This window comes from Solanum lycopersicum, chromosome 7 (assembly GCF_036512215.1).
Source record: "Solanum lycopersicum chromosome 7, SLM_r2.1".
NCBI lineage: Eukaryota > Viridiplantae > Streptophyta > Magnoliopsida > Solanales > Solanaceae > Solanum > Solanum lycopersicum.
Window position 1 is genome coordinate 10912675 of NC_090806.1, and position 72089 is coordinate 10984763.

Sequence of the window (72089 nt, forward strand, 5' to 3'; positions counted from 1 at the left end):
GTCTGTTCATTTACCACGTAGGAGTTCTCCTCATAATAGCATTCATCATTTGGTGGTGGTGGTTTAGACAAGTAGTTAACTGCATTTATCTTTTCTGCACCCCCAGTGATATGTTTTAATACCAACCCAAGCTCAGTTCTCATCTGATCCAACTCTTCACGAATCTCATTTGTGGCTGGGTTGTGAGTGGATTGCACTGCGAATGTATTTCACCTAGTATCTGACTTCCTCGTACTCCAAGTTTTATTGTTCCGGGAGATTTTCTCTAACTTTTCGGCAATCTCAGCATAAGAACACTCCCCATAAGAACCACCCGCTATAGTATCCAACACCGCTTTATTATTGTCATCCTGTCCCCGATAGAAGTATTCCTTCAATGACTCATCATCTATATGGTAATTTGGGACGCTTCTCAAAAACGAAGTGAATCTATTCCAAGAACTACTAACTGACTCTCCTGGTAGTGCCACAAAGGTATTCACTCTGTCTTTGTGGTTTAGTTTCTTGGAGACCGGGTAGTAACGTGCTGAGAAAACGTCCCTTAGTTGGTTCCAAGTGAAAATTGAGTTATAAGGGAGCTCAGTGAACCAAATAGCAGCCTCTCTCGTCAGTGAGAGAGAAAAGACTCTTATCCCTATTACATCCAAATCCAAATCAGGCCTCCCTACACAGCTTTTACATAGTGCCCTTACCTTAGCTATATGGGCAAGTGGATCCTCAGAAGGTAGCCCTGAAAACAAACCTCTGGCAGTGAGCATTTGCATCAGGCTACTAGTTACCACAAAGGTATGGCCTGGTGGTAGAGGGGGAAAGACAAGTGGCCCATTGGAGTTTGCTATATTGTCATACCCTCTGTAGTATTCTTGAGGACGCGGAGTGTGATTTTGTCCCCTCTGTTGGTTTTCACCCGGAGAATCGGGTATTAACTGACCATGAACATCAACCGGAGCTGGGATGTTCTCGTTTGGATCATCATTATTAATACCCATGTTTCGATTCATGTTGCATAGTGTACGCTTTAATTCGTGATCATAGAGAAACAAGGGTTCTCTTCCTCTCTGTGTATTTGGCATACAAGGAAGATAGTTTTGCTAGAATAAAAAACAATAAACATAGTAAAATTAAGAAAATAGCGACTAAACTATAGCAATAAGTTTAAGTTAATCTAAAAGCTACTTTTCCCGACAGCGGCGCCAAAATTTGATACGCTCAAAATTACTTCTCAAATAAGAAGTAAAACGGTCGTATCAAGTAAGGAACCCAACTAATGAGGTTGGGGTCGTTCCCACGAGAAAAATAGTTCAGACTTAACTTCACTCTATTATTACTATTATTTAGTCAATTATTTCCTTAGAAAACAAAGACAATAAAAGGGGGGTTTTATTTCTAATGAATGAAAATAACTAGCTAAATTAAAGTAGACAACTAATAGATTCAAATGTTGGAGTTTAATCAATAATAAAAGTAACTAGGTTTAAGTGTTCCCCACAGGTTCCTAACTTGATAATTCTAACTATAACAATTCTTTCCTAGTATCTAGCATGCAAAGTAATAAGTTATGTATTTCTAAATCCTTTCTCCGGCATCTAGAAAATTTCACTCCGCACCTTGGTCCGGCTATGTGTGTTGTTATACTAACCCTTACCTTTATATCATATTAAGCATTGTATTCGATATTTGACTAAGTTATTACCTCATACCAATCAATACAAGCCTATTAGATAGTATACACTAAATCTATGTTGATAATTCTTTTCCTATTATCTACCTCCTTGGTCCGGCAAGTAGCATTAAGTCGAGTTCTAGCGTTGGTCATCCATTAAAAAGACTTCTAAACGAAAGAATTATCAATACATGAAAGACACTATTCTAGAATTGCTATTTTAGTTAGATTTTACCTCATTATTTACCCATGGTTACCACAACCCTAGTTATGGAGTTTAGTTACCCATAGTCATAATCACAATATTCATATATGTAATATAAGAATTCATGCACTTACTTCAATGAGAAAAGAATAAAATCCAGAAGTTCACTTGATTAATCAATAATCGCACCAACAATCAATTCCAGGAAAAGTGTGTCAATTACTGAAATTAATCGAGGACTAAAGATTCTCCAAAATTATAACAATCACAAAGTCTAATATCCAAGAGTCTAACTACAAGAGAGTCTAATCCTAAAAACGAGGTTTTTACAACTATATATATAAAAAATAAAAACCTACTAAAAGAAGGACTCTAATTTCTGAAAATCTGTCAAAACACGGCTGGATCGACGGACCTCATGACGGACCGTCGTGGTCAGGACGGGCCGTCATGGCCTCCGTCATCCTATACTTCACAAATTCTTCTGCTGCTTTCTTCATTACCCTCGACGAACATGTATGACAGACCGTTTCAAGCATGACGATTCGTCGAGGGTCTCCATTCCATAACACTTAAACTTCTTGGAATTTGGGTATTGGGACTACTTTTTTATCATCACGACGAACCAGCAGGACGGACCGTCGTGGCTATGACGGTCCATCATGAACTTCGTAATCCCACACTTAGGTCAGACTTCCTCATCTTCCTTCAGCAGCTTCACTACGATGCCACCTACAGATCGTCACAGGCACGACGGACCGTCACAAGCTTCGTAGGTGGTAACTTTTCTACATTTCTTGCTCAAAAACTTCTGCGTTCATCTTTGGACAGATTTCCTGCAAATAAATAGAGACTTACATAAAAATCAACACAAAAAGGCTTTTGGACACACACTAAACTTAAGGAAAAAGTATTAAAAATATCGTGAAACCACGGTATATCATCTATCTAATTATTCTTTTAATTAATTCCTAATATTTTTATATTGATTATGCTTACTAAAAAGGTCTATTTTAACAAAAAAATTCATTGCTTAAAAATATAGTTAATTATTTTCACCTTTATTTTGACTCTAATTAATGTACCTGAAAAGAAATATGTATGATATAATTAATAACATATATTAGATATAAATTAAAGAATATATAAAATTAATTTCAATATTTTTACAAATAAATATTTTAAAGATGTTAAAAAGTAACTTTACAAATAAAATGAATAGGATGATATATTTGTAGTTAAAGAAACAAAAATGTTTATTAGATTATAAAAGTGTAGTTATTCATTAAAATATATAATCAAATTTGTACTTTTACTAGATTTCAAACATAATAGTCTAAATATGTGTTTAATTTAAAAAGTTGAGGACAATCTACCGTAATATGATAATTTCATAAATATTTCATTTTAAAAACTATAAATTGTATTTTAAAACTTTATTAAAATATTTTTTTCAAGTGGTAAATTTCTTCCACAAGTTACATGACTTTTCTAAAAACTATAAATTATAAGATTTTTCTAGAACTAAGTCTATGACACAAAGAAATCGACATTAACTCATTCTTCATGTAATTCACTCCTCAATTCTCTCCCCTCTCGTGTCTTATACCAATAAATTTTTCGTCCTTTATTTTAATTGCGTCCTAAATATTATAAACTTGGGTATAAATCTCTTATTAGGAAATTAAATAATGCAGTTTCGATCAATTGTCTCTATAATGACTCAACTTTTAGAAAAATTTAACTAATCCACACTTTTCAAACACCCTAGTGAATCAGTTAACATGTTAAATTCAATATCAATGACAATTACTTTTCTCAAAATGCTTAATTCAAAAGGAATGCAACCTGTGATATAGCTCTTCAAGAACAAAATTTTTGAGAATTTCATAAGCATGTTATGTCATTTTCTTTGATTCTCTTCAGACTTTTCATTTCATGGCATTGTTTTTTTTTTTTTGGATTGTAGAGATAATTTTTGAAGTATCTAATTTACTTGATTTCTCTTTTCATGGATAATCTCAAAACTTCATGTAACATATATGTCATTATATAATTTATTGAAAATACATATATTTAATTATTATTATTATTTTATCATAGTTCAAATCATTTTAAGCAAGCTATAGAAATTATTATACTAACTACCTCATGTTAAATTAATGTAGTATATATTATATCAACTGTTGCTGATATTTTTAAATCCTATCTCTTTGATATTAACATTAATCCATCATGTTTATTAATTATTTTGGAAAAAATTTTATCTTTATCATACAAAATTGTTCTCTTAATTTTAATAAATATTAAGACCAAAGTAATAAGTTTTTTTCATCCTTTTATTACTCTATAAAGAATGAGGTGATTCATTATAATTTTCATCAGGCATGTCATTATTTTAAGAAATATTATGTTTTATTGTTATTTCCTATCATGTTTGTTTTACAATACCGTTTTCTTTTAGAAACCTAATTAAATTTCTATTATAAGATTGTGATATTGGTCCCGTAAACGGGCCTTTCATTATCTAGTATAATATAAATTTATCAGTTTGGTGGTTATCATTTCGGTTTGGTTTGGTTCGGTTATTAACCATACACCAAAATAAAAGAAAAACTTCATTCCAAAATGTAAAAAAAGTGACAGCTATCCATTAAAAACAAAAAATATTCAGAATGACTAATATTATTGAACTTTCGATCACTGAATTTATCATGGTTAAAGCTTTAGAATTCACTATATTGGCTTAGACACAAGAGGCATTAACATTTTCAGTCTCACAAAAAATAGTCATAGACACTCTTATACATGAAATTAATAATAATAATAATAATAATAATAATAATATATATATATATATATATATATATATATATATATATATATGTTTTGGTACCAAATACTATCGGTTTTCAAAAATCTAAAACCAAATCAAACCAAACCCAAAATATAATCGCTTTTATTTTTATCAATTTGGTTCAAACTTTTGGTTTGGATTGATTTTTATCCAAATCGTGAACATCCCTGAATACATGTATAACTAAACTTTGCATAACTAAACCATACATAACTAATACATGTAGAACTAAACCATGCATAGCTAATACATGTATAACTAATTCTCACATAACATCTATAAAGATACCAAGTGTTTGGTAGTTGTATAAAACAAGTCTTATTCATATAGTAGAGTCTTTATAACTTATACCACGTTTGGGGTGGATAAGAAAAAAATTGTTAATGTATATAATTAATAAGATGTTTGATAGTTGGATAAGAAAAAAAGTTATTCATGTATAACATTAATACGACGTTTGGTTGACAATTTTGAAATTCGCATAACTAATATATGTATAAGTTATGAGAAAAAATTTGTATTATTTTTACGAAGTAGAAGGTAAAATGACCAATACGTGTACAACAATACATGGATAAAAGCGTTAAAATGATAATATTATCCTTATCACTCCCACTTGACTACTTTCTGCTTCTATATAATTAAAGAAATGTTTTAGTTTAAATAAAAGTTGAAAAGGAAGGTATAATTAAAAAAATGTTTTAATCTAAAATATATATAATCTTACTAATTTTTAATTTTAAAAAACCAACACCAAAAGAAATAATTTATGCATAATTGAACTCTGCATAATAAAATTGTGCATAACTAATACTTGTATAACTAATACATGCAAACTAATACATGCATAACTAATAAGTGCATAACTAATACCATATTACTAATACATGTACAACTCTATCCGGCTATCAAACGACCCCTTAAGGCTTAGGAGGTTATCACTATTAAATTTTGAGAAATTTCTAAAAATAGCAAACACTAGACACTCTATAGCTCGATGACTATAATTTGCTTGATTACAATCAATAGCAAAACGTCACAGGAGGAGGAAGGAGAGAGGAGCGAGATCTGAGAGAGAATAGGTTTACTTTTTCTTAGCAAATTTTGGATAAAAGTACAAATACAAACAAATCTGTATCAAAATGAATACATATTAAGAGTAGATAGATGAGAGAGGAAGGAGAGATAATTGTATTTTGTGTTTTGTATTTTATATTTGTTTTATATCAGTTATATTCGAAATATAACAAATTGTATTTTGTTTTATTTTACATCTTATTCTTTATTTATTTTGTATCAATTGTATTCAATATACAACTAATACAGTTGTATTCATCCTCTCTTTGATTGATACAAATATATGATGGAGAGGACGAATGCATAATGTATTCGTAACAAATACAAATACAACTGAGACAAAAATATAAAATATATTTTTTCTTGAATACAATTGAAACAAAATACAAAAATTTTCACCTATATTTTATTAACAGCAAAAGGTCAAATGTATCCATGTACTACATGAACTAGTTTAATATACCTCTAGTTATATTTTTGGGCTAAATATACCACTTTTGTTATACTATTGGACAAATTATATCCTTATGATTAACTGACAACACGTGAACGTCTAGGATTAAAAGAATTATTGATCAAAGTGACATAACTTTAAGGTGACCTTTCACAGGGAGTCAAGCTAAGGACTTCAAGCTTTATAGATGAAGATTGAACCTTTGGAAGTCTTCAACATGGAAGACTCGAAGATATTTAATATATTAAGTGCTCTACCATTTTAATTACTTTGTAATTTTAATGAAGGACAATTGAGTCTTTCTTCATTATTTTTAGTTTTTAGTATAAATAGTAGATATTAGAGTTTCATGCGGAGTTTTTGGACATGTTATGCCTCTTGTGAGAGTTTGGAAGCCCTTTGTTGAACTTCAACATTTTATCCTAGAATTTGCAAGGTTGTTACTTTTTTGAAGATTCTAATAGATTATGTGCTTTTATTTCTCAATAAGTGGTGTTTTGGTTAGTTTAATCATTACATCTTAGTTGCTCAATTTAATTGTGTTTATCTCTTTTCTATCTTTTTTTTAGGCCTAAGTCATCTGCGACCCCTTAAAGTTGTCCACATAATTCACTTAGACACCTGAACTAGGACTTATACCTATTGAACACCTAAATTATCAAGAAATGTGCCTATTAAACACAAAACGCTGATGTGGCAAAATAAGTGTATCTCACTGCTGCTGAGCGTGTGAATACTTTTTTTTAATTTTTTTTAAAAATATTAATACCTACATTGTTGACACTTGGCATGCATTGACTAAATATATATAAAAAATTAATTTAATTAAACATAAATCTTTTAAATCATTAAAAAAAAAACCCACACTCATCTTCCTTCAACCCACCATTTAAACTACCATCCATTCAATTCCCCCAAAATCCCTTATTTTTCCATCCAAAAACAACATGAAGAAATCACTTCTCTTAGCAGCCTCTGTTTCTGCTGTCTACCGCCACCGTCTCTTCTGTATCCGAAGTTCGAATTTCTCTTCACAAGGACGATAATTTGAAGAAAAATGAAGATTGTTCAAAATCGGTGAAAGCATCAACCCACCATTTTAAAAACGTCAAATTTCTCTGTCTTTTGTTATGATTCATTTTTTTTTCATTTTCTGTAAATAAAGTACCTGTTGAATTTTCAAGAAGAAGAAAAAATGGACCATTTGAGAAATAGCATATAACGAAGAAAATGAAAGAGGACAACATTTGGTGGATGAATTCGGAATGAGATGGGGTTAGGCATTTTTTTTGTTATGCAGAGAAATGGTAATTGTAGAACAACAGAGAAGAAGAAGAGAAGAAGATGAAGAAAAAAGGGCAGTAAGTTAGATGGGGTGGGGGTTAGGTGGGGGTGAGGGTGGGGAGAAAGATTTTTTTTTATCAATTTAATTTTTTTATATATTATTAAAGGAAGGAAAATATTCTTTATCTTTTAAAATTAAAATTATGGGCCCATATGCCACGTGTCGTAGTTCTATTCGTAATTTTTGTCAAGATAAAGAGTGTGCATTACACGCACAATATTTGTAAAGGTAATTGTTATTTTATGTTTGATAGGTAAATATTTATTAATATTAAAGTGTCTAATTGGTAAGAGTCTCAGTTGAGGTGTCTAAATGAATTATGCGGACAACTTTAAGGGGCTATCGATGACTTAGGCCTTTTTTTTATTTCTATTTTATTTTTATCTTCTTTTTCACATCAACATATCCTTATGATTAATTGATGACATGTGGACAACCATGATTAAAAGAACTATCCAATTTAATATAAATCAAATTCAACCGGCTTCACACAATAATTTAACCCGAGCTAATCTATTGACCAGCATAATTTATCTTTCAAACAAGAAAACTAATGTTCGATTGAGTTCTCTCCGGATAACTTACTTCGACTTTGACTTCTTAAATTGCTGCACTTTTTCATGCCGCAACAAACAGTTGAGTTTTTTTAGCATAGCAGCCCACTTGCTCTTACCCATAGCTAGGGAATAAATCACGATAATCAACGAGCAAAGAAATAATAACACAACATGACAATATCATGTTTATGACAACCATCAAGTAAAGAGTCTTGTAGATAAACCTACTGATGAAGATAATGAAAGGAGCATGTAAAAAACACACCACCACATAATTATATTCTTAGACTTATTGTGTAGACTTAGATATTTGTGTACAGTTTATGACTTTGTGTTGTGTTTTATGAATTCTAAGAGAACTCAATTGGATGTTAGGTTTCTTGTTTGAAAGATAAATTGGGTGGATGAATAATAGGTCGGCTTAAATTATTGGGCGGGACGGGGCGGGCTATATCCAAATTTGATTTATTTTAAATTGAATAGTTCTTTTAACTCTGACCATCCACGTGTCGTCAGTTAATCATAAAGGTGTATTTAGCCCGAAGTTATGTATATTTAGCCCAAAAGTATAACTTGTGATATATTTAAGGAAAAATAACTTAAATACACAACTATAATTTTTATATTCTCCAATTTTCCCTACTTTTTTTAAATATTACATAATTCCCTATTTTTTTTATTTTAGTGTAAGTTTTTAGATACATTACACTCTCTCCTATAATACACATTTACCAATTTTAATGCCTATTTTTTCTCCATTAAAACACTCAACCTCTTAAATCAATTTTTGAATTTTAAATTTTTTCCATTTAAACACTCAACCTTTTAATCAGCTTTTTAATTTTGAATTATTAAATTTAATTAAATTTAAATAAAAGAACAAATTTTGAAATTTTGAATTTCAAAATTCAAAAAATATGGAAGCAGGGTAACTTCCACTGCATTCTACCGTTTTGTTCTTACCAAAGTCACCTTTCACTTCTTTTTTTTCCTTAATCGTCTTCATCCCACTATTTCTTCATAACTTTGAATCTTCTCAACCCAGCAGATTTTTCTATTTTCTTCTTTTTATTCTTAATCCATATTCGACTATTTCTTCCTAATATTGAATCGTAAGAACCCAGATCCTTTTTATAGTTAATCCATCATCAATTCGTATATTCTTCTCTTTTTCGTTTTTGTTAATTGTTTAATTACTTCATAGTAATATAAGTGTAGTAAAGTATAATCTGTGCTTGATGATACATGTTGAATCTGTGTGTACATTGTTTAGTCAATGTAATGATACATGTAGTAGCTATGTATCACATGTTCTGCATGTAGTATGAATTCCTATATGATATCATGTATCAGTAAGGTATTAGTTGTTTAGTTGATTTACTCATACATGTTTTGAAACTTGTTATAATGTATCATTCATTAAGTTTAATAAATGCTTCATCAGATATAGTTGATGATACATATAGATTCTTTGTGTATGTTGTTTAGTCGCTGTTTATGATACATGTATTAGACATGTATCACATGTTATAATGTTTTATTTAATTCAATGATACATGTTATAGACATGTATCACATGTTTTTCATATAGTATGAAATTCTGAAAACTGAAACCATGTATCATTAAGCTATTTTCAACTATTGCCAAAGCCTGTGTATCATTTGTTGTGTCTTCTACACACGTTATTTCTCCACTTCTTCCATCAAAGTTATGTACAGTACCACTATTCTTCTCAATTGTGTCAATACATAATGGATATATTGAAAATCCAGGCTCGTTTTTTTTCAGTTCAAAATATAGTTTAACACTCATATCGTTCTTAAGTTTCATCGGACAGGAGTTACCTTCTACAATGTATCGAATTTCAATTTCTTTCCTTGATACATCAATGTTCAACTCGGCCGCAATTGCTGCTTTGAGATTAGAAAACGAAATTGAATCACCAACAACGATTCCATCAATTTTGTAATTTTCATACTGCAATTCGTTCACCCAAATTCCGGAATATCTCATCAAAATCGAAGTATTCATCTTCAAAAACCCACTGCAACAACAAAAAAATTTCGGCAGCTCCAATTGTTTTCTAAATAACTGATACAATCTTTGATTTTCAAATTATGAAATTAAATATCCAATTAAGTGCTGATTTAATGCTGATTAATGATCTGTTACCACAAATTAAGCTGTTTTAGTAACAACTTTAAATTTACCGTTTTTATCCCCTATTTTTTCTTAACAGTTTTAAGTTACTATGTATCATTTACCATGTATCATAACTTTCTAAAGTATCACGGCTCAGCAATTTTAAGGGATTTTTTGTAATTATTAAACTTATCGGGACAGAATGTAATTATTGAATTACACTATGAGATTCCTTAAATTTATACATTTAAACTATTTCATGTAGTAGAATGGTATATTTGACCCTTTACCCTTTTCTTAGATACAATTGATACATAATACATTTAAATGAATTTCTTCTTATTAACACGTGAGAGAAAAAGAGAGAGGGGAGGGGGGTAAAAATTTGTTATAAAAATATGTTTTTTTTTATATAAAAAAATCAAAATATAGCTTTTTTTTATAAATATGTTGCTAATTTTGATTAGTTCCATAATTTTTCCTCAAATTTTTAAGTAAGAGATGGTTAGTTTTTAGATTATTTTTATTAAATATTTTATATCACCAACAAAATTATTTTTTTGCAATATACTATATATATTTTAAAGAATAGAAACTTATATAATCATTTCTTTTTCTTTCCACCTTATATTAATTAGGGCTATATAGAATACAATGTACTAAAGATAATAGCCATTTAGCCCTAACGTTCCTTTTTCCCCCAAAGGCCAAAACCCTTCTTGTTCCTCCAAACTTCTCACAAAAAGCTTGACTTTTACGGATCTTCAACAATGAAGAAGAGACTCAGAGAATCCAGAATCAAACACCAAACAACCATTATTGACACCACCTTAACACAAGGTACTTCTCTGATAAAGCATTTAGCTGCTTGTAACGCTTCCATTAGGTCAAAAGCATTCGCACATCTTCAAACATGGCTTGTAACACAAACTCAACTCGATGATGATGATATGAAGAAGTTGTGGAAGGGACTTTTCTACTGTCTCTGGCATTCTGATAAAGCCCCTGCTCAAGCTCTACTTATCAACCGTATTTGCTCTATGGTGAAAACTCTTGATTTCGGTCTTTGTTTGCATTATTTTTCTGCTTTTTTGATAACCCTTCGTCGTGAATGGAATGGTATTGACCATTTGAGATTGGACAAGTTTTACTTGCTAATTAGGAAATTTCTTAGGGTAGTTTTTGAATTGATGAAGAAATATGGTTGGAATTTGGAGATTATGGTAAAATGTAATGAGATATTGGAAAATAATGCTTTTCTTGCTACAGATAAGTTGTTGGGTCATGGGGTGAATTATCATATTGCTTCTGTTTTTCTTGATGAGCTAAAAGGTTGTTTTGTTCCGGTCCAAGAGGATGTGGTTTTCTGCTTGTTTAAGCCCTTTTTGAGTGTATTGGGGAAGTCTGAGGATAAAATTATGGTTGGGAAAGTGAAAAATTGTGTGTTTGAGGAGTTGTTAAAGATTGGGAGGAGCTTGCTGGAGAGGAGGAAGGAAGGTGTGGAGGTGGATGAGAGCTATGATGATGTAGCATTTGGGATTATCGCATTGAAAACAGGGTTTTCAGGAAAGCTTTTTGAGGTTGGTTCATCCATGGACTGTGTTCAGGGTAATAGGAAGGTAGTGTTGAAATTGCACGAGGAGTTCTTGAGGTTGGAGAAGGAGTTTGAAGCTTCGGGGATTGAATTTAGTCTGCCTGAGACGAATGAGGTTGTTGATGATGGTGAAGATGTGCCTCAGTTAATACCCATTGAGGATAGTTTGACTGGTAAAGTGGGTGATTTAGAGAATGATGAAGGATTTGGTGATGAGGCTTTAAGGAAATGCAAAAAGGTGAAGAGAGCAGTAGATGGAGGCAGTAAAAAGGCTAAGAAGAAAGAAAAGAAAAAGAAGGTTTCTGAGGATGACACTTTGGTTGAGGAAAACGAGACCAATGAGCTCGAGGCTACTAAACGGGAGAAAAAGAAAAAGAAAAAGAAGAAAAATGGGCTTAGTAATGGTGACAGCAGGGAGAATATGATTGCTATTAATGGTGATAGTTCCAATTACGAGCTGGTCACTGAGAACAAAGTGACTTTTAATGAAGAAGTGATTTCAAATCTTCAGATGCAGTTTGAGAAGGTTGCTGCTGAAGTTGCTTCAGACGATGACAACGATTCATCTCACACACCTACTATTTCTATGAAAAAGAAAAGAAAGAGAGGAAAAATTGCTGAGGGAACAGAGTCTTGCATCCATGTTATAAGTAGTGAAGGGAATGCTGCTACAAAGAGCACAGAGAAAAGTTCAAAGAAGGTTAGGTTTGCTATGAAGAACAACCTGATATGGAAACCAAACAGTCCAATGCCTCCACAAAACTTACGGTTGCCACCCACTCTTACTCCCCGAGGTAGTGCTTTGAAGAAGGGGGTGCCTCCTGGCCCCATAAGAGAGATGCCTCTCTCCAAGAAGATGAAACAGAAAAAGAAAGGCCGCAAGATACTAAGGACAGTCTCCCCTGCCATGAAGCGACTGAAAAAGATGAAAGCTGTGTCTACTTAGTAAAGTTTAAGTTGCAGGTGCTTGTTCGTCAACTATTTTTTTTTAAACTCTGTTATTTGAGATTTTCTAAATTCATTTCTGGAACTTCACATTTCTTCTGCTTAGGATTTTTGGTAGCCTTACCTTGGATTAAACTCTAAAGTTTCTTTGAAGAAATTTGTTCAAGCAGAGTTGATCTATGAATTACTCTATTGTTGTATGACCATCGTGTTATAGATACCTTTATGTTTTTTCCCTCCTTTTCTTGATCATGTGATTGGAAACTGGTATATCTATGTATCCTCTTATTGATTGGGATGTATCCTTTATGTTTCAGCCCCGCCTTTTTGGTGCTGACGTGGTACAAGCCTTAACTATATTCCGTGCTTTCTCACCAATGGATATACAACCTTCTCTTTAAAAGAAGAGGTTGACTTTAGAGTCATTATAAAAATAAAGTTTGACGCTTTGTAATTTTGGTGTTAGTTTGGGCAGGCAAATCTTGTTTTTTTTTTCCGAGCATAGTAACACTGCAGGCAAGTCTTGTTTTCCTGGGGATGGAAACTTATATACAGATAATATTACTAGGCTAAGCTGATAATGAGGAAATCAGCTTGCAGTAGTGGATTTGTTAGCTAAACTTAGGAAAGTAGGAGAAATTAAGAAGAAAAATTAGGTTGCAGATTTATGTCCTGGCAAGTCATCAAAAGTTTGAGATGTGTGAAGGCATTTGTTCTTTAATAATTAAACTCAACTTAGATTTTTGCATTGGCAACAAATTTGATATTTACTCTTCTAAGCATGAATTTTGTAGAGAATGATATGCTAGGGATGAAGTCTCTGCTCATCATACTCCTGTTTAAACCAATATAAAAAGAGAGAAGACAGAAAAAGCTAGTGATTGGATGCCACTGGATAATATCTGCTAATCTGTATTGAGAACATGTTTCTATTGTTAGATTAAAGCATGTTTCTAGTCTATTCACACAAAACTTTGCTTGAGAAGGACAGAGAAAGGAAACAGGATGATGAGACTTCCCAAATGGGATGCATGTAAGCTTCCTCTCAGCTTATGTTGTCCACCTTGAAGAAGGCAAGTAAAGTGTTTCACCTTCTCTTGCCTGTCCAATTTATGTTAGGTTGGAATAACTGATATAACTTTTCTATGCTTTACTTCCCTTTTCTACTAACTTACAAATCAAGATAATTAATTCATGGCTGTTGAATCCATTAACAGTAGCTAGTACAATGTATAATACATTTTACAACATCAAGTTTCTGAGATAATGTCTAGGAATTAAAGGGCACTGTTAGACAAGTGTAGATTATATTCATTTCCCTTTACTTTCTGGTCTTTAACCCAAATGAGCAGCTTAATTTCTGTCTTTGATTTTCCAGAACTTTGTCGTCTCACTTAAGGGGATACTTTTTTAGCTAGACGTGGAAGAGTAATATGTTTATATGCTTGTTGATTTTCCTTTTCCCTTTTGAGTTATCCTTGAAATTGATGTATTGTTTGCTTTTCTTCCTTCCCTATTTTGCAATTTCTCACTTTTGAATTGTTAGAGTATGACCCTTCCCTGGACTCTCTATGAAAGCGGGATGCTTTGTACACTGGGCTTCCCCTTTTCTAGAGAGTATATTCCAAAAGGCGTCAGTCCATTGCTATTGTCCTCTTCAAGCAGAACGAGGTTGCCTGTTGTGTGTTTGATGCATATTGCGACGTGCTATGCTTTGTGGAACAAACATATAAGATAAATAAAGATGCCAATGAACAGTAAAAGAAAATATAACTAAAAATACAACTGACAATTATACATAGTAATTGAGAAGACTATAATTAAGTGAAATTTATAAATAAATATCATTTAAATCAGGTTTGAAAATATGTGTTGATTCAGATGTAAAGTGCAGTCTTAAGGTTTTAATTCAACTTTATGATTAGTATTTATCTGATACTTACTTATTGATTTGCTCTTTCTAATGAGTGAAAATATCAGCATCTTTTTCTTTTTGGACAATCATATCACCTTTTTCACTTATATTTATTGTTCAGTGTCCTCTCCCCTTTGGTGTTTAGTTCAAACTCACTGGCTTTTGAACTCAAAAGAAATCCTCATTTGGGTTGTCAGCATTAGTAGAACTACTTTGTAATGTTGCATCTTCTTGATGTCTTTCTAGTACTGTTTACTATCAACCAAACAAACTAAGTGGATCCTACAGTCCTGGTGAATGCAAGTCTCATAACATGTTTTGGGCCAAATGCACATTCCTTCCCTGAGGCTCAGTAACTTGCTAGCGTTTCAGTTTATGAGCACGAGTATTTGTTAGTTGCTTTGGCATACCTGTATCAGAAGACTGTTTTGATATGGGTCTCTGAATATTTCAGGTGGATTTTCAAAATAAACTAGAAATTAGCAGAAAATTGCATAAACCAATACCAGTTACTTTTTTTTTATTATGAAGCTGGGACGACATAAGATAGGATTTATTTGAGTTCAGAAGCCAGTGAGATTATGTTGAAAACATAACATGGTAATCTTGCAGTGCAGTCTGGTGCAGAAAGAAAGCTGCATGATTATCTTTTAGATAGTAATAGTAGTACTGTTCTTTTTTTAACTCGGAATTACAGTTTAACCTACCTGTAATGCTCATGTGAAGCTATGGTTTTTGCCTTTGTGGGTATCCTTCCAATAAGGTCTGGATGAAGTTTGTGTACACTACTCTCTGCGGACCTCACTTTGTGGGAGTTCACTGGGCATGTTGTTGGAATAAAATAGTTATTTGGGAAGTATGTGTATTGGCTGGTCGAGTGAACTTTATCAGATGCCAAAGTCCTTTTAACCTTTATAGGTGTTTTTGTATGTTATTTCTATTTCCTCCTCATCTCTAAAGAAAAAAAATGAAAAAGTCTGTACAATTTATTTTTTTTCTCAAATAATAGGATGCAATTTGTTCACCCCAGAAGATCGAAATGAGTTTTTCATATAATACTTGGCTTGGTTCTGTAATGTAATGTATTAGAAACTTTACTTTTATGAGTATATCTCTACTAGTCCGGTGGAACAATATTTTGTTGAGATAAATACAAAAATATTCCAATGTCAAATTGATTGCTAACATTTGACCTCATTTTTTTGGACCTAATGAAAATTTTAATTTTAATTGTGCATATTTTAGTCGTTAAGTTTGCTTGTTTTCAATGTCTGGATTTTAATCATTAAGTTTGCTTGTTTTCGATGTCTGGATTTTAATCATTTACATCTTTATCACTAGGTAGGTTAATTTTTCTTACTTTATAACTACCTAATGAGTTGGAATAATGAAGATTTGTAACAAAGTTTTTATATCATTAAGATATCTATTTGTGATTTTCTATAAAATAAAATGAGTTCATTGTTACTTCGTCTACTTCTATCGATCAACACAATCTCTATGGAGCTACAATTGCCACCATTGTCAATTACTATCATCTGTCATTCAAAACCATCAATCCATTATCCTTAGGCCAATCACAATCATTATAATCGTTAGTTACCAAAATCAATTGGCATCATCATTAAACATTATTTGCAATCATCACTACCCATCGTTATTACATTTACTAAATCAGTATGCATAATTACCACTATAAATCAACATTATAATGCTAAAGATCATAATTATTCACATAGCTATTAGCTATAACTAACATTTTACTACTAATTATCAATTGTCATCACAAAATCACTATACCATAAAATATTATCCACAAACATCATTATCAGTTAACACCATTCCAAATTGAAACATCCAATCATCATCTCTAATTATTACCATCATTAATGTCATATAACATTTTAAAAATATTTTATTAATATAATATTAGATTAAATTATTATTTTTAAACAAGAACAAAATTATATACATTCAAATGTTTAGAAACCAAACGGTCCTAACTATTGAGTATTCAAATATTAATACACCATCTTAATACTCAATATGTCATTAATATGAGATAATATATATTTATTCTTGATTGTTACCTTATTCAATTGCATGTAGTCAATGCTCATTTTCATCGTGCCATTTTTATTTTTCAAAAATAACATAGGTTTCTTGTATAGCGCTACACTAGGATCGATGAAACCCTTATCAAGTAGCTCCCAGAGTTGAACTGTCAATTCTCTCAATTGAGTTGGGTTCATATGATATGAAGGAATAGAAATAGATTGAGTTTCTAACACTAAATTAAAATTGAACTCAATTTTTCTCACCGGAGGTAGCTCGAATAAAACTTCTAAAAACACATCAACAAATTTCTGAACAATTAAAACACTGTCAACAGTAACATATTCTCCCCTCGAGTAAAGAAGGTTGTTGTATGCAAAGTAGGTGAATTGCACGATTAAGGAAGAGAAGCAAGTGAATAAGTAAATTGATAGGGCGACAAGGATGGAGGCTAAGTTAGTTGTTACAACAGCTAAAACAATATATATATATATATATATATATATATATATATATATATATATATATATATATATATATATATATATATATTGAAATAGGTGATAAGAGCGAAGATAACAAAAAATTGTACATGCTCGTGAATGCAAAAGAGAGGAAGGCCCCAAGCTTGGATAAAATAAAGTACATCAAAAATGAAGAAGACAAGGTATTGACAGAGTAGAACCTCTTTACACAAAGATTGCTAGCATATATTCATACACTATTGAAAGAAGAAGGCAAAGATATTATGTTGGGTGAGTTGGAACACTCGCAGAGACATCAAAATTTTGGGTACCACATTAATATTGAGGAGGTCAAACATACTATTAGTAGAATGAGTAGGGAAAAATTGCATGATCAGATGGGATATTGATAGAAGTTGGGAAGAGCACGAATAAAGTAGGTTTGGAGTGGTTGACTAGCTTGGTCATTTTTAAAACAGCTAAGATACTCGAAGAATAAAGGTGGAGTAAAATGATTTCGTTTTACATAATAAGGTGGAGTAATTATCTCAAATAGCAATAATTACATGGGTATTAAGTTATTAAGTCACATTATGTAAGCTTAAAAAAGAGTGGTGAAGATGAGGATGATGAGGGGAGAGTCTTTTTCAAGAATCAGTTTGAATTTATTTCATGGAAATTAACCACATATTTCATCCATTTTGTGAAGAGATTAATGGAGCAGTATTAGAAAAGGAAAAGAGACTTGCATAAGGTGTTTATTGACCTTAAGAAGGTTCTCAGGGAAGTATTGTGGTGATTCCCAGAGGCATGTGTGTCAGTGATATGTATTAGAGAGATAAAGAACATTTTGCAAAGGAGATAAAACATGGGTAAGAACGATAGGATGAGACTCAGAGTACTTCTCAGTAGAGATAGAATTACATCAAGGATCAACTCTTAGTTTGTTTCTAATTGCCTTAGTGACGAATGAATTGATGTGAGACATTCAAGATGATGTGCCTTGGTGTAGTGTTATTTGTGAATGACATAATATAAAATGATTAGACATGCAATGATTTTAATGAAAAGTTAGAGATATGGAGATAAACTTTGAAGAATAAAGGGTTTAGATTGAGTAAGATTATGAAAGAGTATGTGGAGGGTAAATATACTGATGTGATGCATGAAATAGGCGTGAAAGTGAGATTTGACACAAGGAATATCCCTTGGAGAGAAATTCAAGTACTTTGTCCAAAATCCAATGGAGTAAGGACACCGATGAGGATATATCACACATCATCTTGATGCAACATGGATGAAGTCACGGCTTGCCTCTGCAGTCTTGTATGATAAATGAACCATCAAAACTCAAAAGTAAGTTCTACAGTGTGTTGGTTAGATCGACATCATTATAAGAGATGGATTGTTTACCAGTAAAAAATTCTCATGTTTAGAAGATGCATGCGGAGACGAGGATGTTAAGGCAGATATCTGATCATACTAGGAGTGATAAAATTCGAAATAAGGATATACAGAATAAGGCATGAGTAACCTCTATAGTGGACAAGATGAGAGAAGCGAGATTGAGATTGTTTGGACTTGTGAAAAGAAGATGTGTGGATACACTAGTAAAGAAGTGTAAGAGATTGGTTACGTAAAGTATAATGAGAGATCACGGTAAGCCGAAAAAGTATTTGGGGAGAGTTGATAAGACATGATATGATGCACCATCAAGTTACCGATGACATGGACTTAGATAGGAGTATGTGGAGGACATGTATTATAATAGAAGATTAGTAGTGTAGTGTTGTATTGATTAGGGTTGTTGATGTTTGTCATTGTACTAGTTGTATAATCACACTATTTTATTATTGTTGTTGCTCTCTTCTGATAGGCTTCTTCTTATTACTTAAATTTTCTTCACTCTCTCCTTTTTCTTTGTATCTTGTAGCATGTTTGATATTACTGCTAAAAATTGCTTATTTTTAGAAGCATTTTTTTAAAAAATAGCTTTTCAGAAAAATGTTCTTGAAAAAAAACAATTTGTGTTTGGTTAATTCATTTGAAAAATGTTTTTAATAAGCAAATTGTGTTTGACTAATCTTTTTAAAAAAATTTTAAGTGTCAAATTACAAAAAGGACAAATATCAACGTACTTTTAATATAAAGAATATATTATAGATAGAAATTATTTTAAATATCTATTATAAAAAATCTAAGCAAACTTCTATTTTTATTGAATCGAAATATACATATTCAATATTTCAATCAATATTATACATAGATAAATATTGATATGATGATTTAAATATAATTAAAAATATCAAATATAAAGATGAAATAAACATAAAATATTTAAGAATGTATTATATAAAAATAAATTCTTAAATGAAACTTTTACCAAAGCTATGAGATATGTTAATTTATTAATAATGGATATATTGGAAAATATGCAAATATAGAAGGGATAGTTTGGTCTTGTAAAAAATAATTTTTTACTTTTGCTTCTGCGTTTTTTAAGAAGCAGAATTTTTTAGTGGCTTCCCAATAGAAGGAAAACTACTTTTGCTTCTATTTAAAAGCACTAAGCAGTTTTATTGATTTTCCAAACATTTTATTTTTAAGAAAAAGTTTTTTTTTCTCTTCAAAATGAGTATTTTTGGCTTCCAACAACAATACCAGACAAACTCTTAATTTGCTACACTTATGTCGAGAATTTTTAAAAAATAACGTTTTTACTTCTACGATACAATGATAAGGTCTATGTATAATCTATGCTTTTCAAATTTCACTTGTGGGATTTACTAGAGTATTTTATTATTATTGTTGATAATGATTTTGGTTTTTTTTTTAAATGTTTTCGCCCAGCTTTTAGAAAGTAGTTTTAAGTTTTATTTTTTTAATTTATTTTTTTGGAAGAAAGCTATTTTTGTTAGTTTTTGAAAGAAGCTTATGTTATTTCCTAACACTTAACTTTTTCAAAAACTTAATCAAACACCTCAATTTTTTTTTAATTATTATTATTGTTTTGTAAAAGAACACTTTTGACTATTTGTCAAGTAAGAGTAATTTTTTTATATTTATGATCAATTATCAAAATATTGATGATGATGGTAGTATCATAAAGTAGAGGGGAGATGATTATAATAAAATCAAACTTGAGGAGGGGATGTGTGTGATAAATAAAATTAGAACAAAATGGTGATGAAACCAATGCCATTATGATTTATGATGCCTAACAAAACTCCCATCCTCGTAAATATCGTCTCTACATGCATACACCTCACTCTCCTTTGTCCTCTTATGTAACCACTTCCACAACAAAAACACACTTATTTTTACACATAAAACTCATTTAATTTTCATATACTTTGCTAGTAAGCTAATTGTCATAACTAAAGTAGTTGATAGTTAAGAGCAAACATGTCTGTCTCAAGTTTTGTAGCTCCAATTGTTGGATCAACTTATCTTGGTTTAAAATCAAATAGATCCAACTTTTTTCCTGCTGTTAAGGATACAATTACTTGGAGTAGAAAAACTATCTCCAATGGCTCTAAAACTTACTGCATGAAGGTAAATTAATTTTCTTCATACAAATTATAGCTAACTTATAATATTTGGGGTGATTTTTACTTCCTTGTAGTTTTGAATCTAAGGTACATGCATTTAGCAATGAGTTGTAAATATTTTTAGCATTTTAATTATTGGATCTTTAAAGTTATGAACATGTCTATTAGTACTATTTATTGTTAGTATAAATCTGTGTCCTGTATCAAAAGTATTGAATTCAAATAAATCTGATGTTATAAGTTATTCGGAATACCATTTATTCTTGATTATCAAAATGTTTGTAATTCATTTGCTCAAACTTTTAAAATTTGCTTATTTCGAAAAGTAATTTTTGTTAAATGATTTTTTTTAGAAAAAAATACTTTAAGAGTATCGATTTTTTCTTCCGCTAATCAGCATGAAGAGAACTTTTGCAATATTATGACACTAATTTGTGTTTGGTCAAACTTCTAAAAGTATTCTTTTAGGAAAAAAAATTACTTTTTTTCAGCTTTTAAAAAATAGTTCTTTTTATTTTTCCAGAACACTTATTTTTTCTTTAAAGTTTAATCTTTATAATAATAATAATAATAAAATAATAAAGGATGTATTTTATCTGTACAGCTACATAAAATTACACTATATTAAATATCGACACTAATAAAGAGTGTTAATTTCTTTACCAGTATTAGTTAAGTGTCGTTAGAATCAATATCGCTAAAGGCTTTAGAAACATATACAAAAAGTGACAATTACCGCTAAAAATACATATTTTAGTGACAATTAAGAATTAAATATTGCTAATGGTCATTTTTGTTATAGCGTAAGAGATTTATCATTCTCGAGCTATAACATCCTTTTTATTCACTTTTCTGGTATCACTGTTCAATTAACCCCACAAAGCTCCTCTTTGTTTTACTCACAGATTAAACATGATATAGACAAACTAAAAAGATTGTTGTTTTTTTAAAAAAAAAAAAATATTTACCTTGATTGATAGAGGATTTTAATTGCTCTTGATCATTTGAAAATGAAATCTTGTTACTGTACTTGCCTTTGTTGATTTTACTTGAATCGAGAGCCTATCAAAATCAATCTATTTATAAGATAGGGGTAATAAGACTACACACACGTACACTATCTTCTCCATATCTTCACTTGTGAGATTAAACACTGAGTATGTTATGATATTATTGTGTGGAATCTCATTATGTAAGCATAAAATTGGAGTTGTAAGTAAAATAATTTGTTTTGGGATATTTCATTCTTGTTATTTTAACTATTTTTGGGTGTATGTAATGAACAGTCTTGGAATCCTATTGACAATAAGAAGTTTGAGACACTATCATATCTTCCACCTCAATCAGAGGAGTCCATTGCAAAGGAGGTTGATTACATAATCAAAAAGGGTTGGGTTCCTTGCCTTGAATTTGACCAGGTATATATCAATTTTCATCATCGCTGGTCTGTCTTATAGTGAAGTCCTTCTCACATTGTTCCAAATATTCCTATCACTTGAAGTACGTCTATACGTCCATCTCAACATCTTCATTCTTCGATTTCACAACTTGCATCTTCAGATAATGTTTTGGTTTGTGTGTTTGGTAGGTGGGATATGTGCATAGGGAAAATAGCAAAATGCCAGGCTACTATGATGGGAGATATTGGACACTGTGGAAGTTGCCCATGTTTGGCTGCAATGACTCTTCCCAGGTTCTCAATGAAATCCAAGAATGCAAGAAAGCTTACCCAAATGCTTTTATTCGTTGCTTGGCGTTTGATAATGTTAAGCAGGCACAGTGCATGGCCTTCCTCATTCAGAAACCTGCACCATAAAATTTAATTTGCTACTTTTGTACGGTTTGTTCCAAAAACAACTGAGCTCTAGCTTTATGGTTGAAATTGTCTTTCTTTGTTTTGCAAAAATAATGGAATGGCTAAATGCTATTTACAACAAGGCAGTAAGTGGCAATAGCTGTTGAAGGGAAACAAATGTTTTAAGATTTACATAATGGTGTTTGGTTCTGTGTTAAATTTGTTGAAAGGGGAATGTGTTACTTCAGAAAGGGTTCTTGGAACACTGAATAACAGAGTAAAAATGACCTCTTTTTGAATATATGAGACTGGATGGACAAACGACAACAATATTAAACAAATATAGGAGGATATGCCAAAAAGAAGTCAACTAGCCTACTAAGGGTTTGGTTTGGCAGGCAGCATTAGAAGAAATAGAAGAAATATAATAGTTCATGATATTGTTTAGTACTGTGTTTAGTATGAATTTAGGCACTAATTCAATAATTAATTATACATCCTACGTGGGACCTCAAACTTAAACTACATTCTTAAAAGTATCATTCTTACCATGAAACATACTTCAAGTATTTTTAAGTGAGCAATTATCATCCTTCGAGTTGAATTTCTCGTAAAACTACTCGATATATCCCACAAAAATTAAATCGTCCCTTTCTAATTATTATTCTTAGATATGCCAAGAATATTATCCTGAACTTTCTTGTGATTGAGTTAAGAATTATACAAGACTTCTAATTTGATCATTTTTTCCATTCATTTTTCATGTAATTTTAATTAAAAATATTATTAGTTTAAATATGTTTCTTCTCAATTGAATATGCTAGAAGCGACATTTATTGGAGATTTCCGCTTCTGATAATGTAGAATAAAACTCAAATACGAAACATAATCAATATTTTGGTCAATTCAATATTAGGTTGACCTAAAAATCTATTGATTTAATTGGTTTAGAAAAAGATAAAAATAATTTAACTCCAACTTCTTTCCGTTACGAGAAAAGCAAATTATGGACGCTCACACCTTCCAATCATTTTTAGTTTCCATAAGCAACAATGTCTAAGATTTTTTTTATATTTTTCGAGAACATCTTGTAGCAAGTAATGAAATTATATAGAATAATTTTTGTTGATAATCACGTTAACTGCTCATGTTTTCGTAAGATCCATTAGTTTTTTGACAATTTCTAACAAAAGGATGAAACTTGTTCACTTACAAATACTTAAAGGATGTTTTCTGCTAAAAATAATACTTTAAGGATGCAGTTTAAGTTCGGGGTATAATTAAAAAGTATTTTCTGCTAGAAATGATAATCTAATGATGTAGTTTAAGTGTAGGGTATAGTTAAAGGATGTGTTTGGCAAAAAAAATCTCCTACATGGTATTATAGAATGTATTACTATTACCTTTCATTTGGAGGTATTAATAATACCATGGGATCATACAAAAATATTCAAATCATTTTACTTATTTTGTTTATTTTTTTTATTTTTATAATTGTACTAGTAAATTTATTTCAATAAAATTAGCTAACAAATTATTTAGAGAGAGTTGTCTGTTACAAAACAAAACCAATACAAATTTGAAATGTGAGTTATTTAACATTTACTAGTTAAAAAGGTTAATATATCACTACATGACGTTTGCAATTATTGTATGTATATTTATGTGATTTTCTAATTATTTGTATTTTAAACAATTTAAAAAATTATATACATATTAAAACTATAATTGCAATTTTAACGTGTTAATGTAGATGCTTTATTTAATTTTATCATTGCTAACCATCTCTTTTATTTTACAGGTAGATGGTTTATCTTTTCATTAAAAAAAAGGTCATTTTGTCAGTGATCAATTTATTAAAGATACAATTATCCTCAAATAATTCAAGCAGAAAAATAGCAAACATAACAACAAAAAAAAATATTCTTATAGCTAAGTTAGAATGTCATAAAAAAATAATAGTCATTCAATTATCTACCTTGACCCGATTACATAATAATGTAAGGGTATAATTGAAAGTATAAAAAGAAGATTTTTAAAGTGTTATAATTCACGGAAAACAATGAACCAACAATTGATATAAATAAAGTCTGTACTACTAATCCTTACATTATTAATCCCAGCTTTGTATCAAATGAGTTTTGTTCATTAGCATTCAACGAACAAAACACCCAAAACAAAACGAGGAACCTCATCATTTTGGAAAATGAGAAGATGGTGAACGGCAATGAAAGTATGTACAAGGATTCCCTGAACTGTTTAGTGCTCGTTTAATCAGTTAATCTTGACTGGCTAGAAAGACACTTGCAATTACATCCAAGAAGTTCACTCATTTTACACTTATTTTTGGACGATAGTGAGGCACCTGACAAGAAATCAAGGTTTAGGTTCCACTCTAACCCTATCTTAAGAGATATTAGTTGTCCTATTTACTTAGTTTTCTATCACCAAGGACACCAGAGAAAAAGTAAAAGTAGCTCCTTTGTGGCTTCATAGATGATGTAATCTCTATTACTTTATAAATCAACACCGAACAAATAACAGTTTCCAAAAAGAGGCCAAATCAATCATATGAACAAAAAGAGGATAAGGTTCAAACTAAAACAAAGAAGTTTTTTTAAACCTTAGATCAAAACTAGCCATCTACACAACTGGTCATGTTGATCACTTCTTCAAGTCATCAAATAACCACCACCCCAACCCCAAAGAAAAAGGTTTTGGAGAAAAAACCACATGTGTTACGAACCCTTTTTCTCAAAAACACTTCCGTTCTCTGTCAAGACTTGCTACTCTGTAAAAACCTCATTTTCCATTACAATTTATAACTAGTTCCACACTGAAGTGAACAATCAGAAATCATGCACATTACCCCACCTGAGTTAAAAAAATTTCCACCCCAAACTGGGTACGACTCTGTAACATAAAGAATCAAATTGACAGATTCCACACCATTTAAACCAAGGGGACAAATATCATAAAAGGTATCAGAAAGTGATCAATACAAGACTTGAGTGCGCATAGCGAGCAACAGTATAGCCAAATCCAAATGTAAGCTGATTTATGAAGACATGCCTTTTTGAGGAGAGATCTGAGAACCAAATGCATGTTCACATCAGTAACCTCAATGAGATAACATATGGTGTTCAAGAATGGCTGCTTTAAAGGGAGGGAGGGGCACTTGATTAACCAGCTAACCATTTGGCAGGACCCTGAATTAATGGTGCATCTGTTACTGCGTCTGCAGTCTGCAGCAAACTGTGAAACTATTGGAGTACTATTATCATGGAGTTCTGAGAATATAGCACATTACAACCTAGACAGACAATTAAAAATATCTTACATTGTCTCCATTACTTGGACAAAGGGACAGACTCATATAAGAAGCCTGGCAGAAACTGCATTTCCACCTGCAGATAGACCAAGAATCGCATTAAAAGTCATTACTTGTCCCAAGTAGCAAAACCTTAACATGTAAATGCAGAAACATTGTCGAATAGTTGTTCCAACAAATAACCCTACATATCGAAAATGCTCATTCCAAATTCAGGACTCAGGAGACATGCAATTTTGAACAACAAACTTCCAATATCAGACCACATGTAAGCAACACTCATCACAATCTATCCAGCCACAGAACCTTCCCCATGAAAGCAAAGGCATTTAACTATGAGCTTCATCACTTTCCACCCTTGATTACATCACACTACCTTCTAACACGAAAAAAACTACAAAATGAGCTGGGTAACTAAATTTCCTTTAGAAATACTCCATCTTATTTTATGTGGTGATGTTTGACTGGCATGGAGTTTTAAGAAAGGGACCTAAAACTTATCGTCTAAAACAAGTCAGATATTTTCATGGCTATAAATCATCTCATTAAGTAAAATGGGAAGCTTAAAGTTAAACTATTTCTAGATTTCGAAATATATTCATTATTTCTACGACAGACTAAAAAGAGAAGTGCATCACATAAACTGAACAAGACAGAGCACCATTCTCCAAACTTTTGATTGGGTGAGAACAGTAGAAAGACTGCTTTACAAGAGCCAGTAGAAGTGTTTAAGAAAAGAAGAATTGCCAGCAATAATCCAACATTCTACAGGGTTAAAAGGAATAGTGATGATACCAATATATCGAAGTATCACCTTATTTCCCAAAATACAAACTGTCCTTGATGCTTAATCAATCAATTGGAGAAAGAGCCAAATTTATCCAGTAAATAATGTAAACAGATTGCAGCAGAAAGCAGAGATTCTTGGAGAAGAAATTGGAAGTATTACTACTAAACTTGGAATGCCATTAAGAGCAAGGAGAAAACACAAAGAAACTCAGACTGGAACTTTAGAAAGGTGTGACAAAAAATTGACAAGGTGGAAATCATGGTATCAATCCTTGGGAGGAAGGGTGACCCGAATCAGCTCTGTCCTAGATGCTCTTCCTGCCTACGATGTCTCTTTTTCCTTTGCCTAAAAGTGTGGAGAAGAGACTGGATGCATTAAGAAAAGAAGGATTCCCATCTGGTCAGATGGATAAAGGTGATCATCAGCCAAAGAGATGGGATGGGGTCTGAGTATGAGGAACCTGAAGAAACAAAAAAAATTGTTTCTTAATGAAGTGGCTATGGAGGTTCACTAGAGAAGAACAAGCATGGTGTCAGCGTATGGAAATCTATCAGAAAATGGTAAAGAACTGAGATATAATGTGAAGGATGGAAAGAGAACTTTGTTCTGGGAGGATTTTGGCTGGAGAAATGTAAGATGAAGCAGTTATTCCCTGATTTATTTGGCACAAGTATGCAAAAGAGGGAACTTTACAGGTAGTTTGGTTCACACAAAGGCTAGACCCGACATTCAGGATAAGATTGCACGATTAGGAGAAAATTCTTCAAAACTATGGAGCAGAGAAATGGCCTACAGGAGGGTGCAGACACCTAAGAATGGCCAAAGCATAGCAGTGGCATTTACACAGTCAAGTCAGCCTATAAAGATCAGAATGAGGCACTCCCCACTCACATTGTGCCCCTGGAAATACATCTGGAAAGTCAAGATACCACATAAGTGGCATGTTTTAGATGGCTGATGGTTAAGGAATCTATTGACATAGGATACTCATAGGAGGGGAATGCAACTATCTTCAATGATATACGCGGACAGGATGCAGAGATAATCAGCAATCCATAAGGGTTACTAGACAACTAAGGGCAATTTTGCTCTATTTCCCATGATTGAGGGCATTTTTGGCCCTTTTCCCTACTTAAAATTCAAAAGAGTACTTTTGGTGAAACGTGAGCGTAAAAAGTACTAGCATAAGGAAAAGGTTCTATGGACAGAAAGAACCCCTTCTGTTTTCTGAAAAAAAAAAAAAGAAGCACAAAGCACTTTCGGCCTTGGAGAAGCTTGGCCAAATAGGCTATTTTGACCTGGAAAGGGACTGGCACAAGAACCTTTTCAGTAAATCAGCCTATAATTTGCCATGGAAGGAAAACAACCAAGTGATGTTAGTAATGAATAGTTGTTCAAAAATGCTCCCAGGCATGTTTTTCGAGAACTTTCTCTTTCCTACTTTCTAGGGCTGTAGAATACACCTTTCCCCTACTAGACGTCCAACGGATTTTCACCTCTTTTTCGTTAGCCAACAATAATCAGCCTCTGTGATCACTGAAACATCTGTTTGATTAGGTCCTACAGGACAATATGGGGGAAATAGAATTTATTTTGCAGTTGGCTTTAAGTCATCTGATATAACAAGATTGACTACCAGAATAGAAACCTGGTTTGAATGGGTGGAGAGAAGCCGGAATTTGATGCTTAGAAATACATTCAACAAGAAAACCATGGAATGGTTAATCTTCATTCTGCAAGAATCTTTGAGGGACTCCAGAAAGCATACAAGAAGGTGGACAAGTTTGCAGATTTTTATTGCTACAGGAATCAAAATAAGTACGGGAGATTTATAAGCATTTTAACAGTACAAGGAAGGAATAGATCAGTTATTATAATTTCAGAACTTGCATTAAATAGGGAATGGGGTGATATTGCATTGAAGATAGACAACATTAAAAACCAAAGGGAAGCACCTACTACAATTAGACCTAGATTGACAGACCCGAATATTCTCTAAGCCTACTGTCAGAACCACTAAATGGCAAGCAAAGGTAGCATCTGAGTCAGAAATCAGTCATGACAGGGGAAAGACGTCCACCTCAGTGATCGACACAGAGCTACAACAAGGTTTATTGGGCAGATGTTTGGTTGGAAGGTTTGATGTAGATGAGGAGGAGGCACCCACTCTTTCAGACATCAGAAGATGGGTCATTAGTTCACGGAAGAAAGCATTTGGGATCAACATTTACGAGATGGATGGAAGCTCCTTTTTGAATTTCCCAACAAACACATGCTGAACATGTCCTTCGCAGAACATGTCCTTCGCAGAGACTGGACGCAGAAACAGTTGGAACTCCATCTTCAATGGTGGACACCAACAGGGCAATGCTGCACTCACTCAGCGCAAAAGTTCTACCTGGATAAGAGCTGTGGGCCTTCCTTTGCATTTATGGACGGAGAATGCTTTCAAAGCCATTGGTGACCAATCTGGTGGATAGATAGAAACGGTAGAAGAAAGATCTCTTAAGAATCACCTGAGATGGCAAGGTTGAGAGAGAGTCTTCTCAGTCAACAATCCCTACAAAAGAGGACTATTGGGGATGACAGGGACCCCAAAATATAAGTGGAACTACTTTTGGAAGAGTGACATTCCTACAAATGTGAAGTGTTTAACCTGTTTAGTGATAAAGAGAGCATGTTTAACAGAACAAGTTCCACAAAAGGAAGGCAGACAACTGGTCCCTAGGTGTTCTTGTGCAACTTGACAGGGGAAACAAATAACCATCTCTTCATTGCAAGTATACTGCTCAAATTTGGTACTTGTTTCTCAACATCACAAGCATGAGCTGGACAATGCAAGAACATACATCAGATCTGTTGAGCTGCTGGATTAGGAGGGAGACAGTAAGAGTCAAAAGAGATGGTGGAAGCTAATACCATCATGTGTATGGTGGTCAGTCTGGAAAGAAATGGAAGATGTTTTCAAGATAGATCTAATTTCATCCACAAAGTTAAATGGAATTGTATAGGACCTCTACTTTTTTGGTGTAAACAGCTCTGTATAGATGATATAGACCAGATCATAGATTTCATGGGAAATCTGTAATTATCCCTTTTTGGAGGTAGCCAGCATAGCCTTAATGCTGAAGAATTCAACCTTACCAGTTTCACAAAAAAAAAGAGACTGGCAAGGTTGAGAATCAAAGGCGATGGGGTGAACATTCCGAGAGAGATCAAGTTATTGGAGAAAGGACTCACCTTTTCTATTCCGATCTGGCCAGAAACTCAGACATTAGTAATAACCGGACAAAGAAAGAAGTCTAGCGGTAAGGACCACTGGGTATTAGAGGATAACAGAGGAAGAAACAGAGATCTATTTGCTGGCAGAGATAGCAATAGGCACCTGAGCTCTGTATTCAAAAGAACAGCCAGTGTGCATCCCGGATCACGTGCGCACAAGAGAGTTTTAATTTAAATGAAATCGGGCCGGTTTTGGGGAGAAAAGAACTGTCTAAAAGAGAAGTGTTTTCAGTTGAGGGAGGCCAGACTCCACTTAATGAAGCTCCTTATCTTCTTAAGGAAGACCAAACCTGGAGCTTCATCAGACAAAAGAGGCAGTACATATCAAACTCGACCCTATGGTGATTGAACTCGAAGCAAATTTACCTGAGGGTGAATTTTTTGACCGCATCATTGGAGAGCCAGTCACAGGAACAGAGGAGCAAGAGGCTTTATTAGTAGAATCTACAAACTAGGCTGAGAGTGGGGAATTCGTTGATGCAATAACAACTACAGATGATGAAAGACCCAATTTTTCTCCGATCAATTCTCAAAACTTATGGCTTTTGGCTTTTAAGTCAAAAGCTAAAAGTCAATCCAGACAGGCTCTAAATCTAGAATTATGGTTAGTGAGGATTTATATAGACGACTCAAACTCGTTTAGTACTAACGTGTAGTTGTCTTTTTCTTTTTTTATGAATAAGTATGTTATTGTTTTTTTTTTGTTCATTTTTTTTGCAAAAAGTGTAGATTATAGAATGTTTCACTTACCTTAACTTCTACTAGCTTGTTTGGTCAAGCTTCTAAAATCAAGTCATATTAAAAAGTGCTTTTCAAAAAAATACTTCTGGTCAGGAACAGTTTGTGTTTGACCAATAAATTCAAAAATCCCTTCTGAGCAGTAATTAATGTTTGACCACGTTTTCTAAAAAGTGCTTCTAAGTTCGAAGAGCCCGTTTGGATTGGCTTTAAAAAAGCAGCTTTTACTGACTTTTAAGTCAAAAAATAAAAAGTAGGGGAGACCTACTTTTGGTTTCTGGCTTGTTTTTAGTCATTTTTTACTTATTACAAGTCATTTTTTACCTTGCAAACACTTTATAACTTATTTTAAGTCATTTTTTGACTTATTTTTTAATATTTGTCAACACTTCCAGAAGTCAAAAAACTGACTTAAAAGTAGGTATGACCAACTTCTAAGCCAAGCCAAACGGGCTCTAAGTCTGTTTTGCTCAAAGTGGTTTTCAAAAAAGTACTTTTGGGGAAAGCTATTTCTTTTAGCTTCTGAAATACAGCTCTGCCACTTTCCAGAAGCACTTTTATTTTCTCCTGAAAGCTTGGCCAAACACCTTACACTTCAAAATAAACACTTCTGGGGGGAAATAAGTTTAGCCAAACAGGCTATAAGTATCTATCAGTAAACAATAAATACTACACCACAAAGTCTGGATCATTGCACTAAGCCATTATTAATTTCAACCAACCTCTTCAGGTAAGACAAAGATAACCATTAGGAGAATTCGGAGCAAAAACCTAGACTGGGTTAATATGTTACCAGGAAAAGCACATTCAATGACGGACTCACAAGCTAATTTGCTCAGACTCTTCATTTTCAGTACCGCACCCGTGTCGACATGTGGGTGTGGGTGCAGTTTCTGCACCTGATCTGGTCAACTAGTTTGGGTACTTTGACCGAATTCGGGAAAGATATTTTCTGGATAAATCCAACGACTTCTATAAGCAAAACAAAAACTAAGTTGAAATTGAAGAAAAATGAAATACATCATATAAATAAATTTCTATATTCAATCCCTTTCCTTTTATCCCCTATCAAGATTCTCCTCTTGATCAATATTTCTCCTCAAGTTCTCCACATAATATTTTATAATTTAGGGTTTATAACTTTATTTTTAGATATTTGAATTATTTTAAGCCGAATCCCTGCAAGCTTATCCACAAGTGGATCCATATCCCGAATATTAGAATATAGATCACAGAGCATCAGAACTCTAGATCCACACATTCATCGGACACTTGCACATAACTCTCAGAAACTTAGCTCACAAGCACTGACTACTTTTAAAATTTAGTTCAAATATTAAGGGTGAACCTGAGAATCTTGACTATTGATCCATAACTTGTGTCACAATATGATAAGTCTACATCGACAGAGCATCATTGTTCCTTTGCACTCTAAATTTTGGTGATGCACAAATGGTGTTCCCATTATTATCATACCTCTTGCACACTATTCAAAGTATACCACCAAAATCACCAAGTAAGTGCTTCCCAGACACAATTCTTTCTAAGCAATTAGAAGGGGTAGCAGAATTAAAGCTTGAAAACAGCAGCCTCCACAACCAGTCCCCTGAGTCAAAACACTTTGTTTGACGCCTAATTAGACGCATATAAGTTTAAAGATGCACATGTTATGCACTCAAAACTTCAAACGATAAACACAACTTACTACTACAGTAGGGTTTTTTTACTGTATTGCACTGTCTGCCTTTTTCTTCATAAATCTTCACACAAATCCAAAACAGCATACTTTGCTGATATATTTCTCCCTAGTCAAATAAATTACAAGCTCACTACCTTTTATCTGCCAACAAACATCATAATTCTATTCAATTTACTAGGTTATGCATACAATCAACTTTCTAATACTCAATATTCCACAATTAAACCCAAAATAAATGTCCTAAGCTCTTGGATTTATAGAGAAAATTAGAACCCTAACCTGGAAAGCTCAGCGGTTGCACTCAGCAGGCAAGGGCCTATTGAACCCACCACGCCTATTCATGTACTGTCGAGGCTGGCGTTTGGTGACTTTTCTTACAGCACCTACATCATTTCCTGCCACTGGTTTTCCTTTTGTAGAATCAAACCCTACTGGTATCCCAAATTTCTTCATCATCTCAATCTCATCTTCATCCATCATCTCTTCTCCTCCTTCACCAACACCCCCACTCCCACTCACATTCTCCTTGTCCTTGTTCTTTTTCTTCTGTTTCTGTTGTTCTTTGGCTATCCCATCCACAAAATCCGAAACTTCTCTGCGTCTGTCCCTGTCCCTATCCCTTTCCTTATCCCGTTCACCATCATCTTTATGCCTTTTTCTTGGAGGACTTTCAGCTGAGGGACTCCTGCGGCGGTGGTGACGGTGGCGACGGTCAGTAGGAGAACGGGAACGCGAGGTAGAACGGTGGCGGTGGCGGTGACGGTCGGTGGAAGGGGAACGAGTACGGGAGCGAGTATGCCGAGTAGTTCTGGTATGATCAGGGGTATAAGAATGTTCACGGTCTCTCCGATCACGGTCTTCCCGGTCTCGTTTCCGATCTCTGTCTCTATCCTTGTCCCTTTCTCGGTCACGCTCACGATCCCGTTCACGTTCGCGGTCTCGGTCTCGGTCTCGGTCTCTGTCTCGAGTTCGATCACGGTCCGCCATTGTTCCTTGCAGAGTGAGGAGTGGAGTAGGAGGGGTTTTTTCTACAAAGAAGGGATTGTGTACTCGAACTCGTCTCAGCCTGTTTGTAGGTTTCTGATGAGTCCAAATAGTAATTTTTAAATAATTTTATTATTTTTTGGGAAAATACATAAAAATATTTTAGGGCCTGTTTGGATGGGCTCAGAGCCTGTTTGGCTCAGCTTAAAAGCTGGTCAAACTGACTTAAAAACTGGTTTTTGACTTATTTAGCTGTTTGGCAATACTCAAAACAACTTATTTTAAGTTAAAAAAAAAATTATTTTAAGCCAAAAGTTAAAAGCTGGGGTAGGGGTGTTTTTTTATTTTTAGCTTATAAGCTGTTTTAAGTTGACCACATTTTTATCTTTTTGTGCTTAATATTTTTATACAATCTCCAAATTACCCATATAACCCTAACATTTCTTTTTTCCATTTATCCCTTTTCACGTTTGACATAACAACTTCAGCACTTTTATCCAAACACATAACTGCTTATTTTTAAAATAAGTTTCAGCACTTTTAAAAGTACTTTTTTAAAGCTGCTTTTATTAAGCCCATCCAAACGGGCCCTTAATAAAAGCAGATTTAAAAAAGTACTTTTGAAACTGCTGCAACTTATTTTTAAAATAAGCAGTTATGCGTTTGGATGAAAGTGCTGAAGTTGTTATGCCAAACGTGAAAAGGAGAAAATGGAAGAAAGAGATGTTAGAGTTATATGGGTAATTTGGTGATTGTATAAAAATATTAAGGGCAAAAAGATAAAAATGTGGTCAACTTAAAACAGCTTATAAGCTAAAAAAAAAACACCCCTACCCCGGCTTTTAACTTTTGGCTTAAAATAAGTTTTTTTTAACTTAAAATAAGTTATTTTGAGTATTGCCAAACAGTTAAATAAGTCAAAAACCAGCTTTTAAGTCAGTTTGACCAACTTTTAAGCTGAGCCAAATAGGCTCTTAACTTATAGCAAAACTCACTTTACCACTTTAACTTTAAAATAATTATTTACCTCACTCTTTATTACACTCAAATTGCTGACACGAGAAGTCCAAAAAAATAAGGCACATAAAAATCAAAAACTAAAAGAAAAAAAAATAATGAACCCCAATTATTTTCATTTATCCAATAATTTTTTTCATCTTCTTTGTACCCTACCGATCCAATCTTTAGTACCATCAGCCCCACCCTCGCCATCCCGTCCCTTCATCTTCCTCACATCCAATTCACCCCTCCCACCCTCAACCACCACCTACACTACCCTTTCTTCTTCTTCGATCCTCCCTCCCCACCCCCCACCCCCCAAACGAACCCCCACCCATACTCTCTTTATTTCTCTTCGATTCTCGGTACTTTACACTTTTCTTTTCTTTTTCTTTGTTGGATTTTTCATATTTTTTCTCCTTCTTCAAAACGCCCCATTCCATCCTCATTTCTTTTAATTTATATCAATAAATCCAAAAAATATGATGAACAAGGAAAAATAGAAAAGTCATCAATTTGTTCTTGCTTCAAATTAAAAATAGTCTTTATGGCAAAGTTTGAATATGATAAACTTGAAGCTATTTTCAATGAAACTCTACAATTTTTTCATTTAAAAATTAAATTTTTAGTTGTTATTATTTATTTGTTTTAATTTTGTGTCTTAAAAATTGAGTGTTCTTGTGAGAATGGTTTTGAAATTTTGAATCTCTTTCTATTGATTTTTTTGTGATTATTTTTGTTATAATCATGGATTAATTCTTATTTTTTTTATTTTTTTTTAATTTCTAAAATTGTGAATAAAAAATAAAAAGAAACAAAAAAGAATTAAAAATCAAAATTTAAATATTCTTAATGTGATGCTGATGTTGCAATGATGTGACGCTGATGTGGTGCTGACGTATCAATGACATGACACGTGTAGAATGCACTTGCCATTGTGAGACTGGTATTATAATATTAGGGTGTATTTTAATTCACTTGAAAAGAGATTAGGGGGTAAATAATTACTCGTAAATTTATAGTGCTATAGTGACTTTTTCCGCCATGTTCAGGAGAGATTTTATGTATTTTCTCTTATTTTTTTGATAAAACAAATAAAATGTTTGTAAGTATCTTTTTATTTATTAAAGATAAACAAATCAAATAAGTCTAGAATTATGATTTAAAATTTTGGCAAAAATGCATTGGAAAAAACTAATTTATATTATATATTTATTAGCTTTGTCTAATATCTAATATCTTGTTTGGTTCAATATATATGTAATTACTATGCATTAGTAAAACACTATATTTGGTGTTAGAGTCGCGTTTTGTAGAGTGTATAAGGGGTTATTTAGTGGAGTGTATTGGTAAAAATAATATTTTAAATTTTGTGTATTAGTAATATCTTGTTTGGTATATTAATGTGTATTAAGATGTATATCATCAATATTATAGATTTATGGCCAAGTCACATGCAACTCTTTAAAGTTGTTTGCATATTTCATTTAGACATCTCAACTAGGGCTAGTCCCTATTGAACACTTTACCCTTAAGAAGTTTATAACTATTAGACATAAAATGATAATCAGTTAAAAAATAAAATTGTGTCGCTCAAACGCAAATGCATAGCAGGTATACCAATGAAACAATAACACTTGGCGGTTGAATTCAATTGTTCTAAAACTCTATTTGAATAATCCCAAAAGAATTTTAAGAAAAAATTAATTCTTTTAATTAATATCGCTCACCCTCCCATCTTCTTCTTCGTGTTGAGACTATTTTCAATCCCCTTTCTACCAATGCCAACACACAAGTACAAATCATTGACTTATACCCGTTTCTTCTTCTCCATTGAACCTTACCCTTTTCATCAGCAGTACACTATAGTTGCGCACCCAAGCTAAATACTTAATCTCCTTTCATTATGATATTATCAAAGCATCATACCAGTGCCTTAATCTTCTTTTGATTAATGAACATTTATCACAATTACAAAAAATAATAACAAAAATTTGCCTGAAAAAGAATCGATTTGTTGTATGCCCTATGGCCCACATGTTATTATAGCAATTTTAGTTTTCCAAGTTAATGTTGGCTTATAAAAGGCATACATTGTATATGAAATAAGACACCAAAATATAGAGAAAAGTTTCTATTACTTTTTCCTCTCCTCTTCCTCTTTCTTTGTTATCATCATTTATTTTAGTATTTGATAGAATCCAATGTTAATTGTGAGCTAGCTTTAGTGAGCTAATTTGAGCTAATTTGCTACTACCCAAAGAAAATAAAATTGCTCATGGTATGGAAATTGTAGTAAATCTCAAAAGAATTTTTTTAAAGTTTCAAAGGAATAATCAATAAAAAAAATTATATTGAGACTACGAAATATGATTAAGATCTTCATATCACTACAATCAAAGTGGGTTATAAATAGTTACATGAAAGATTACTCATATTTTCATGATTTTAGTGGTAACTAAATATGAGCATGATGACAAAATCACATGCAAAATAAACTAGAAGTTTTGTTGAAATAAATATTAGTTGGCATGAACGGTTGACACCATCCCGGTTTAAATATGATACGAAAATAAATGAGAATTCATGTGGTTATATATATTGAAGAAATAATAAATTCTTCAATAATTCTCTTGTATTTGTTTGTTTTCATGATAAAATTACCATTGCACCATCTAAGGTTGAGATTATATCTCCTGATTTTGAAATGTATTAAAAAGTGAAATGCATAAGGTTGAGACACATCTATGTTATGGTCACATGTGAATTATTATCAACTTGCAATTTCATTTTTGCAAGGGTTATTTGCTCGAATTGATAAATCAAGAGCACATTTTAAATTATAAATTATATTGATGATGTTGATTTATATCCAAGTAATTTAAGAGGAAATTATATGCCTCCAATTATAGCTAAGAGCCTGTTTGGCTTAGCTTAAAAGTTGGTCAAACTGACTTAAAAGTTGGTTTTTGACTTATTTAGTTGTTTCGCAATACTCAAAACAACTTATTTTAAGTTAAAAAAAATTATTTTAAGCCAAAAGTTAAAAACTGAGGTAAGGGTGCTTTTTTTCTTCCCAGCTTATAAGCTGTTTTAAGTTGACCACATTTTTACCTTTTTGCCCTTAATATTTTTATACAATCTCCAAATTACCCACATAACCCTAACATCTCTTTCTTCTATTTTTCCCTTTTCACGTGTGGATGATAGACAATTACTATTACTAATGAATGAAAATAAAATAAATCTTAAATCTTTCAAGTGATCTATTCAAATTATATATTATTAAAATGTAAAATAAGTTGCACATATAACTTAAATAAAAATTTATATTCCTCTTATAAATAATTTGTGATAATAAAGAAATATGTGAATGATAGACAATTATTATTACCTATGGATGAAACTAAAATAAAATCTTAAATCGTTCTTTAATCTATTCAAATTATATATCTTTAAAATCTATAATAAGTTTATATTCCTCTTATAAATAATTTGTGATGAGAAATAAATATGTGAATGGTAGCAAAATATAATTATTTATGGCTGTAAAATATAAATTAATTAACTTTTATTATGTTAACAACTTTTAAGGGTATTTCAGACATTTTGATTTAAAAAGTTGTTTATCAGCACTTATTTGCCAAACACATCAACAACTTTTTTTTAACTTCAGCACTTTTATAAAAACGCATAATTGTTTATTTTAAAAATAAGTTTCAGCACTTTCAAAAGTACTTTTTTAAAGTTGCTTTTATTAAGCCCATCCAAACGGGCCCTAAATCTAAGAGTGGCAGCGGAATCGGTACCTACCGGTTTCCGGTCCGGTTCGGTACCGGTTAGTACCTGTTAGGGTTTGGGTTTTCCGATTCCGGGACAGGAACCGGGACAGAATCACAGAGTATCCGGTTTTTACCGGTTCCGGTAATTACCGGTCCGGTCTGGTCCGATTTAATTATTTTTTTTAAATAGAGCCGTTACTAGCCGTTGGGTAACGGCTAGTGGGCCCCCCCAACGGCTAGTTGAAGAAAAATTCATCCAATAAAGCCCTTACCCCACCCCTAACTTTTTTAATACCCTAAAGTTTTAAAAATTACACTTTAACCCATTTTTTTACTTATAAATACCCCTAAATTTCATTCTTTTAAATCACAATATCATCTATTCATCTTCTACTCTCTCAACTCTCTACTCTCTATCTTTAATCTCTAATTCTATAATATATAATATCTTAAATTTCGGTGTTGCCTTACTTGGTCTTTGGAAATTAGATTTGGAGCTTCAAAATTCAATTTTCAACTTTCCACGTTCGGCTATCGGCGGTCATAAGCGTCTACTTTTTTTAAGTAGACGTTCGGTACATTCGTTCTAACTTTTATTTTACGTTTCGTTTATATTTAAATAATTATTTATTTATTTGTGATTTATTGTTTGCATAATTGCATAACATTTTTCTTATTATATTTATTCTCACGTTTAATTTTTTAATATGGATTTCGAAAAAAATATTGTTCAAAAAGGAAAGGGGAAAAAAGTGCATTAGAGCGTGTAAGAAATGTTTGTAACTTTACATCCTCCGATAATGCAAAAACCGGTAGTTCTTCTAAATCAAAAACTAAAAAATCTACTATCTTAAGAATAAATACGGATGATTATATACATGTTGATGATACGGTATTTAATATTGATATTAATTCAGGATTAGATCCTTATCATGAACATTTACAACGTCACTTTGGTAATTTTGATGAGGATTTGCCTAGTGATAATGATAATGATAATGATATTGATAATTATACTGATACGCCTATTTTTGGTGATGATGATGATGAAACTCAGCCACCTACGGCTACTACTACTCCTAGTCCCGCTCCCTTTCGTTGTCCTGCTGGTTCCCCCAGTACATCCTAGGCCTAAGGTAGAACGTGTTAAAAAATCGGTTGTTTGGCAATTTATGACACAAAATGAAGATAAAACACAAGCTATTTGTAATAAATGTAAACATATATTAAATCATAAAACTGTGGACAAATCTGGCGGGACGGGACATTTGAGTAGTCATTTAATGTCTTGTTGTAAAAATGAATTTTTGCATGCTAAAGCGGTAGCGGAAGCTAAAAAAAATGGTACCCCCCTTCCTGAAAATGTAGGAGTAGGCGGCTCTAAAAAGGTACAAACACAATTAAATCCGTCTAATGTTTCTGGCTCTAGTTTACTACCTTCATATAGTAGAGAAAAAGATCTTGAAGAACTAGATAAAATGATATGTGTTATGGGTTTGCCATTTAGTTTTGCTGAAAATCCCGGTTTTATACATTATATTTAAATTGTATATAATCCAAATTTTAAAGGTTTTGCTAGAAATACAATAAAAAGGTTGTATTTGATAATCATGCACAACATTTTCAATATCTTCGTTGTTTATTTTATTATAATACTTGTAAAATAGCTATTACTTCTGGTATGGGTCGTAGTGTAAATGGTAACGATTATTTGACTGTTACTGCACATTGGATTGATGAAAATTTTTATATGCAAAAAAGAATTTTAGGTTACAAATGTTGTCCAATGCAAAAAACCGGTAGTTATATTGCTCAAACTATTTTAGATATTTTACAAAGTTATGTAATATGTGATAAAATAAGTAGTATAACATTAGATAATGCTTCAAGTAATAATTCTGCTGTTCAATATTTAAAAACTACACTTTGTCCTTTTTATGGTGATAATTATCATATTAGGTGTACTGCACATATATATAATTTGATGGTTAGAGATGGTGTAAATATGTATGATAACGGATGTACGAAAGTTGAAAATGCATGTCATTTTATGAAAATGCATGTCATTTTTGTAAATGTAATTGTAATATCAAATATATATTAATAAAAATATAGGCTATTCGCCTTAATTTATTTTTTAATATTGTTGTATTAAATTTAATTTTTGATATAGTCAATTTTAAATTTTATAACTTTAAAGTTTAAATTCAAAAATTTCAAAATTTAAGAGTTTGAAATTTAAATTTTATAACTTTAAAATTTGAATTTTAAATTTTCAAACTTTAAAAGTTTGAATTTAAAGTTTGAAAATTTAAATTTGAAACTTTAAAATTTTGAAAATTTTAAATTAAAACTTTAAAGTTTATAACTTTAAAGTTATAACTTTAAAGTTTAAATTTAAATTATAATAAAAATTAGATTCAATTAATTTTTTTTTTAAATTCGGTTCGTCCCGGATACCGGTCCGGTCCGGTACCGGTTTACTACCGGAACGGGACGGAACAATAGTTATTTTACCAGTTTTCCGGACCGATCCGGTTTCGGTTCCTGAACTAAACCGGTACACGTAGTACCGGTTCCGTACCGATTCCGGTAATTACCGGTCCGGTTTTGCCGGTTCCGGTACCACTGCCACACTTGCCTAAATCATTGGTTTAGTTCTTGGAACAAAACTTTCGAAAGAAATTTGGTATGAGATGTTTTATTTGAATTGTAGCAATACTTGTACATATCAAGACAACAAGGTTTCCGTATCAAATTTAGCTCAAAATCAGTAACTAAAGAATTCTCATATACAAATTCAAATATACAATATATTATTCAATTGCTTCATCATAAACAATGCACAAAGATGAGTTCCCCAATAAAATTGGGTGAATGTTAGATTTCCTAACATTAGGGTGAGATGATAATAACTGGAAAATAAGTTATAAATAATGAAATATCATTGATATGATCCTCATTGAAAATATATTTTTGAAGTCAATTGTCAGACATATTCACGAACCATATGTTATAATCTAGTTATGAATGCTCCAAAGAAATTCTTGAAGGACATATTTTACGGCACGTCCGAAGCATGATAGATAAGTTTATTCGAAAAATAAAACTTCTTCAAAAAGAAGAGGAGCAAATGATTAAGATGGTCATTAGGAGTGGACGTTCGATTCTTCGGTTTGATTTTTCGATATTCGATTTTAGAAAAATGTGCACCATATTTATTCCAAACTAAGATTGATTCGGTTCGATTTAGTTCGGTGTTTTTAAATCAAATTTTTGGTGTAAATAAAAATAAAGTGAAAATGTGATAAAGCGTTAATAGTTTCATGCGCTTAATAAAAATAATGAGAAGGTAAATATGCGACATTATATAAGGACTCACAATGTATGAAAAAGTACATAAACAGAAGCTAACAAGCGTTTGCTAGTTGTTGCAATGAACAGAAGCTAACAAACGTTTGCTACAACAATAGTTCCAGAGTTAATTGTCATTATAATGTTATATCAGTAAAATATTTTTTTGTCGCAAATGGCTAGCTAAAGTAAAAAGCTTAAACGGGTCATATAAATTTTTTGAGTAAAAAATGTATAACTATTATTAATTAAGCAATATAATTAAATATTTTAAAATTTATTTAATAAAACTTCGATTCTTCAGTGCACCGTAGTTTCGGGACCCTTGCATCGAACTCCAAACCAAAAAATTGAGGTTTCAAAAATAAAGAACCGACACTGAAGAATCAAAATAATTCGATTCATTCGATTTTTCTTTATTTATGCTCACCCCTAATGGTCATAATAATTTGGCAAGTGCTTTAGAAGTAACATCATGAGATTACACTTTATTAAAAATTATGATAAAGGTGTAGGTACCTCAAAATGATGAAAAATAAAGATAGCTTGATAAGTTATGTCACATTAGAATCGATATCAAACAACGTCGAAGATATCTTCAACAAAATGTAGCGCTCAAAATAATAAATGGTGACAAGGATCTTGATATTAAATCTGTCAAATAGAATTGATAGATAAATGATTGGCTAAACAAAGTACGTAATTCAAGTATATTTATTGATGCATTGAACCTATAGTTCATATACCAAGATATAATGTCAGCGGGGTACAAATGAATTAATTGTGTTATAGGTAAATCGTAAAATATAAAGTACGACTTGTGCATGAAAAAATAAAGATTTTCTTTACAAAAGTACCGACATTATCGTAAAGAGATGTATTCTCCAAAGGTGGATACAACGAGGTTTATATTAGTCTAACAATATATGAAAACCTTGAATACGCATGATGAGTGATTCTCATGTATAGCTAGACAGTAAATATTATATGAAAATTCTTGAAGGATTTAAAAGGTTTCAAAGAGATTCCATTGGATGGTACCCCAATGGATGTGAGATCGCTTAACATAAAAATCAATTATAATCTCATTAAAATGGTTAGAAAGTATCATGACATAGTGCAATTAATGCATTTATGTATCCTGCTATTATAATTCATGGTATGATAATTTTATTAATGTGCATGTAAAATATTACATCACTCTATCGGTGAAAATATTAGAGAGAATCAAATATTGACATGAATTTATTTATCTAACTAATCTTCTCCAGATTTATTGGTAATGAAACTATAGGAACCCATATGATTTATATGAAGTTTGATCTAAAGAGTGATATTTGTCTTTCATGTAGAATATGGTTGTATTTATATTAACCTACAAGACATGAAAGTCTTTGTCACTTGATTATTGCTACAAACAAGTCGAATGAGCAATTTATCTACACTGACGAGGTCAAACTAAGTGATTGTCAAGAATGTATTGGTTGAACTCAATATATGCAATGGACATGAAAACAATATATCAGGATAAGCTCAAGGATGCAACGTCTTCTTAAATATGATTTGGTCACAAAATACAATCAATATCCACATTTGAAAAGCTAAGTATAAGATTGAGAGACATCCTTAATTATAAGAAAATATTGATGTTTTAATTAGGGTGAGTAAATACGCGATGCACTCTTTTTCTCTTGACCAAGATTTTATTCCACTGAATTTTCCTTGTAAGGTTTTTAATGAGGCAACTCTCAATGCGTACTGCTAGATATGTGTATCTCTTTTTTCTTCACTCGGACTTTTTTCCACAAGGTTTTTCTTAGTAAGGTTTTAACGAACCATACTATCTATTGATGAACTCCAATGAGTAGAAAATACATCATATTGTGGATATCCATTACACAATTCTCTCGATAAGCTTGAAATAAAAAAGACAACTTAGAAGCAGCTCCACAAATTCTTATAAGAAGCTTACAAACAGGTTCCGATAATCAAGTTACAAACAGTGCCACAAGTAGATTCCTATAAGTAGTTTACAAAAGAAGATTCTTATAAACAATTTACAATTGGATCATTAAGTAGGTTCCTACAATCAACTTACAAGTAGGGGTGTGCATCGTTCGGTCCGATTCGTTTTATCAATTTTTCTGTTTTTAAATATGGTAACCCAATAACAAACCAATAAGATATTCTTTATCAATTTTTGATTTATTGATTTTTGATCATCATTGGTTCGGTTTTCGATTTACCCAATAAGAAAATGTTCGTAAAATATTATATGCTTTCTCACTTCTATGCTTTGATATAGTGAAACAAGAAAGATAATGAAAAATTCATCAATAAGAGAAAATATAGTACGAAGGCTATAATTACATGTTATCACCAAAATCTAGTATGAAATTTTTTATGTTAATCAAATTATGAACCTTTACAAACTTGCAAATGCTACAACCTACAATTACAAACTAAAACAAAAATAAACTAGTCAACTAGACTAAAACTAAACCTAAAATTGAAATCAAATAGTTACAATAGTGAACCCCTTACTTTAATCTTTAGGTTTTGAGTAAATAGTAAAAACTAGTAAAACAGCCTATTGTGAAGTTGGTAGAGTACTAATAATTTGATATAGTTATAGTGTCTAATTATATATTAAATTATTAATATTTAATAATTAGAAAGGGTAACATAATAAATTATTGCCGTCTCATTGGGTTAGCGGTTTACCCAATAATCCAATAGTAAAAATCTATATCGAACCAACAAGTCAATAATTTTTTTATAAACACATTAAAGACCCAATAACGCAATAACCTAATAGTTATAACCCAATAACATTTTTTTCGGTTCGATTTATCAATCGCTTGATTCCCTATACAAGTAGCATCCTTCACAGCTTGAATTAAGACAACTATCAATAATGTGTATTACAAGAATATTCAAGGGGGATATTGTAAATAATTTGTGGATGTGGATGTGGATGTCCTATGACCCGCGTGTTACTGTAGCATGTTTAGTTTTTCAAGTTACTATTGGCTTATAATAGGCATGGATTGTATATGAAATAAGACGCTAAAATAAAGAGAAAATGTTCCTAATTGATTTTTGCTCTCCTCTTCTCTTTCTTTATTATCATTATTTATTTTAGTATGTTTTGCTTTTATTTTATAACACGATTAAATTGTTTTCATCGAAATAAATGGAGGTTTGCCAAAATATTTGAAATCTAGAAAAAAGAGGAACAAATCTTATATATATATATATATATATATATATATATATATATAAATAAGAGTACCCTATGCCCGCCTACGTGGCGCCATCACAAATTAGAATTTCTTTTTAATTTATTTATTTCCAACACCAACCTTCTCTTTTCATAAAAAGTTGTGACTTTATGAAAAGTTGTGACTTTATAAAAAGTTGTAACTTTTATGAAAAGTCGTAACTTTTGTGAAAAGTTCTGACTTAAATGAAGAGTTGCGATTTTTAAATCAAAAGTTCTAACTTTTATGAAAAGTTGTGACTTTTATGAAGAGTTGCGACTTTTGAAAAATATAACTATTGTGAAAGATTGTGACCTTTCCGAAGGGTTGTAACTTTTTCAAAGAGTTGAAACTTTTCTAATAAGGCACAATAAAAATTATTCATACTATTTTTTGTTGTCTATAGATAAAAGGATATCCTGCCACTATTATTTGTAGGTGTTTTTCTGCTCTAGGGTAGTCAAATTCAAATACATTAATTAAGGTTCTTATGTAGTTTGTTTCGTTCCTCAAAGTTTTCTTCCTCCTATTTCATGGAGCTTAATCTTTACTTCAAGTTATAGCGATTCATGTAATTGTGACATTTTTTTTTGCTATTTTGGTGACTTTTTAAAAACTCTGTTAAAAGTTTTAGCAAAGATGAACGAATATTGGTCTTCTCTTTTGTCCCTATCTACATGTTTCTTCGGATAAACAAATAAAATAGAGTTTTGATTGCAATGCGACATTACTACTCTTGCATCTCTCATTTTACAACTTTTAACGTTGTTGAAATGGTTGAAATTATTACATTTGGTTCTTTAGTAAACATAAATTTTATTTTTGTCACTGTTATTTGTAAGTTCTTTTTTTGCAATAGGGAGTCGTATTCAAATAAATTATTTAAAATTCTTAAAAAATGTGTTTCATTCCTCATATTTCATAAAGCTTAATCTTTTACTGTAAATCATAGTGATTTATGTATGTTTTGCATTTTTATTTGCTATTTTGGTGACTCTTTTTGAACTATGCTAAAAATTTCAGTTAAGGATGGTTGAAAATTTATCTTTTTTTTATCCCTTTATATAGGTTTTTCCATAAATTTTTTGGAAAAGTTTCTTGTGGGTTGTACAATATTTGATAGCACACAACAACAAATATATGATAACTGACACGAAACCGATGACGAAGTTTGTTAAAATAACCAAACAAATTGATGTCTTACTTGCCACAGTTAATATATTATTTTGATTGTTTTTTCTTAGGTGCAAAAAAATAGTATGTCATTGCTCTCTTTCTAGAATATTAGTATAGACACAATAAGTCCACTTTTTTTTTTATCGCAAGTTAAGTAATTTGTCATATTTCTTCGTTTCTTCTTTTTGGGCATAATAAGAGATCAAGTTTTCTTGAAACAAACAAATGTAAAAAATATACTATAACAAAAATATTATTTTTATCGACAATAAATATGTACATTGACGAAGAGTGCTAGAGCCTTTACCGACATTAACTAATTGCCATTAGATTCAATGTTGTTATAATCTTTAGGAACATTTATAGAGAGTATCAATTGCCTTTGAAAATACATATTACCAATACTTAAACTAGTAATTGTTGTTACATATCATTTTTACAGCAGGGATAACTCTTTATTTTGATAAAGATTTATGTTTTTTTAAGAATAAAAAAGCAACAACTCTTTCTTTTTTTGGATTATTTCAATTAATTTTGTGAACTGTAAACTTGGATACAACCTAATAGACTAGCAACATGTCTTTTTTTCTTGATTGCTAGGAAATCAAGGTTGTTTTTACTATTATTTGTGGATATTTATGAGTTCAAGTGCTCATAAATTATGTTGTGAGATTTTAATATGTTATGTTTCAAAATTTTGGTTGAAAATATCCAGTTGTAAATAGTTTCATTCAGATGTCACCTACATCTTGGTTGATAATTGCATTAATTCTTTCTAACTGCATACTATAATCATAAAAATAGTTATGATTCAATTCAATATAAGTTGGGGTCGGTGATATACAATGAGAAAAAATATTTATGATACGAACAATTTTAGGCTCATTTTTAAACACACACACACACAATAATAAAAATAGATTGATGGAGGTTCATAAGAAAGGAACTGAAGATCTTTTAGTTAAGTTAATTATGTTCTTGTATAGATGTGATGTTCCACTTTACTTGACAGTGTTGTTGTTTGAGACTTTTTGGCCTTTTTTTCCCCTGATGTTGTTCTTTGTAACTATTTGAAATTTAACAAATTTCATTACTTCTCACCAAGTATTTTTATGGAGATTTTTGTAGACTTCTTTCTAATACTCAAAATTTCTCTATGACTCATAATTTATATAACAAAAATAATATAACACTTTAAGATTTAATGCTTTAATGCCTTAGAAATAAAATGTTCTTGGCAATGTAGTGTATATATCAAAAATATGAATATTATCGAATGATTACATGTGAGCTAAATAAAATTGTTCAATCTCATGCGAAGCACAACAATTTACCTAGTAAAAGAATAATTGGAAAGGATGTGAGAAAGAGACAAAGTTGGAGGGGTGGGTGGCATTAGAGGTATATATAGAGATGGTGAAATAATAATGGATGGAAATAATTGAGGAAATATCTTAGGGAAGCAGCCGTACTTTCTTTTTCTTTTTTGCTATTAGTTATTTTTTTTCTTTTCTATGTTTAGTCATTTATTAATATCAAGTGTCAAACAAGTAAAAACGTGTACTTTTTTCATTAAAAGAAAAAAAAGATGTCATTTGGATATATTCATACGCCCATCGAAAGTGAAGAATAAATTTTTGTCACATTTGTATTTTTTGTTTAATAGGTATATATTTTAAATGTTTTAAGTGTTCAATAGGTACTAGCCCTAGTTAAGATGTCTAAGTGAACTATGTAGACAAATTTAAGGAGTCGACAATGACTTAAGCCTAGGCGGAACTCATCGATGGCCTCCTAAAGTTGGCATTCACTTTTACTTGGACACCTCAACTAGATTATCTTCATTTTAGACATCTCATATCAGGTCCAACTGTGTCAATTTGATACTTTTTAAAAAATCAGTCGAATATATAAAGTGTGTGTAACACACTCGCTGATGAAATGGTGAAGTGAAAAATTCAATAAATACATTTTTCATAAGCCCAAAATAATTCTTAAGTAATGAATTTTGAGTATAAAAAAATGACTAGTGACTCGATGACATGTGGAATTTTTAGCTGAATAATTTTTAAAAAATAGTTAACCCTAACCCCACCTCCACCCAAATTTCTTCTCCAATCCCTTATATTTTTCTTCTCTCCTCCTCTACCCCCCCCCCCCCCCAGTTCGTCTTCTCCACCCGCAACCCCAACCCTTCTCTTCTCTAAGAACAATTTCAATGGAATTTAACTAGTTCTTTAAAAAAAGATTTTGCAAAAGTACATATTCTTTTGCAAAAACAATGCACACTCGAATTCATTTTACTTGCAATTTCAAAAAAATAATAATATGAATTTCCGCAATTCAAACAAATAGTTTGAGAAAAAGTTTATTTGTCATAATTTGCTTTTTAAAAAAATTATGTTTATCTTTGTAAAAATTATTTCAAGAAGGAAGAAGAGCAATAAAATAAGAAAAAATATTTACGCTTGAGGAAAATTCTTGGCGCTAGAATCTCTTGTTTGTCTGTGGAATTATGAAATTAATTCATCATGAAAAGCGCTTAAGCTCGAAAAATGGTGGTTGAAAATAGAGAAAATTTGGCGAAATAAGGCTCTCAAGAACAGTTAATAAGTGTATCACATTCATTATGTCGTGTCACCAAAAATATCAAAATAATACAACGGTATCTGATATGAAGTGTCAAAAATGAACAAACTCTAATTCAGGTGTCCAACTGAAAGTTGGTGTCAACTTCAGGTGACTACCGATGGGTTCAACTAATAAATAATTTATGTATAATAATGCAAACATTACTAACATTCTGTTTAGCATTATTCTTATACACGCTACCAAACGTCCTAAGAAAAATGTTAAATATAGTATATGAATACTGCTTGTATTAGTTATACTTGCATTAGTTATGTAGAGATTATTTCTTATGTATTGTATGATTTGGTATATTAAAAATACATGGATTGCATATTTATTTTTAAAAAGTACATTTATTTACAAAAATAACCTTTACAAATATGGTGAAAAAATGTAGAATAAAATTTTAGGGGCAATGTTGTCTTTAATCATAATAATAAGTGTATTTAAAGCCTTTACACAACTAATATCGTGGATTTCTATGTAAGGATTGTTTAGTAAAGCGTATTAGAATATATGTGTGAAAACTGTGAGCTAACAAGCTGATCAGTTCTTTGATGAACAAAAAACGTGAATAGAAAAGAGAGAGAATTTTATTAATGTTAATTGCATTCACATACAAAGTGTGATCCTCAACTAGTATATTTATAGTTAGGATATGTGATACAAGATTGCCAGCTTATAGTTGTTTAACAGAATCTGAGTTAACTGACTAGACTCTGAGTTAACTAACTAGCTAATGGAATGAACACTATTAACAGACTAATGAACAAATAAAACAGTAATTAACAGTACTATTAACTTACTACTGATTCTAACACACCCCCTCAAGCTGAAAGGTGCATGACATTAAACACACAAATCTTGCTGAGAAGATGTAAATGTTGAGTTTGAGTTAATCCTTTTGTTAATAGATTAGCAACTTGATGCTGAGTAGGAACATGCACAGTCTCAATCACCCCTGTTTTGATCTTGTCTCTGATAAAGTGACAGTCAATTTCTGTATGTTTTTTTCGCTCGTGAAAAGCCGGATTAGCAGCCAACTGAATAGCTGATTTACTATCACTAAAAGAGTTACAGACACTTTGAATAGGTACCCCAACTCAGTAAATAAGCCCAACAATCAGTTAATTTCAAACACAACTGAAGTTATGCTTCTATATTCAGCTTCAGCTGAGCTTCTGGAGACAGTGTGTTGCTTCTTAGATTTCCAAGATACTAAAGAGTCACCAAACTTTATGACAAATCCTGTAATAGATCTTCTAGTATTTGGACAACAAGCCCAATCTGAATCACACCAACAAGTCAGCATAGTGACAGTTTTAGCATGTAGCCAAAAACCTTGACCCACTGTACCTTTTTAATATCTAACTACTCTTATAGATGCCTCCTATTATGACCTTTTAGGGGACTTCAGAAAATGGCTAAGAGCTTGTACTGCATAGATTATATTAGGTCTTGTGATATTGGCATAAAAAAGCTTTCTAACAAATCTTTGGTAAGATGTAATATCATGAAGAACCTCATCTCCAATAACTCTATCCACTAAATCATATTCTACTGAAGTAAGTCTCAAGTTTGATTCAATAGGAGCGGGAGTAGGCTTGGAACCAGTGAGGCCTGCATCTGAAATGAGTTTTAAAATATACTTCCTTTGATTCAAAATAAATCCCTTGGAAGACCTTAACACTTCAATACCTAAGAAGTATTTTAGTTCACCTAGATCATTTAACTTGAACTGCTAATGTAGATTCTCGTTGGCTTTTGTAATCATCTGTTCATTGTTGCCTGTGATCAACAAATCATCAACATAAACTAAAATAATGACAAGTCCTTCATCCCTTTTTAGGGTAAAGAGAGAGTAATCATGTGCACTCTGAGTGAAACAAACAGTCAACAAGGCATTAGTGAGCTTCAAATTCCATTGTCTAGAGGCTTGTTTAAGCTCATACAAGGACTTAAGCAACTTGCACACCTTTGTCTCACTTGGCTTTTTAAAACCTTCAGGCATTTCCATGTATACCTCTTTATCTAGATCACCTTGGAGGAATGCGTTATATACATCCATATGATATAGGTTCTAACCCTTGGATACTGCTAAAGCAGTTACACATCTGACTATTACCATTTTGGCAACTGGGTAAAAAGTGTCATGATAATCTAGTCCTTCCTGCTGACTATAGACTTTGGCCACTAGCCTGACCTTGAATCTTTCCACCTCACCATTTTCTTTATATTTAACCTTATAAACCCATTTTGATCCCACTGTATGCATCCTTGGTGGTAGGTCAACTATCATCTATGTTTTGTTATCTTCAAGAGCATGTATCTCTTGTGTCATACCATGTATCCACCTAGTATCCTAAATTGCTTGTTTGAAATGTTTGGGTTCCACATATTCAGACATTCTGCTCAAATATCCTTTATAAGATGGTGCCAGTTTGTCATAGCATAGAGAATTAATCAAAGGATGCCTAGTACTACTTTGTTTCTTACTATCAGTAGCATAGTCTTTTAGCTAGGTAGGTTCCTTAGTAATTCTTGTGGTCCTTCTAATATGAGGATCTGCAATGACAATAGGAGTCTGTATAGTATCATCAGAACCATTTTGTAATAAAGAACTCTCACACGCTATTTCTTCTTGAACTTCACTATCACTTTGAGCACTTCCACTGTCTAACACAACAGTTTCGTTAATATGAAGATCTTCATCATTATCATCATTTGAATCACAATACTTATCTAGTTGTAAAGGAGAATCATGAACAGTATCTGGTGATTGTGACTGAGATGTCACCACTGCAAATGGAAAAGTATCCTCTTGAAAAATCACATCCTTGTGTACAAAAATCTTGTTGTTCTTGATGTCCAGCAATATATAGCCATTTTGAAGTTCTGAATATCCTATTAGAATAGCAGGAAATGACCTTTCTGCAAATTTATCCCCCTTTGGTAACACTAAGGCATGGCAAAGGCATCCCGAAGTCCTTAAGTGTAAGAGAGAGAGAGTTGTTTGTTATGAAGCATTTCATAAGGGCTTTTGTTATCAATAACAGATGAAGCCTTAATACAATATCCCCAAAATCTGATAGGCAAGGGTTATTGGAAACTAATAGCTCTAGCAGTGTTGAGAATATGTCTGTGTTTCCTGTCTATCACACCATTCTTTTGAGGTCTGTGAGGACAACTACTTTGATGCAAGATACCTAGTTCTTGAAAAAACTTTGTGCACTTAGAGTTAAAGAATTCAGTATCATTATCCGACCTCACAATTTTAACATGAGAATCAAATTAAGACTTGACCATTAACAGGAAACTTTTGATGGCCACAATAGTTTCTGATTTCAGTTGCAACATGTAAGTCCATACAAACCTACTATAGTCATCTACAATTGTTAGAAAATAGTGTTTCTTATCCATAGTAGGAACCTTATAAGGACCCTAAACATCCATGTGAACAACAACAAAACTTATAGATTTCTAGAGCTACTAATAGGAAAAGCATGTCAAGTTTGCTTAGCTAATGGACAAATGGAGCATTTAGAAAGTACTTCACTGTCTTTATTGTTGTGAACTAGTTTCAAAGACTTCAAGACTTGTGCAGAAGGGTGTCCAAGCCTCTTATGCGATAGATTTACATCATGAAATATTGTTTGTGCAGTCATTACTTTCTCTTGACATGAAATTTCTTGCTTGTGCTATGTTGGAACCTTATCCTTGAACATATACAAACCTCCATCTTCTTTACCGATCCCCTTCACCTTGCCACTGAAGAGGTCCTAAAAGACACAAAAATCAGGATAGAATAATACAAAACAGGATAACTCCTTTGTTATTTTTTAGACTGACAACATACTGAATTTAAAGTCTGGAACATGTAAGACATTGTTCACAGTCTTGTTATCAAATACACAAGTCTCAACAATGTGATTACCAGATGCATTGTTTGTTGAGTGTTGTCCACCATTGTCACTAGAATTTCCTGCATTTCTCAAATTCAGATTGTTAGTCTACCATAATGATATATCGTGGTTTCACGGTATTATTAATACCTTTTCCTTAAGTTTAGTGTGTCAAAAGCCTTTTTGTGCTAATTTTTATATAAGTTTCTTTTTATTTTGCAGGAAATCTGTCCAAAGCTGAATGCGGAGATTTTGAGCAAAGAAATGCAGAAGAGATCACATACGGAGCTTATGACGGTCCGTCGTGCTTGTGACGGTTCGTAGGTGGCAGCGTAGTGCAGCTGCTGAAGGAAGATGGGAAGTCTGACCAAGTGTGGGGTTACGAAGCTTGTGACGGTCCGTCGTGTCTATGACGGTCCGTCCTGCAGGTTCATCATGAAGTTCAGAGAAGTAATCCCAGTACCCATATTCCAAGAGTTGAAGTGTTTTGGAACGAAGACCCTCGACGGACCGTTGTGCCTATGACGGTCCGTCATACTTGCTGTCGAGGGTAATAAAGAAGAGCAACAGAAGAAATTGCATAAGTATGGGACGACGGAGTTCATGACGGTCCGTCGTGACCACTACGATCCGTCGCGAGGTCGGTCAACCCAGCCGCGTTTTGGCAGATTTCCAGCAAATAGAGTTCTTGTTTAATTAGGTTTTTATTTTCTATAAATAGTTCGAAAAACCTTATTTTTGAGGTTAGACTCTGTTAGGTTAGACTCTGGATCATTGTGAGACTCCGTATTGTTAGACACCCTATTAGAAAACATTGTATTGATTATACTTTTGATTATCATTGATTGTTGGTGATTTTTGGTGATTAATCAAGCAAATTCTCAAATTTTACTCTTTCTCATTGAAGTAAGTACATGAATTCTTATATAATATATTTAAATATTGTGATTATGACTATGGGTAACTAAACTCCATAACTAGGGTTGTGGGAACCATAGGCAAATAATGAGGTAAAACCTAACTAAAATAACAATTCTAGAATGGTGTCTTGCATGTATTAATAATTCTTTCACTTAGAAGTGCTTTAACGGATAGCCAACGTTAGAAGTCGCCTTAATGCTACTTGCCGGACCAAGGAGGTAGATAATAGGAAAAGAATTATCAACATAGATTTAGTATATACTATCTAATAGGCTAGTATTGATTGGTACGAGGTAATAACTTAGTCAAATATCGAATACGATGCTTAATATGAGGTAAAGATAAGGGTTAGGAAAGCAACACACGTAGTCGGACCAAGGTGCGGAGTGAAATTTTCTAGATGCCGGACCAAGGATTTAGAAATACATAACTTATCACTTTGCATGCAAGATACTAGGAAAGAATTGTTATAGTTAGAATTATCAAGTTATGAATCTGTGGGGAACACATAATCTCTAGTTACTTTGATTAATTCATTAAAATCCAACATTCAAAGCAGTTAAGTGTCTCTTTCAATTGTGTTAGTTATTTCATTCATTTAGAATTAGAAACCCCCCTTTTATTGTTTTTTACTTTCCAAGGAAGTCATTGACCAAACAATAGTAATAACAGGTTGAAGTTAAGTCTAGACCATTTTCCTCGTGGGAACGATCCCAACCTCACTAGTTGGGTTATTTACTTGACACGACCGCTTTACTTCTTATTTGAGAAGTAAGTTTGAGCGTATCAAATTTTTGGCACCACTGCTGGGGAAAGTAGCTTTTAGATTAACTTGAACTTATTACTATAATTTAGTTGATATTTTCTTGATTTTATTTTGTTTTATTGTTTTTGATTTTTTTTCAGAACTATCCTCCTTGTATACCAAATACACGGAGAGGAAGAGAACCCTTGTTTCCCTACGATCACGAATTAGAGTATACACTGCGCAATATGAATCCAAACTTGGGAATAAATGATGATGATACGAACCAAAACATCCCAGTTCCGATTGATGATCATGGTCAAATGTTACCCGATGCTCCGGGTAAACACCAACAGAGGGGACAAAATTCCGTTCCATGGCCCCAAACATACTATAGAGGCTATGATAACATAGCAGACTCGGATGGGCCACTTGTCTTGCCTCCTCTACCCACAGGCCACACCTTTTTGGTAACTAGTAGCCTGATGCAAATGCTCACTGCCAGAGGTTTGTTTACAGGGCTACCTTCTGAGGATCCACATGCCCATATAGCTAAGGTAAGGGCAGTGTTTAAAAGCTGTGTAGGGAGGCCTGATTTGGATTTAGATGTAATAGGTCTCAGAGTGTTTTCTCTCTCACTGACGGGAGAGGCTGCTATGTGATTCACTGAGCTCCCATACAACTCAATCTTCACTTGGAACCAACTAAGGGATGTCTTCTTAGTACGCTACTATCCGGTCTCCAAGAAACTAAACCTCAAAGACAGAGTGAACAACTTTGTGGCACTACCAGGAGAGTCAGTTAGTAGTTCTTGGGATAGATTCACCTCGTTCTTGAGAAGTGTTCCAAATCACCATATAGATGATGAGTCACTGAAGGAATACTTCTATCGGGGATAGGATGATAACAATAAAGCGGTGTTGGACACTATAGCAGGTGGATCTTATACGGAGTGTCCTTATGCTGAGATCGCTGAAAAATTAGATAAAATCTCCTGGAATAACAAAGCTTGGAGTACTAGGAAGTCTGATACAGGGAGATTCGTGAAGAAATGGCTCCGATGAGAATTGAGCTTGGGTTGGTACTAAAACATGTCACTGGGGGGTGTAGAAAAGATAAATGCAGTCAATTACTTGGCTAAACCACCACCTCCTAATGATGAATGTTATTATGCGGAGGACACTTATGCAGTAAATGAGCAGATGGGGGGTTTCCGACCAAGAGCCCAAGGCTTAATTCAGGATAATTGGCGCCAAGGTCAAGGGAACCAAGGTCGGAACTATGGTAACTACAATTGTGAGGGTCATTATGTCCGAGATGGAAACTACAACCGCAACAACAACTTTAACAGGGGTAACTATGCTAATAGAAACGACAGGAATGGGCCCTATGTCCCTCCTCAAAATTGTGAAGTTACTCCTAGGGATGGTGGAGATAGTATGGCGCGAGTTGAGGATATGTTGCACAAAATGATGAGGAGGTTCGATGCTAGTGATGAGCACATTAAAGACTTAAGGTGTGATTTAGCTAGTATTGGGCAAAAAGTTGATACACATGCAATATCGATTAAACAGATCGAGTTGCAAATGGCCCAATTATCTGCGACAGTGAACACACGGCAACCGGGCACTCTTCCTAGCAACACTGTCCAAAATCTAAAGAATGATGCGCACTGTATGACAATCACTACTCGGGGTGGTAAGCAAACCATCGACCCACCTATGCCATCTACTAAGGAAAATGTGAGAAAGGATAATGATATTGTGGTAAAGGGTAGTGGTGAAGCAGAGGAAAGTAATGGAAAAGATGCGGAAGTACCTATGAAGGTAATTCCCATGCCTAGGCCACCACCACCAATCTCTCAGAGATTAGTGAAAAAGACCGAGGATGGTAAATACCGGTGTTTCATAACAATGTTGAAGCAGCTTTCTATCAATGTCCCTTTGGTAGAAGATCTAGAACAAATGACCGGTTATGCCAAATTTATGAAAGATCTAGTCACCAAGAAAAGATTGGTCACTTTTGAGGATGATGATAGACTGCAGCATTGTAGTGCTATTGCAACAAGATCCCTCGTACAAAAGAAAGAAGATCTGGGTGCGTTCACTCTTCCTTGTACAGTTGGGTCATTATATTTTGCGAAAGCATTATGTGATCTGGGGGCAAGCATAAATCTCATGCCCCTCTCAATTTACAAGAAGTTGGGTTTGGGGGATCCAAAACCCATTGCGATGCGGCTACTGATGGCTGATCGGACAGTGAAAAGGCCTATAGGGATACTTTATGATGTGCTAGTAAAAGTGGAGTCATTCATCTTTCCGGCTAATTTTGTTATTCTTGATTGCGAAGTCGATTTTGAAGTGCCTATTATTCTTGGGAGGCAATTCCTTGCTACAGGTAGAGCCTTAGTTGATATGGAGAAGGGACAGATGACATTTTGGTTGAATAATGAAGAAGCGACCTTCAACATTTGTAGGACCATGAGGCAGAGTGGTGAGCTCCAATCGGTATCTGCCATATTCTACAAAGAAAAGATGAAGAAAGAGAATGAACAAAAAAGTTCAAAACAAGAGTTTAGGGTTGGGGATTTGGTGCTTGTAGACAGTTCTGGGGTGCCTTGTCTTCTGGGCAAGCTCAAGTCCAAATGGACTGGCCCTTACTTGATTACCTAAGTATTCCCTCATGGAGGAGTTGAGTTAAAAGCCAAGGAGGGAGTGCGGTTTAAGATGAATAGACATCGAATAAAACTCTATTTTGGGCATAAAGCATTGGGGAATGAAGTGATAGAGGCATACCATCTTGATGAAGTCTGAGTAATCATGTCTCCTGTCGTGCCGCGACATTAAATCAGGCGCTTGTTGGGAGGCAACCAAATACTTATAGTTTTTTTAGTAATGGCAGCATTTTTCTACTAATGAGTTTTTAAATTTGCAGGCACATCACCAGGAAATTCTACAGAAAATTACTCTGCGGTAGCCAGTGATGGATGCATCGACGGACCGTTGCGCCTGCGACGGACCGTTGTATGCCTCCGTCGTACCAGGTACGTTTTTATGTTATTTTCAAACTAGGGCACACAAGACGGACCCAACGACGGATCGTCACAGCTGAGATGGACTGTCGTCGAGGAGTCGTTGCGTCATTAATGAGTCGTACCCGACCCGACCCGGCTAGAGTCTTTTTCAAAATTAGACCGTTTACACCCCCAACCCCTCATTTCACCCCATTCCTTCATTTTACCTCCCATTTCCCTCTCTTTTCAACTTCCACATTCTCTCCCTCGATCATTGCTCCCCCCCACAATTCTCCAAAGCCCTAAAAGTGTTAATCTTTTAGTCGGAGTTGCTGCTGTGGGTGTCTTCTTGGTCACCGAGTACTCGCCCATCTTGTTTTTCTCTAATTCTAAGGTATGTGTCTTTAATTTCTACTCATTTATCTTGCATTTTTGTTTATTAATTAGTATTAGCTTAGTTCTTCATCATATGTTCGTTTCTTTAATAAGATTCTGTCTAACCTAGGTTAAAAATGTTCGAAATTGCCGTGTTTACAACCCTAGACATAGGTGCTTTTGCATTGCTAGTTTCCTAAGTAGTTGAGTTAGACAAATGTAGGTCCAAAACACTACAAGTTTGATTTGGGTTCACCGGGGATGCATGGGGTACCCCCAATTTTGTCACTGATATACAGAACGAGACCCCGACGGACCGTCTTAGGGTCCGTTCCAAAAGCCCTAGCACCCTGTTCCAACGGACATATGTGACGGACCGTCGTCTTCACGACGGTTCATCCTGCATAACCGTTCTGGTTGTCAGAGACCCTGTTTCTAAGGGTCTCTTACTTTTTCTAAGTGTCCTTTTACGGACACATGTGACGGATCGTCATACCCACGATGGTCCGTCCTGCATGACCGTCATGACAGTCAGAGACCCATCTCCTAAGGGTCTCCATATTTCTTTCAAGTGTCCTACGATGGACACCTACTACGGACCGTCGTACCTGTGACGGTCCGTCCTGCACATACCGTCATACTAGTCAGAGACTCTCCTTCAGGGTTCTCCATTTATACATAGTCCAAGTAAAACACGACGGACCCCATGACGGTCCGTCATAGTCACGACGAGCCATCACCAGGCCCGTCGTGTGTTACTGTTACCATAGTAATGACATACTATTTTAATTGTTTTTGTGGTTTTGCTTGTCTTGTTTGCCACTTCTCATACAAATATTGATCATTTACAGGTACTATCTACTATGGCTCCCAAGCAAGACTGAATCTACGCACGTGGGCGATCGAAGTCTGTAGCCCCATCTGCCTGCATGGTCATCGGCTCTGATGAGCGTGACCCCGAGTATGTGACCCCAGGCACTTCCACCCCTTCCCATGCTGCATGTGCTCCCAGAGCCACACCCAAAAAAGTGGCGTCCGGCGTAGTCACTGCCTCCCATTCTGATGAGGAGCGCACACTGACCGGCATACCCTCTGGGTCAGCCGCAAATGAAGAAGGAGCGTCTGGATCCTTAGGAGTATCATGGTTAGAGAAAGCCTCCGGTTCTACTGAGGTTCCCGCACCCACCACCGCTGCAGCGTCGGCCTCGTCTGATGAGGCTGACAGTTCGGATTCCATATCAGGTTCACCAGCTCTGGCCCCCACCCCAGCCACTGAGCAGCCCAACCGGTGGTGTGTCGACGGGCAATTTCAATTTTACTCCGACACCAAGTTGCTAACTGATAAAAGAGTGATGACTCGAATACTCACCTTGGAGCGGCGGGTGCTCACAGGGAGTCTCCCGATGATGCCTGAGATCCACAACCTCTTCACCAGGCATCGCTTGGAGTGGACAGCACGTCCGTTGGGACGTTATAGTGAAGAAATGGTTCGAGAGTTCTACGCATCCTACGTAGCGACTCTCCGATCACAGATAGATAGGTGGGTTACCCCCGCTAAACAGGCCCCACTGGAGCAGGTCGGAGTACGGGGCGTACAGGTTGACATTTCCCTGCCTGCCATCCGTCGGTTTCTATACGATGAGGGTGTTGATGCTACTCGGACCCCTCTTACTGCCGAGTTTGACTATCGCTGGCAGAAAGTTAAAGATGGCCAGTTCCTGCGCGAGCCATCACTGAGAGAGACCACCAAGAGGTGGATGGCTCAACACCTGTCAGTTGATGGAGAGGGTGCCGACTGGGTAACTGAGCCAAAGGGGTCCATCAAGAAGGCCAACCTCACTTTCACGGCAAAGTTCTTGTGGCTGCTTGTCCGTCACTGCCTTTCCCCCACAGCTGCTGATAATATCGTTACATGGGATCGAGCAGTGTTGATGGCGGCGATGATAGCCGGGTTCGAGGTGGACTTCGCGTGGCTTCTATAGGCAGTCATACACGAGAGGGCTTCCAAGGTCACTACTACTTACCCTTTCCCGTGCATGATCTTTGCTCTCTGCAGGTCTGCAGGTGTGCCTATATGGCACGTATATCAGCTCAAGACCCCGCAGGGCACTGTTGACGTCGGCCTCATCAGAGATGAGGCCAATGAGTTGGCTCCACACAGAGGGTCCGATCCAGAGCTGCCCCCACTTGCTGATGATTTTGCTGATACGGTAGCCCAGGCCCGCACGGCTACACAGGCGGCGTCCACTGACACTACCCCGGTCGAGTCTATTCCGGGTAGTAGCACTGCCCCGAGCTCCTCTCGCACAGCCCCTCTACCGGCACTGGTCCCGCTTGCTAGGGTCCAAAAATTGGAGGCACAAATGGCTACACTTCTGCATCATATCCAGCCGTGGATGCAGAAGTCGATTACTGAGTCAGAAGAGCGCCTAGAGCGAAAAATGGTCCTGTATACAGAGCGGAAGATCGCTGAGGTTCATCAGCGCTTGGACGCCTTTGAGTTGAGGGTGTTAGCCCGACCAGCCCCTCCGGTGTATGTGTCGACTCTTCAGGCTGCAGTTGACAGTCTTTGTGCAGATATCGACACGATCTTAGAGGCTAGGGTGCCGGAGTCTGAGGCCCCTTCTGTCGAGCCTGCTGAAGACACAGTGTTGGCGGCCCTATTTGCCACTTCAGAGATTCCACCACCTCCCCCTCAAGAGAATGCCAAGAGGCGTAGGGGTCGAGTAGAGGACGAGGCGCGAGCACGGAAGAAGGAGCGCCGAGAGATGGAGGCTGCGAGGAGAGCCTCACTTACTAAGGAGGAGGCGCACCAGATAAGAGCATCAGAGTTAGCGGCTGAGGCGTCTAGCTCCCACACTGTGGAGATAGCAGGAGGCACTACTGATGGTGCGGTTGTTGCTGAGGACACCACTGAGGGTGTCCAGATTGCAGAGGACGTGGGTTCTGGGGAACCGGACCCACCAGCTTGCTGATCGACGGCGCTTTGCGCCACAGGTTTGCTTCACCTACCACTGTAGTATTTAAATTTTTACGCATTGGGGACAATTGCATGTTTTGTTGTTGGGGGTGGGGTAAATGGAAAGTGAGTGTTAGGGTGAAGTCTGAGTAGCCCAATTCACTATCCTCTTTTGGGGTTTTCTTGCCTGTGTTCCTTTTCCCCAAAAGACTGATTATTTTTTCTGTTGAACCATCATTCTATATTTGTACATAGTTTAATTCTGGAGCATGATGGCTAAAATGATATTCTGATAAAGTGGAAAATGATGCATGACTAGGCATAGTAACTGATAATTGTATGGCTCTAAGCATGACATAGAGTTACACCATTGCATTACCCTAAGTCTTAAATTTGAACTAGGTGTCTGATAATCTGGTATAGTGATGAGATGTCAAGTGAGTGTGAGGAAGATTTTAATAGTCCACTATTGGTACTGAGCTAGAAATTGCCTGGTTAGTCCTGCTAAAAGTAAGTTGTAATAGACAATTAGGAAAGTATCATAGACCCATATTCAATATAGCCCATTTCTAGCCTTAATAAAAGAAACCAAATGAAATTTATCCTTCTTTGATCCAAATGATCTCAGCTTAAATTAGACCTTTCTTTTTCACCCCAACTGATCTTTTCTGGGAACAATGTGTTGGCCCTGGTCCCTCCTTGGACATGTGCCCTGACCCAACTTTGGGTATTGTGTACCTTGACTCATGGCAAAGCCATGAGTTGAGGGTGGATATTATGAGGAATGCTCTGGAAAGTGGGGTTGAAAGAACAAAGAGAGAGAAAGAACAAAAGTAAAGTGACTCAAGAATTAGTCGAAAGAAAAGTAAAGAAAAAGAAAATTATACAATAAATACAAGCAAGAAAAGAAGAGAGTCACTTACACAAATGAAGAAAGAAGAGAAAATAGCAAGGTGAAAGAATATGAGAAACTGGGCGAGATAAAATGATAGAAAGTGAAAGGTTTAGCCGATATGTCAAGGAGGGCAAAAAGTCACTAAAGTATGCCTAAATATACCCTACGTGACCCTGAGCCTATGTTACTAGCTAAAAAATCCTATCGTGATCCTAAGGGTTGTATAGCGAGCTTAAGGCAGTGAAAATAAGGGCAAGCTTATGGAAATATGTATGATTGAGTGTGACTTTGTTCTTAGAGCGAGTGTTGAAAAGTAATTCTTATACTCAAACTGAAATCATTGTGTGAAAAAGGAGGATTTTGTTTTAAAGTGAGGACACTAGTTGCAATATCGGAATTGTTAGCACCTCGGTGAGAAATTGAAGAGGATAGGTGTTAGTGCATGGTGAGTCTGTGTCATGTTCTGATCCCACATAATTCAAGCCTAATAGTGATAGCATGCATAGATTTAATGAGATTAATCGGGATTGATAGCCAAATGATTGCAAAGGATAAAACATGGATACTATTGTACAAAGATTTTTGTATTGAGTCATAGTGCGTCGCTTGAGGACAAACAACAAATTTAAGTTGAGGGTGTTGATATACCGTGGTTTCACGGTATTAATAATACTTTTTCCTTAAGTTTAGTCTGTCCAAAGCTGAATGCGGAGATTTTGAGCGAAGAAATGCAGAAGAGACCACCTACGGAGCTTATGACAGTCCGTCGTGCTTGTGACGGTCCGTAGGTGGCAGCGTAGTGCAGCTGTTGAAGGAAGATGGGGAAGTCTGACCAAGTGTGGGGTTACGAAGCTTGTGACGGTCCGTCGTGTCTATGACGATCCTTCCTGCAGGTTCGTCATGAAGTTCAGAGAAATAATCCAGTACCCATATTCCAAGAGTTGAAGTGTTTTGGAACGAAGACCCTCGACGGACCGTTGTGCCTATGACAGTCCGTCATACTTGCCGTCGAGGGTAATGAAGAAGAGCAGCAGAAGAAATTGCATAAGTATGGGACGACGGAGTCCATGACGATCCGTCGTGACCACGACGATCCGTCGCGAGGTCGGTCGACCCAGCCGCGTTTTGGCAGATTTCCAGCAAATAGAGTCCTTGTTTAATTAGGTTTTTATTTTCTATAAATAGTTCGAAAAACCTCGTTTTTGAGGTTAGACTCTGTTAGGTTAGACTCTGGATCATTGTGAGACTCCGTATTGTTAGACACTGTATTAGAAAACATTGTATTGATTATACTTTTGATTATCATTGGTTATTGGTGATTTTTGGTGATTAATCAAGCAAATTCTCGGATTTTACTCTTTCTCATTGAAGTAAGTACATGAATTCTTATATAATATATTTGGATATTGTGATTATGACTATGGGTAACTAAACTCCATAACTATGGTTGTGGGAACCATAGGCAAATAATGAGGTAAAACCTAACTAAAATAACAATTTTAGAATGGTGTCTTGCATGTATTAATAATTCTTTCGCTTAGAAGTCTTTTTAACGGATGACCAACGTTAGAAGTCGCCTTAATGCTACTTGCCGGACCAAGGAGGTAGATAATAGGAAAAGAATTATCAACATAGATTTAGTATATACTATCTAATAGGCTAGTATTGATTGGTACGAGGTAATAACTTAGTCAAATATCGAATATGATGCTTAATATGAGGTAAAGATAAGGAATAGGAAAGAAACACACGTAGTCGGACCAAGGTGCGGAGTGAGATTTTCTAGATGTCGGACCAAGGATTTAGAAATACATAACTTATCACTTTGCATGCAAGATACTAGGAAAGAATTGTTATAGTTAGAATTATCAAGTTGTGAACCTGTGGGAAACACATAAACCCTAGTTACTTTGATTAATTGATTAAAATCCAACATTCAAATTAAGTGTCTCTTTCAATTGCGTTTGTTATTTTCATTCATTTAGAATTATAAACCCCCCTTTTATTGTTTTTTACTTTCCAAGGAAGTCATTGACCAAACAATAGTAATAACAGGTTGAAGTTAAGTCTAGACCATTTTCCTCGTGGGAACGATCCCAACCTCACTAGTTGGGTTATTTACTTGACACGACCGCTTTACTTCTTATTTGAGAAGTAAGTTTGAGCGTATCACATAACCTCCACCATTAGTGGAGATTGATGCATTGCGTGTGTTACTATAGCATGATCCCGACTTTCTTTTTTTCTTCCAATCTTTTGGATAACCAATCAACTTGTAACAATTTTCCTTAGTATGGCTAGTGAAATGCCAAAATTCACACTTCTTCCCTTTATAATACTCTCTTCCTTGATTTTTGCCTACATTCAGTGCTATTGATTTTGGTTTGTCTACTGCATTAATAACAACTTACAAGTGCTGAATCTCATCTTCAATGACCATAGCATAGGCCTGATTAATAGAAGGTGTCACTCCCTTCAACAGGATCTTTCTACGAGCTTAATCATATGAGTCATTCAAACCATTTAAGAACTTAATTAATCTTTGTTGCTGTAGTTGATCAGCATAATCTTTTCACTGAGGACACATACAACTACAGCTTGGTATCACAACATCATATTCACTCCATAATGTTTTCAATTTAGTGAAGTAGTGTGATACAAAATCCGTACCTTGAGTAAAAGTATTAATTTCCCTCTGTAGTTGATAGATCCTCATTGTGTTCACCTTATCAAATCTTTCCTTCAGATCAACCCAAACTGAAAAAGCAATAGTTGCATACACAATTCCACTAAGCAAATCTTCACTAACAGTATTCATTATCCATGACAATACAATCGCATTACATGCTTCCCATTGTTCATGATACTCATCCTTGTACAATTCTTTGGTACAAGCTCCAGTCACGAAATCAAATTTTCTCTTTCCCAATAATGCAATCCTCATTGACCTGCTCCGGATCCCATAATTCTCAGATCCCGTCAATTTTTTGGGAATCAACACAGCTCCTGAAGCATCTGATGGTCCAATATACAAAGGATCATTTTGATAAATTTTGAGAATCTCCATTAACGAATGCTTGAACAAAAGTAGATGAAGAAGAAGAATCTAAAATCGTTTAACAACTTTGGTTATACACAACCAACATAGATTGTTCAAAGCTCTGATACCATGTGAAAACTGTGAGCTAACAAGCTAATCAGTTCATTGATGAACAAGAAACGTAAATAGAAAAGAGAGAGAATTTTTATTGATGTTAATTGATATTCACATACAAAGTGTGATCATCAACTAGTATATTTTTATAGTTAGGATATGTGATACAAGATTGCTAGCTCATAGTTGTTTAACAAAATCTGAGTCAATTGACAGCTCATAGTTGTTTAACAAAATCTGAGTTAACTAACTAGCTAATGGAATGAACGGTATTAACAGACTAATGAATAAATGAAACAGTACAATTAACTAACTGCTGATTCTAACAATATAATGCACGCATTATCTTTGTGGTACCTTGTTTGGTAGACATACTTGTGATTAACTAATGATTATATTAATTATATACTTTATTATTTATTAAGAAGTGTATTACTAATACATGAAAATTCATTATATTAGTAATGAAATGGATATTAATGCATGCATTAACATGGTTAAAGACCTAATTATCAAAATCATTTTTATTTTTCGTTATATTTGTGTAGGGTGTCTATAATAAATATTTTTAAAAAAGAATATGCAATGCATGCTATTTTTTATACACTAAATCAAAAATAGCATGTAATTATATTCGTTTTCCAGTCTTATTTCCCCAAGTTTTAGCTCAAAGTTTGCATTTGGGAACTCAGTTTTCTATGGAATTTTATAGTTTTTGTGAGAATCGGCTAGGAAATATCTTTGGAAGATTGTTAGGCTCGTTGATTACGTGAATAAACTTGTAAGTTTCCTTCCATCTCATCCTTTCTTAGCTTAATGGTAAGGTGTTGATCTGTTGGGAGCATGAATTGTTTGGGCTCGACTTTGAGCTCAAATGGTGCCTATATTTGGTTTACTAGCTCCTTGAATCGAATGAGACCTACTGAAAGTGTTAATATCATGATTCCTCACAGGGGTCTCAAAAGAACGTTTTTGACTCATTTTTACTCACGTCTTTAATTATTTTGAATTTTGTGTCAAAATAAATGTATTGACATCGTGATATTTATTTGTTACATGGCAGTGATCGGAGGTGGTTCACAAGGCTAAAACTCTAAATTAGTTAATTTTGAAGCGCGTCTGATCAACTTTGACGTGGCTACAACTTACCGATCTTAGATTGAGCTTATATTAATATTTATGTGTTGTTTAGATAGTTTTGGGAGGGCTCTTAACATGTTCCTTGTTTAGCTTCATTTCGAGTAATTTTTGGTTGATTAAGCATGACTACATTATTTGTGATATGTACCAAACCTTATCATGAATTCATGCCCTTTTTACTACTATTTCATGACTTATTCTTAGCCTTATCCTAAGCTAGGTTAGTGATTGGCTTAAAGGTTCTTTTTTTGGAGTGGTTATGCCTTAGAATCCTCTAACGTCGTCTAGAATGGTTCTAGCTTAATCTAGATTGATATAGCAAACTTTTCTGATAGTATGGTCCTTTGATCGTTTTCAATTCCTCTCTTAATGGATTTTTATTTACAACCTCATTTATTAAAATCCTTGCGTGTTTCATTGTGACTTCGAGCCTTAATTGTCACATTGAATTAAGTATGACAATTAAGGCTCGAAATTCCAATGAAACATGCAAGGGGTCGTAATACTTTTGTTGTAGTTAGGGATATCACTATCTTTTCTATGTACTCGGGCTTATGGGGCTCCATTTGGGTTATTTACCTTTCGATTTGGCATGAGTATAACTTCTAAGCTTATGAGTTCCAATTAGGTTAAGGTTAATTGTTTCACTTTATCACTCTGTTTCCATTAGACTGTCGAGGAATATAAATAGATTTTTCGTTGTTGTTACATTTATATGAACCTTAGGTAATTTATTTTCTCATTTTCATTATGTATTTGCTTCCAAGGTCAACCGGTACATGAAACCTACTAGGTACCTATTTTTTTGGTCTCATGCTAAGCTTTTTTTTTTGTTTTTCCTGATGCTAATCGAGTGCCAACCAAGAATGATGGTGTCCTAATTTGACTTATCTTTGTATGCACATACTTTTTGACTAATCTTTAATATTTTATGCAAATTCTACTTATCTCATTTTTAATAGCTTGTAACATCGTCTACTTGGCCGTGTGATTTGATCTTTAACTATTGTATGTATGTGTGTGTGTGTGTATTTTTGTATTTCGGCTATCTATTTCTCTATTTTATTATTTTCTTTATGTTATTTATAGGCTTATGCTTGATGTACCCGTTACTCATTACTTTGCCATATGATTTGGCTTACCTACTGGTTATTTATGGTAAGTTTCATCATGATTCGAGTTTCTAGTCGTGGCAAAGTTGGTATAAGAGTCCTAAGTTTGTCGGTGTCGTTGGTACAAGGCTAATGTCTAGTAGAGTTCTGCGAATAGTGCGGAGACATTTGATCCTATCTTCGAGAGTGTACATGACATATTTTGGAAAATTTCCTTCTTTTAGTTTGTTATCGTGCATTTGGTTGTGTTATTCAATTTCTAGAACCTTACTAGTTTCACTCTTTCACAAGATGGCTTGTTTGTGATATGGCGAGCGAGGGTGATGCTCCTAGGCCAGCAGATAGAACCTGAACTAGGGGTAGAAAGACTATGTCATTGTGCGTGAGCTACAACATGATCACGACCAAATCAGAGATGTAAAGCCTGATCAAGTTGTAAAACTTCAACAACTTCTATTTTTCAGCAATCTGTAGAGCCTGGGCCAGCCCAACCACCACTAAAGCCAACTATGGTGCCAAAGTTACAGAAACATTAGTTATTAGTTGTTCTAGGAGGCACAAAATAACCCCAACTTCAGTTATGCCATCACCATAGGCTTAACTAGCAGTATAGGTTCCTCAGTTTGAGGTTCTATCAACTCCCATTGCCACTCAACATGTCTTCGCACCAAGAGTTATGTCTTTAGAGGATAAAAATATGATGAGAGTATTTTTTAGACCGACTCTTCCAAGGTTTTATAGAGTTTTAGGGGAGGATGCCCATGAGTTTTGACGATCCACAAGAACAAAATATACACCTTGGGGTAAGTGGAGTCGAGGGGATCTGACTTTATTGCATGCCATCATGATAGACAATCCAAGTATATTGGCATTTTTATATGGAGCGTAGACAAGTTGGGTTACCTCTTGTGTCATGGACCAAATCTCCAGATGCCTTCTTAGCTAGGTTTGTACCAAAGAGCGTTAGAGATCGACTTCAAGATTAGTTATCTAGGTTAGAGAACGACTCTATAACCGTGTCGGAGTTCGAGGATTGATTTCACAAGTTTTTCAGCCATGCGACCAACATTCTACCTACAAAGTAGAAGAGTTTGTTGCTTCGTCCATAGTTTGAGGCCGCAGTTATGGATAAAGATGGAGTCTTTGACTTTAGCATGAAGATCTTTCTTGGATATTGTAGATCAGACCCGTATAATGGAGGAGCTTCATTGCTAAGATCAATGGGTCAGTGCCAAAAGGGCTCGCCAATCGCGCAACTACACTGACTCCCATTATAGAGGAAAATAATCTAATAACCGACCTCGCAAGTGCTACCTATATTAGGATTAATCTAGTCGACTTGTTTAGGCAACACTTCATGTCCCAGAGGGAAATCAATATAACAAGGGTGGTTATGGTTTAGGTCAGAGTTTGAGAGGCTCACATTCGGGTTCTTTGAGAAGTTGTGGTCGATCTTCTGAATTCATGCTTCTTAGGGTTTTTTTTATTGTGGTGAGCTTATACATTTCTAGAGAGTGTCCTCGATAGGGGATGAATGTTCCTACTCCATAAACATTTTATCTAGTTCTAGTAGTAACACCTCTAGATAGAGGCTATGCCTTGGGTCAAGACCGTAGATGTGGTTATCATTGGGCTCGAGGAGGTCCTAGGTAGGTAGGTCGAAAGGTAGATCAAATGCCCAATTCATAGGCGGATAGGGCCACTTTTATGCAGCTCCAACGAGGGCGGAGGATGAGTTATCAAATGTTGTTATCATATGTACAATATTTATATTCCATCATCCCCTCTTATCTTTGTCTCATTGGGTTCTACATACTCTTATTTATTTAATAAACATGATTCCCGGTTGAGTTTGTGTTCCCGACTCTATCACCGTTGTTACGTATTTCTACCATAGTGGGTTTGTTTTTATTAGTGGATTAGGTGTATAGATTATGTTTGGTGACTATCAAAGGTTATGACACTCGGACCAACCTTATCGTTTGGGATATATTTTATTTTGATGTAGTCTTAGGCATACACTGTTATCCCCCTACTGTGCGGTTTTGGATTACTTCGTTAAAACTGTTACCTTAGAAATCCTTGGTATCCCTCAAGTAGTATGGCAATGCTCTTTTAGTCACGCACCCCGTGGTTATCTTTTATGTTCGAGGACATATATTAATGTTCATTAGACGCTTAGCATTTTTGGCTAATATGCGGGCGTTCACATATGTATTCCGTATCTATCTACTTGGCCTCCTCCATAAGGATGATATTGATTTTTCTATTGATCTTGAGCCATCATTCTATCTTTATTTCATCATACTATGTGGCCCCTGTAAAACATTCAAATTTAGGATCTCTTAGGTACGAGATTTATTCGATCGAGCGATTTGTCTTGGGGTGCTTTGGTTCTATTTGTGAAGAAGTAGGATGGGTATATTTGTATGTGTATAACCTACAGATAGTTGAACAAGGTGATTGTGAAGAATAGGTACGTTATGCCTCGTATGGATGAACTATTTGATCAACTTCAAGGTTCCAAGGTGTTTCTTAAGATTGAATTATGATCCGGTTACCATCAGTTGAGGATTAGTGCAGCGAACATCTAGTCATTCAAGTCCTTAATCATGCCCGTATATAGGTTTTCTCAAAAGACATCCCTTCAACTTTTCCCATTATTTTAGAACACATTTCAACTCTTTTTCTCGTAATCCTAATGCCCAGATTACTATAATAGCATATTAAACCTTAGGGAAAGCCCTACGCTTCAGGAATTTGGACAATCAAAGCAATGATTTTTAGTATGGAGCGAACTCTATTCTATTCCATTCAAATCTTAGCATTCTTCGATGTTTAGTTCTCTGTGGTAGTAGAAAGAGTAAGGAGAACGATAATTATCTTGATTTTAATGTTTCTAAATGTGGTAGTCCGAGAAAATTGGGATAACTTTTGGGAGTTAAAAAAGGGAGATGGGCATGGAAACCCATTCTCCTCCCTCTTAACTTTTTGATTTGCATGATGTCACTATAATGGAGTTATTACCTCTATTGCGGGGTCCATTGTATTGGGTACAACAGAAATTTTGTTGTGGCTTCGTATGTTTGAATTTTCTTCCTTTTGATAATCTTGGATATGTGGAATGGGATAACATGGCGTCACTTGCATGCGTAGTATGAGTATACTCTTGACTTGTCCAAATGATGTGGTAAACCTTGATAACCAACCTATCTTTTTCCACTCATTCCACTCAAATAATGATTCAGGGATACATGATGGGCAAATTAGTATCTATTTTAATGATTCGATCTATCATTACTAAAGGGAACCTTGTGCGTAGTCCCAAAAGTCTGGCAATTGCAAGAATATATAAAATTTGAGTACATGAAATTTTTTTGGCTAGGCTGATTTCAAACGACCATAGCAGAAGGCTTCCTGCTATAGTGGCGTTGATATAGCAATAAGAGTCCCTCTATAGTGGGACGTTGAATTTCAACAACCTAATTAATGCATTGTTTTTTATTTTTCTTCAATTTTGAAAGGATAAAATATATGAGGGTTGTTTAAAAATCCTCCAAAGTCCCCCGGGCAAGGGAGAAATGAGGGGGGAAATTCTAAGGATTTTTCAATGCTCGTTCATCAAAGGTTGCTTCTACGGAGTCAAATTCATGGGAAAGGTTCATCAGTTGTTTCTTAGTGCCTAGGTAGGCTAAGTGTCTTTTAATTGAGTAGTTGAACCTGATTTTAACACATAATATCTTATAGATATTTATAGATGGCATTTATTGGTCTACATTGGCGGAGTTCAGATGCTTATAGATTGTTGTCTATGTTGTTAGGGTGGAGATGAGGTAATGACTAGGGGTGGTTCTGTAGTTCTTGATAATCCTTGAATTTCCTATTTATAATGGTGGTGTGCTCCTTGTTTATATGTATGTATGTGTATTTCTCATAGTGTCTTGATGCAATGCAAGACATGGAATACATAAGAAGAACATGTAATGGCAACATATTGATAATCATATGCAATGAACTAGTTATATGACTTATGATTTCATGTGTGAATATTCATAGTGTATATGATCAACAAGTTTGTTTGTGGTTTTTTTTGTTTGCTTGGGTACCATGCCTGTACAAGATATCCTCATAGTTAGTTTGGATACCGCACCTAGTATATACTAACAGTTGAATTGAGTATCATGCCTGGTATAGGAATATCCACATATGATTGGATCAGGTACCACGTCGGTACACTATCTAAGGAGGACTCGAGTACCAAACATTTACACTAACAGTTTGATTGTGGTTCTGTGAGACTTGAGAAGAAAAACTATGTGTTTATGGTTGCATGAGTATACTAGATGCATTCTTTCATAATGTGGTTGTTGCAAGTTGGATCCCTGAGTGGTCTGGGTTACTTGAAAGGTGAGTTGATTCAATCCTGACTTGTAGGTGATCATATGAGACATGGTTCACATTACAGTAAATCAGGATAAGGAATGGGAGTCTGGGTTATACATTACTTGCGATGGTCAAGGTATTTTAAATCAGTATTGATAATTAAATTCTTAGGGGTTATTCTGCATATTGTTTGACTATTGAGTTGAGTTTATTGAAGACTCAATTATTTAATTTTTTAAACTAGTTTCTATTAGTCATGATGAACTAGGTTTTGTAATTGATTTTGGGTTTAATTTTGGTAAAGATGATTTAGTTTAGGGTGCGAGTTTCATTTTCTATTTAAAAAATGGGCCAGGGAGTTTGCATTAGTAGTTGTAAAAGATGTTGGGTTAGTTGATAGGGAATATCCTCATAGTCATGGATACTAATGTAGTAGAAGGGTTACACTAAGATTGTGTATTATTGTGATATAGCACGTAAGCATGGTACATAATTAAAGGCATGAGACTAAGGTGCATTAGTCATGATATTCTACCTAGAAGGTTAAGAGTATGTGATTAGAGACTGGGGGCGGTATAACTTCCATATTGCATGACTTTTTTGATTATTTACATTATGTTGTGTGGCAGGCTTGGGATCAATGATGATTACCAGTATATGTGTTCGTACTGATACTATTTTGTATGCCCCTTGTCATAGTCTGGTTGTAGGGTTAGTAATATTTCATAGATGCAGACAACGACGATCTCCAATAGTTTCCATGTTTCTTTTACTTATGGTGGGATTGTGTCCTATTTTTTGTATAGATTTTACTCCTCATAGCTCTTATACATATTTAGTC

The 72089-nt window shown here is 34.2% G+C and overlaps 4 protein-coding genes across 6 annotated transcripts; 2 read left to right on the forward strand and 2 right to left on the reverse strand.

Moving 5' to 3' along the window:
• Window positions 1–7963: 7963 nt before the first annotated feature.
• LOC101265348 (uncharacterized) lies at window positions 7964–13075 on the forward strand. Its single transcript, XM_004242865.5, has one exon. It carries the CDS (start codon window positions 11072–11074, stop codon window positions 12839–12841), a length of 1770 nt encoding a protein of 589 aa, XP_004242913.1. The 5' UTR covers window positions 7964–11071; the 3' UTR covers window positions 12842–13075.
• Window positions 13076–20550: 7475 nt separating this feature from the next.
• Window positions 20551–22839, forward strand: LOC101257875 (ribulose bisphosphate carboxylase small subunit, chloroplastic-like). The gene is made up of 3 exons (XM_004243031.5): window positions 20551–20829; window positions 22112–22243; window positions 22414–22839. The coding sequence occupies exons 1-3, from the start codon at window positions 20680–20682 to the stop codon at window positions 22639–22641; spliced, it is 510 nt and encodes a 169-aa protein (XP_004243079.1). The 5' UTR covers window positions 20551–20679; the 3' UTR covers window positions 22642–22839.
• A 2732-nt stretch (window positions 22840–25571) lies between these two features.
• On the reverse strand, window positions 25572–33563 carry LOC101265655 (uncharacterized). Of its 3 annotated transcripts, none has more exons than XR_002028247.3 (3): window positions 32740–33563; window positions 25961–26027; window positions 25572–25875 (listed from the first exon to the last, which is right to left on the reverse strand). XR_002028247.3 is itself a non-coding variant. In XM_004242866.5 (2 exons), exon 1 carries the CDS (start codon window positions 33445–33447, stop codon window positions 32749–32751), a length of 699 nt encoding a protein of 232 aa, XP_004242914.1. In that variant the 5' UTR covers window positions 33448–33563; the 3' UTR covers window positions 25572–26027; window positions 32740–32748. The 3 variants fall into 3 exon arrangements, 1 of the variants encoding a protein (XP_004242914.1); XR_742270.4 differs by having other exon boundaries at window positions 25572–25883; XM_004242866.5 differs by having other exon boundaries at window positions 25572–26027.
• A 30468-nt stretch (window positions 33564–64031) lies between these two features.
• Window positions 64032–64526, reverse strand: LOC138337296 (uncharacterized). The gene has a single exon (XM_069287201.1). It carries the CDS (start codon window positions 64524–64526, stop codon window positions 64032–64034), a length of 495 nt encoding a protein of 164 aa, XP_069143302.1.
• Window positions 64527–72089: the final 7563 nt, after the last annotated feature.

What these genes read in the sequence shown, in the direction of transcription:
- LOC101265655 (XM_004242866.5), bottom strand. Translation starts at nt 33,447, where the DNA reads ATGGCGGACCGTGATCGAACTCGAGACAGAGACCGAGACCGAGACCGA.
- LOC101257875 (XM_004243031.5), top strand. Translation starts at nt 20,680, where the DNA reads ATGTCTGTCTCAAGTTTTGTAGCTCCAATTGTTGGATCAACTTATCTT. An exon ending in CTAAAACTTACTGCATGAAG is followed by an intron (nt 20,830 to 22,111) that starts GTAAATTAATTT and finishes TGTAATGAACAG; the next exon opens with TCTTGGAATCCTATTGACAA. An exon ending in CTTGCCTTGAATTTGACCAG is followed by an intron (nt 22,244 to 22,413) that starts GTATATATCAAT and finishes TGTGTTTGGTAG; the next exon opens with GTGGGATATGTGCATAGGGA.
- LOC138337296 (XM_069287201.1), bottom strand. Translation starts at nt 64,526, where the DNA reads ATGGAGATTCTCAAAATTTATCAAAATGATCCTTTGTATATTGGACCA.
- LOC101265348 (XM_004242865.5), top strand. Translation starts at nt 11,072, where the DNA reads ATGAAGAAGAGACTCAGAGAATCCAGAATCAAACACCAAACAACCATT.